Raw genomic sequence first — 61944 nt, forward strand, 5'->3', positions numbered from 1 at the left:
GGGAACACTGAAGTAGCCCAGCGGTAGCCGACCCCGGTCAGGCTACAGAGACATGTGAGCCGATGTCAGTGTGTTTCGGTCAGGACACCCCACTGACCAGCAGTGGCAGTAACCGCTGCTAGGGCCCCGGGCTGGGACGCAGTGGAGTGGGTGGGCCTGCGTCCCCCCCTGCCACCCCTGCTCACGGGTGGCAGGCTTCCCCCTCACCCCACGCTCAGGTAGGAACCTGGGCCTCCCCCAAGTGTATTGTTGCTCAGCCCCTGCACCAAAGGGCCTGAGCTGTGACTGTTTGTGCCCCACCCTGATCCAGGGCCTGGGCCTGCTTTAAACTGTTGGTTGTTACTCAGCCCCTGCACCAAAAGGCCTGAGCTAGCGGAGTGTTTGCTCAGCCCTAACTGAGGGCCTGAGCTCCCTGAACTGTGGGTCGCTCAGCCCCTGCGTAAAGGGGCCTGAGCTTTGACTGTCTGTGCTGTAGTGAGTCGGTGTGGTGCCCCTCCGTCCCGGAGGGTAGAGCCCCGGCACGAACCTACTACAGATGGTTTTTAATAAACAAGCCTGTTGTTAATTTAATTACAAATCCAGTTAATATTTTGAAAAAATAATCAATTTTTTCCATCCCGCTAGGGATGAAAGGGCCTCCTACCTCATCTCCCAACCCAGGAAGGGCTGATCCTCCTCCATCCAAACTCGAGGCTGGGCTCCTATCTGTACTGGGCTGAACTGAAAGCCAGGATGCAAATACTCCTCACTCTAGGATCATAGCATCATAGAAGGTTAGGGTTGGAAAAGGCCTCAGGAGGCAATCTTGTAAGGACCAACCCCAACTAAAACATCCCAGCCAGGGCTTTGTCAAGCTGGGCCTTAAAAACCTCTAAAGATGGAGAATCCTCCACCTACCTAGGTAACCCATTCTAGTGCAGGAATCTGGATCTGACCGTTGATAGTCCAATACTACATAGCACTTAGAATGGCTCTTTCTGGGTAAATCTCACATCTTTATAATAATGGGTAAGTATTAGAGCCTCATTTTATTACTGGGGACTGAAACATAGAGAGGGGGAATGGCTTGTCCAAGGTCCCTTAAGTCAATAGGAAAACCACCAATGAAAGCCAGGAGTCCTGACTCCCAACACCCTGCCTCAGTCACTATAACAAGTCACACTCGGAGCCCAGGGAGACTGGGAACAGAGTCCTGCTTACACTTCCCAGCTCTGGAAGGGAGTGTTCCTCCAGTGGTTAGAGCAGGGGCCTCGTCACAGGACTCCTGGGCTCCATCCCTGGCTCTATCATTGACTCTCAGTGCGACCGTGAGGCAGTGGCTTCTCCTGTCCCGGCCTCTGTTTCCATCAGTGGGGTTGGGATCCATCCCCTACAGCACTTGGGCCGTCACACTTCAGGAATGTGAGTGAGGTATTAGGAGACCTTGAGATGGGAGGTGTCCTGCTGGCCGTAGGTCAGTGATGTGAACCCCTGGCTGCTAGCCTGAGTTTATCCATCCTCTGGAAATAAAACATCGTCTTGTTTTCACAGCCACTTTCGATCTCCTGACTTCTACCCCCTGCCCTGCTGGCAGGGCATTGTGCAGCACCCCTTACAGCCCACCTGGGTGCAGGAGATCAAGGAGGAGGGCAAGGGACCGACCATCAGTGAGCATCTGCCATCCAGCTCCATCCCACTTAGAGCAAGTGAGTGGCACTGTTCTGAAAGGACGAGAATCCCCCGGTGTCACAGGGCCCCAGTGGTGAGGTGGAACGTTGGGAGCAGCCTGTGCTGTGAGCTGATGCCAGTGTGTGGACAGCAGCCCCATGCCCTGGGGTGGGGTGTGCGATGTGGGGGAGTTGCCTCAGCGGAGGGGAGGTGGGCAGGGGAGCAGGCAGGCCCCATTAATGAGAGGCTGCCTTGAACCCAGACTCACAGCTGCTCCACACTCAGTTCCAGGATGGAGCAGCTGAAGCGGATGCTCAGGAGGAAGGCCGGGTAGGTGGCTCCAGAGCCAGAGGGAAGGAACATCCGGCTTGCCCAGGAGGAGAGCGGCCCCTCTGTCCCCACGGGCGGGGAAGAGGCTTGTGGCTAGGCAGAGCGGAGGAGCTCCCTGGCATCCTGGAGGAGGAGGAAGACACCAGTTCCCATAGCAGGCCTGAGGCACCTTCTGGGCCCAAATGGAGGTGGCCCAGGGTGATGCTATGTCGGAGAGACCCAGGAGAGGGCGGGAGCCGGGCAAGGTGGCTCTGGGGTTTCCTTTACAGGAAGCCGAAGATCCAGGAGCTGCGCCCCAGGGCCCAGCAGGAGCCATCCGCCAGCCTGGCCACTGAGCAGCCCCCAGCCGGCCCAGAGCAGGACATGGGCGACTCTGGCACCAGCACCAGCAGCTCCACCTACTCGCAAAGTGCCAGCAGCCCCTCAGTGGGGTCTGACAGCCCTGCGGATGAAGGCTCCCTCTTTGCAGGTGAGGGGAGACCCAGGGGAAAGGGAGGAGGACTGGGGCGGTGGGGGACTAATAACACCCTGTGCCCATTGGCTCGCCAAGGCACCAGGACTGACCCACATGAGCCCCACTAACACAAGTGGGGGTGGCACAGCCACACCCTGCAGCAGGGGATGCTGCGCAGAGTTGGGGGAGCTCCAGCCTCCCCTGATTATGTTGGGGGGGGCTGACTGCCACAGGGCCCTGAGGCTGATGGGGCTGATGGCGTCTCTGGGAGGGGCAGGGTGGGGCCCTCCCTGCCATGGGGCTTCTTGCAGAGGAGGGGGAACTTTAAGCCTTCTCTCTCCACTGCATCCCCCTAGCAGCAGGGGGAATTATCCTTTCTCCTTCTTTCCCTGGTGCAGAGACTCCCAGTGCCTAGCTGGAGGGGGTGGAGGATGAGGAGGAGGAGTAGGATGTGCCCCAAGAACAAGCCACCATCAGGGTCATCCAGCAGCACCTCCAAGGCAGAGATGAGGTACAAAAATCCCCCAGCTGCGCTGCCACCGAGTCTGTCCTGCCCATTGTTCCATCGCCACCCACGCAGGGGGGACTTGTCTCAGAGAATCCATCACCCCTAATGAGGGGCACTTCTCCTCTGTTATCTGGCACCCCAAAGTGGGGGTGTTTGTCCCACACAGGCCAAAGTGTCCTCTCCCCACAGACACTGTCCCAGTTACAACCCGTGTCTGTGCAGGGCGACACTCTGGTTTCAGGAAGTGGGGGGGAGGCTTTCCCTGCCCAGCCCCATGGAGGTCCTGAGCCCTGGAGCTGTTTGGGTGGGCAGGGAGGTCCCTACCTAACAGGCTCTCTCTTTCTCTTCCCCAACCCCCCTTCTAGTGGGTGGAGGACAGGGCCAAACAGCTCTGCTTCCTCCATGCTGTCCCGAGTCTGTGCTTCTCGGCACAGCAGCAGGGGCGGGACACCCTGGAGCCCCACTTCTCCAAAGCAGCCCTCGTGGAGATCATTGCGGTGAGTGGGACCCTGTGCCCGGCCCCTGGGGCGAGGGAGCCAGACATGGGAGGAAGAGTTCGTGGGGCTGGAGGGGAAAGCAAAGGACATGGGTTCCTGGGGCTGGGGAGCAGGGAAGGGAGAAATTCTGACACTGATGGGGAGCTGGCAGTGGGGGAATTGTAAGGCCGGAGGGGCAGCTGAGTCTGAGGGGAGGGGGGAATTGGGTGGGAGAGGGGGAAGGCAGGAGTAAATTTGATGGATGGGAGGAATTGGGTGGCCCAGCCGGCTGGGGTGGGAGTGACACTGGCTGTTTCTGAAGAGCACTTTGGCCTCCTCCCTGGGAAGCGCCTGTGGGTCTGCGGGGCCTGGTCTCACACACGGTTTTGTCTCCTTGGGGTCTCCCAGGAGCTGATTGAAAATCTCCCTGAGGTGTCAGAGACAAACTCCATCATGTCCAGCTCCATGGCCGCGGTTTACAATCTCCGGTATAAGGACCCTCCCGTCCAGCTGCCCTAACCCTGGTGTTGATCAGGCCCAGAGCCGGGAGTCACAGATCCTCCCCCACCTAGGTTACCCCCAGCTGTGGCTGTTCCCATCCCCCAGCAGAGGAGGCGGGAACGTCCCCTCTTTCCTGGCTGGGGGGTTGATTTCACTCCAGGAAGGTTGGAGTGTCCGTAGGGAGGGGATCAGGGGATCGCTGCGGGGGAGGAGGTGATGTCCATAGCAGTGCCAGCACCACGCTGGTGCTGCAAAGTGTACGACAGGCTCCTCTCTTCTGCCAGCAAACTGCTTTCCCTTGAGCTGGAATCTCGCCTCCTGTGAGCACTTCTGCATCAGATCTTCACCATGGGCACTTGGAACGACACCCCCCAGTTCCGGGTAGGTCCTGATCCTACTTCTCTGTCCCCGGAGCAGGAGCAGGCTCTGGTCCCTGGTCCTTTGCTTTGATAGAGCTGCTGAGAATAGGGGAGGGGTGAGCAGAGCTGGGAACAGGCCCGCAAGAAACTGGCAGTGGGGGCCCCTTCCCTCCAGAGGGGATTGCATTACCTCTCCGTGGCTGATCCCAGACTTTCCTCCTCTCCTCATTCTGTGCTCTGTTGCCTGGACTCTCCTGGGGATCCTACTTCCCACCCACTGCAGTTTGGCTGTTCCATAGTATGCTGGGCAGGGCCGGCTTTAGGAAGTGCAGGGCCCAATTCAAACATTTTCGGCGGGGCCCCAGCAGGGATGACTGAAAAAACACGTAAAAAAAACCCTTTCATTTCTTCCATGTATTATTTACTTTCCATGAGCATATAAATAATAACAAAATTATATATTACGTACATTGCGTAATGTATGCGGCTGTATGTTAACCCTACCTAAAGTTTTTTTTTTTTTTTTTTTAAAAGATGGGCCTGAACTAGAAATGAGCTCTGTTTCACATGTGTGGGTCCCCGCCACTCCCTGGGGGTGTGGCATGTGCACATGTGTGGGCCCCGGTTGCTCCCTGCCCCCCTCATTGAAGCAGGTGTGCAGGGTTACTGCCCTGGGAACTGCAGGGCACCAGTGGACGTGGGGCTGACTGGAGGCAGGGCAGCGGGTGCGGAGCTGGCTGGAGACAGGGCTGGCTGCCAGCAGGGCAGGGGGTGCGGGCCTGGCTGGAGAGGGGCTGGCTGCGGGCAGGGGGTGAAGCAGGGGCTGGCTGGAGACAGGAGCTGGCTGCGGGCAGGGTGGCGGGTACTCACCGGGAGGGCGCCTTGGAGCAGCCTGGGCAGCAGGACGCAGCCCAGGCCCAGCAGAGCAGCTGCGGACCCACCAGGCAGCAGTGGGAGCCCCAGGGCCAGTAGGGGGCCCACGTGGCTCCCGCAGCGCAGCGCCCCCGGCAGCCGGAGGAGGAATTACACACTTCCCGGCGGAGCCCATCAAAGCCGCAGTGCCCCCTTGCAGGGAAGCGGGTTAACAAGCAGTTCTAAAACCGCTTTAAAATTGAACAACCGGTTTGTGCAAACCGGCTCCAGCTCACCACTGGCTGAGGGGGTCAGAGCCAGCCTCCAGCTCACCCTGTACAGTAAGTGCCCCCTCCTCCTCCCTCCTGGAGACAGGGGCTGGTACGGGCAGGGCAGGGGATACAGCAGGGGCTGGCTGGAGACGGGCTGGCTGCAGGCAGGGCAGGGGGTGCAGCAGGGGCTGGCTGCGGGCAGTGGGCGTGGGGCTGGCTGGAGACAGGGGCTGGTGCAGGCAGGGCAGGGGATGCAGCAGGGGCTGGCTGCAGGCAGAGGGTGCGGGGCTGGCTGGAGATGGGCTGGTGCGGGCAGGGCAGGGGGTAGCAGCAGCAATCTGGGGCTCGGGGGCTATTTAAAGGGCCCGGGGCTCCCCTGCTTCTACCGCCCCGGCCCTTTAAATAGCCGCGGGAGCCCTGGGGAAGCGGCGGGGCTCCCGCGGCTATTTGAAGGACGGGGCAGCAGAGGCAGCTGGAGCCCTGGCCCTTTAAATAGCCCCCGGAGCCCCCACTACCCCAGGGCTCTGGGGGCTATTTAAAGGGCCCGGGCAGGGCCAGCTTTAGGCTGATTCAACCGATTCTCCTCTTTAGGGCGCGGGGCCCTCTTAGGCGTGGGGCCCGATTCAGGGGAATTGGTTGAATTGGCCTAAAGCCAGCCCTGATGCTGGGTACTAGGCCCTGTGCAGAGAACTGCTAAGAGCAAGGATTGAAGAGGCAGCAGGTGTCCAGCCATGAATTCTTGCTAAGTGTCCCTGGAGTGATGTGAATGGGAGAGGCCAGGATGTGCCTTTTGGCTCTTGCCAGGGCTCCCTGGAGAACCCCCCTAATTGTCCCCTGACTGGTGTAGTCCCATGACTGGCGGGTGCTCCTTCTTCTTGCAGGCTTTGCACAAGAGCTATTCACAGAGCCTGGACACCATGCTCAGGGGCCTGCTGACAGAGATCCCCACCTTGGACAAGCTGCAGCACCTCTTGGAGGTGAGTAGAATGGGACGGTCTGGGGTGGAATTGCCCCTGAACCCCATGGGAGGGCAGCAAAGGAGAGACTAGAAGAGCCAAGTTTCCATTGTGTCCTCCCAGCTTGGACCCAGCCGGCCACACTTTCCCAGAGCTGCCAGTGCAGGGGGAAGGAGCTGGGACTGTCAGCCAGCGCTCTGCACGTTTGCATTAAGCACTAACAGTGAGCACCAGACCTGGCTGGGGACTGAGAGACTGAAACCCCTGTGAGATGCAGGACATGGGCCTCTGAGAAAAGTCTCTGGCTCCACTCTAGGGAGACTCTGAGATACAGGAGCCTCAGGGAATCAGCTCTTCTGTCCTAGGGACACTGCAGTTTCCGGAGGGATTGTCCTCACGGCCGTTCCATCCATCCTACCAAGGCCCTTGCAGCTGGGGTCTGGGGTCCAGGGCATGTGCCTGGATCGTGATGTGGTATTCATGGATCAGGGGTTCAGAGCAAATAGACCAGGCCCAAGACCGAACATTGTCCCAGCCTGGAGAGACAATGAGCTTGTGCCCAGCAAGACATGGGCCGTGTCATGAGCCCCCTTTTTCAAGCTCTGCGACCAGGGGTCAGCTATTCCACCCTGAGCACAAGGTCTAAGCCCCATGGGGAGGGGAAGAGTCTCGTTTGTAGAGCATGTACGCCAGCCCACTAACCCTCGCCTGCCTCCTTCTCCCACAGCACATCCATGTCTGGATCCAATCAAAAAGACCAAGGAGAGAGCAAGGCCCATACAGAGCAGCACTGCCCTGCTCGAATTTGCCACCATCCTGCCTGGATTTGACGTAAGTGACCTTTGACCCCAGCATCCTGCAGAGTCAGGGCTTGAGTCAAGTTCCTCATCCTCTGGCTAATTGGTCCCCCCTGGGTCTGCAAGGGACTGAGTTCCATAGGCCACGGGCTGGCAGATTTGTGCCTGGCCTCAGGGCCCTTGTTATTCTGGAGCAGCTAGGCAGCGAGCACTCACAGAGGGCCCTTGCCCTGGTCCCTTTGCTCCAAGGTCCCCCAGCGCCTCCTACAGAGGGGTGGGAGCAGAGCTCTGGCCCAGGAGCGCTGGAGAGCTGAAGGGAGAATGTTGATGGATTCCCCTCTCCTCCTCCTTCCACCAGATCTCCTCCGACTTCTCCAAGGCAGGCGACTTTGTGCTGCAGCTGGGTCTCCATGTATCCCACCCAGCCGACGACATCAGCCGGCAAGCCAGGGGTGGGATATATTGGCTGCACAGGCTCCTGCTCGTGCTGACATATTCCATCCTGGGGGAAGCCGGCCAGCTGCTAGGGGACGAGGTAATCAAAGAGGGATCAACTGGGGAGGGAACCCCAGACCCTCTCACCTCCAGGCCATTGAAAATCACTCCCATCCCATCCCCATGTGCTGACCTGGGAGCAAGGAGAGGATGAATCCAGGCAGGTGCCATTGGTAGGTGCCAGCTTGTCCCCTGGGCAGCTCAAAGTAGGGCAGACCCAGCTCTCCAGCAAGGCTATTGCCTAACAGGCATCACATCAACATGACACACTGCCATTGCTCATGCTAGGGGCTGCCAACTCCCCTAGCCACCTCTGTGAGCCTTTCATCCCCTCCGGGCCTCAGGCCGGTTCCTAGTACTCTGGGATCATGTTATCCCAGCAACCACCTGCTCTGGGAGAGCTGGAGGAGTCAGTCAGCGGAGGCTGCTTAAGTGCCCCATTCCCCAGAGCTACTGTCCATGGCATCATGTTAAGGATGGGGGATCCCTTGGGGAAAGGTGTCCACTTCCTCTCACCCCCCGGCACTACTGCCCAAAGCCTCCCAGCCCCGCAGCTGGAGGGGGCGAGGGCGGCTGAGGGGATTCTGGGGAGCGGAGCTTTATCCCCAGCTGTGTTGGGAGGTAGAACAGCTCTCGGGGGGACTGAGAGGAGTGGGGGCAGGAGTTCATTCCCCAATGGTGGGAGAGGGGATGGGAGTCACTGGAGAAGAGACGAGATTTTTGTCTCGGGGGTTGGGTGGGGGAATCCGTCCCTCAGACATGGGGTGGGGGGGGAATTTTGCTGGCTCCCGGTGCCATTAATCCCCTTTGTTCTCGTGGGTGTCCGAGTCTGATTGATCCTGGTTCCCTTGCAGCAGGAGGACGTTACTGCGAAGGTCATGGCCCAGCTATTTACCATCAGGTGCTTGCACCAGGTGTCCAAAGCACTGCAGGGGCTGTGCTCCGTGGGACACCCTTGAAGGGCCCCCCCTTAACATGACCAGAAACTCCCACGCCCTGCCGCAGGTACTGCTCTGTCTCACTGTGGCTGGGGGGCAAGGGCTGGGGGGGAGTGGCCATAGAGCCCACAGCACTGAGAGAACCCCAGGCTGAGCACCTCGCTCTCACCACCCTGCCCCACCCCGACCCCTGGAGCTAGGGCCAGACCAGATACTGTCCCTGCCCTCAGGCCCAGAGGCCAGTGTGTATGGATGGCAGCCCCCGTGCCCTGGGGTGGGGGGTGGGGAAGTTGCCTCAGCAGAGGGGACATGGGCAGGAGGGCAGGCAGGCCCCTTAATGAGAGGCTGCCTTGAACCCCGACTTATGGCTGCTCCCCACTCAGTTCCAGGATGGAGCGGCTGAAGCAGATGCTCAGGAGGAAGGCCGGGCAGGTGGCTCCGGAGCCAGTGGGAAGCAGCAGCCGGCTTGCACAGGAGGAGAGCGGCCCCTCTGTCCCCACGGGCGGGGAAGAGGCTTGTGGCCAGGCAAAGCGGAGGAGCTCCCTGGCATTAAGGAGGAGGAGGAAGACACCAGCTCCCATTGCAGGCCCTGAGGCACCTTCTGGGCCCAAATGGAGGTGGCCCCGGGTACAGCTATGGAGGAGGGAGCCAGGAGAGGGCAGGAGCCGGGCAGGCAGCTCTGGGGCTTCCTTCACAGGAAGCCAAGGAGCCAGGAGCTGCACCCCAGGGCCCAGCAGGAGCCACCCACCACCCTGGCCCCTGAGGAGCCCCCCGCCAGCCCCACCCTGGCCCCTGAGGAGCCCTGCACCAGCCCCACCCTGGTCCCTGAGGAGCCCCCCGCCAGCCAGGAGGAGGAGCTGAGCGACTCTGGGACAAACACCAGCAGCTTCTCGTACTCCCAAGGGGCCAGCAGCTCCTCTGCATGGTCTGACAGGCGTGCGGATGAATGCTCCCTCTTTGCAGGTGAGGGGAGACCCAGGGGAAAGGGAGGAGGACTTGGGCAGTGGGGGACTAGTAACACCCGGTGCCCATCGGCTCACCAAGGCGCCAGGACTGACCCATGTGAGCCCCACTGGCCCAGTGAGGATGGCACAGCCACGCCCTGTAGTAGGAGATGCTGGGCGGAGTCGGGGGAGGTCCAGCCCCCCCTGATTTTGTGCAGGGGGGAGCTGACTACCATGGGGCCCTGAGGCTGATGGGGCTGAGGGCGTCTCTGGGAGGGGCAGGGTGGGTCCCTCTCTGCCATGGAGCTCCTTGCAGAGGAGGGGGGAACTTTAAGCCTTCGCTCTCCACTGCATCCCTCCCAGCAGCAGCAGGAATTATCCTTTCTCCTTCTTTCCCAGGTGCAGAGCCCCCAGTGCCCAGCTGGGGGGGGTGGAGGAGGAGGAGGATGTGTCCCCAGAACAAGCCACCATCAGGGTCATCCAGCAGCACCTCCAAGGCAGAGATGAGGTACAAAAATCCCCCAGCTGTGCTGCCACCAAATCTGTCCTGCCCCTTGATCCATCCCCACCCACGTAGGGGGGTCTTGTCCCAGAGAAATCATCACCCCTAATGGGGGGCACTTGGCACCCCAAAGTGGGGGTGTTTGCCATGCACAGGCCAAGGTGTCCTCTCCCCGCAGACACTGTCCCAGTTACAACCCCTGTCTGTGCAGGGCGACACTGGTTTCAGGAAGGGGCGGCTTTCCATGTCCAACCCCGTGAAGGTCCTGAGCTCTGGAGCTGTTTTGGGTTGGGCGGGTAGGTCTCAAAGTAACAGGTTCTCTCTCTCTCTCTCTCTCTCTCCCCCCACCCCACTCCTAGTGGGTGGAGGACAGGGCCAAACAGCTCCAATTCCTCCATGTTGTCCCGAGTCTGTGTTTCTCGGCACAGCAGCAGGGGCGGGACACTCTGGAGCCCCACTTCTCCAAAGCGGCCCTTGTGGAGAGCATTGCGGTGAGTGGGACCCCGTGCTGGGCCCCTGGGGTGAGGGATCCAGACATGGGAGGAAGAGTTGGTGGGGCCGGAGGGGGAAGCAGAGGACAGGGGTACCTGGGGCTGAGGGCTGGGGAGCAGGGAAGGGGGAAATTCTGACACTGATGGGGAGCTGGCAGTGGGGGAATTGTAAGGCCGGAGGTGCAGCTGAGGCTGAGGGGAGGGAGGAATTGGGTGGCAGAGGAGGAAGGCAGGAGTAAGTTTGATGGATGGGAGGAATGGGGGGCCCAGCTGGTTGGGGGTGGGGGTGACACTGGCTGTTTCTGAAGGGCACTTTGGCCTCCTCTCTGGGAAGCGCCTGTGGGTCTGCAGGGCCTGAATCTCACATGCAGTTTTGTCTCCTTGGGGTTTCCCAGGAGCTGATTGAAATTCTCCCTGTGGTGTCAGAGCCGAGCTCCATCATTTCCAGCTCCATGGCCACGGTTTGCAGCCTCAGGTACCAGGACCCTCCTGTTCAGCTGCCCGAACCCTGGTGCTGATCGGACCCAGAGCTGGGAGTCAAGGGCTCTGGTTCTGTTGGTTTTAGGTCTTCGGTGAGATATTCACTGAAGATCAGAAAAGAACTTTTCTTCAGGGGGCGCTGCAGGCCATACACCACCCCCTGCTCCATGTCAGCCAGGCTGGGCTGCTGCTCACCTACTCCATCCTGGGGGAAGCCGGCCAGCTGATAGGGGACGAGGTAACCAAAGAGGGATCAACTGGGGAGGGAACCCCAGACCCTTTCACCTCCAGGCCATTGACAGTCACTCCCATCCCTCTGTGAGCCTTTCATACCGCTCGAGTGCTCTGGGATCATGTTATCCCAGCCACCACCTGCTCTGGGAGAACTGGAGGGTTCAGTCAGCGGAGGCTGCTTAAGTGCCCCATTCACCAGAGATACTGCCCATGGCATCACCTTAAGGACGGAGGTGGTGGGGGGTGTCCCTTGGGGAAAGGTGTCCACTTCCTCTCACCCCCTGGCACTACTGCCCAAAGCCTCCCAGCCCCTCAGCTGGAGGGGGTGAGGGCGGCTGAGGGGATTCTGGGGAGCGGAGCTGAATCCCCAGCTGATTTGGGAGGTAGAACAGCTCTCACGGGGGGACTGAGAGGACTGGGGGCAGGAGTTCATTCCACAATGATGGGAGAGGGGACACTAGAGAGGAGACGAGATTTTGTCTCAGGGGTTGGGTGGGGGAACCGTCCCCCAGACGTGGGGAGGGGTGGGGTGGGGTGGACATTTTGCTGACTCCCAGTGCCTTTAATGTCCTTCTTTACCATGGGTGACCGAGTCTCTGACTGATCCTGGTTCCCTTGCAGCAGGAGGATGTTACAGCAACAATCATGGCGCACCTGTTCAACATCAGGTTCTTGCACCAGGTGCCCAAAGCACTGCAGGGGCTGCGCTCCCGTGGGACACACTTGAAGGGCCCCCCCTTCACATGACCAGAAACTCCCACTCCTTGCCGCAGGTACTGCTCTGTCTCACTGTGCCGGGGGTGGGGGAAGGGTTGGGGGGAGCAGTTATAGACCCCACAGTACTGAGAGAAACCCAGGCCGAGCACCTCGCTCTCACCACCCTGCCCCACCCCGACCCCTGGAGCTAGGGCCAGGCCCAATACTATTCCTGCTCCCAGGCCCAGAAGCCAGGTTCGGAAGCATCAGGCTGTCAGAGCCATGGGGCTGGCCCAGAATGAGAGCATCCGCAGAACCAGGGGTTATCCTCAGTAACCCATTGCGGTCTGGGAGTGGTGGCCTGACGTGGAGCCCCTCCCCTGTCCTCACTGCTCAGACCTTCCCATGGCACGTGTCACCCCCGACACAGTGAATGTCTGACCGTCCCCCACCTCGGGCCCAATCCACCCACCTGTTATCTGAACCCTTCCCAGCCAGGAATGAAACTCCCCCCTAGCACCCTGGGGCATGGATGGATCCTCCACATCTGGCAGGTGAGGACTGAGACACAGAGGAAGGGCTGTGGTCCTGGGTATAGATCTGGGAAGTGGACTGGGTCCCAGCCTAGTGCCTTTCCCCCAGGGGCACCTTCGCTTTCTGCCCTTTATTCTCCCCTCCGGCTAGGGAGTCTGCTAGGGGGTCAAGAGGGACCAGTCTTTTCAGTAGGGAAGCCATTTGCTGAAGGGAGGTACCAAGCCCCTGGCACTGACCGAATACCTAAGCTCTGTCGCTGGCAGCAGCTCCTGACCCATCCTCCTTGGCTGACCTTCTGATCCCATCCTCCTCCCCTGTCTTCCAGGCTCTGGGATCTGACCATGTCGCCTACAGCAATGCAGCCTGCAGCTGGTCCACCTTGGGGAGCCATGACCTCATCCTGTGAAATCGAGACGTGCTGGCTCTCAGTGATGCTAGACGGAAAACCACGTACCCCACACAGAGGTAGGAACCGCCCATTCCCAGGTTGTCCCGAGGAGCCAGGATTCCTCCAGGAGCTGGGGAAGGGCACAGTGATCAGTCTGTCAAAGGTAGGGGAGGATAGTGTAAGGAGAGGGTCTAGGAGAGGAGGAGCGTGAGCTAAGCTCTGTTTTTGGGCTTGGCAGGGATCAAGAGAAGGGACAGGGGCTGTAAGAGGGCAATGGTGAGGTACAAGGGGTGTCGGAGATGGGGGCAAGGCCTGATAAGTTCAGCTACTTTAGATGAGTTGTGCCAGAGAATCACCGGTTGAGGTGACTGAAAGCTCTGAACTGGGGCTGGCCAAAATCATCCTCCTCAGATGGGAACATCCCAAATGTCTGCAGAAGCTCAGCCTCTGAGGTGAACGTTGTGGCCCAAACCTCTCTCTGCTCTGTACCTCGCAGGATTCCAGCCGGCTGTTCCAATCCAGGAGGAAAACTGTGCCACTGAAATCTCACAGCACCTGTGCAGTGAAGTGCCACTTAAACCCGCTGTGATGCACAGACCTTGCCCTGCTGTCTGCACAGGCCTGAATTTCACCCCTTCAGAGTGTAAGGAAATAATTGGCTGAAGGCCTTTTTTTCTTTTTGGATTTTGTTCTAGTGGGAAAGAACTATGGGGATTTTTAACCTGTATTGCTCCCATGACTGGTGCTTTAATGATGCAAAGTGCTGATTCACTGGTTGATTTTTTTCCCTTTTAAATCTACTCTCTTTTTCTCTTTTAACAGGTATTCTAAGGGCACCCCGTGCTTCATATGGGCATTCTTGGGTGGGCAGATTGCATCAGACCTGCACTTGAATAAATAATAGTGAATGAAATATGCAGACACTAAAGTCCTGCAGACAAATTCGCAGAAACCTTCCTCTTCAATGGAGGACCAGGATTTTGTATTTAATTGATGTTTTTTAAAGTGCTGAGCAGATGCTACACTGTAAGGAGAGGAAATAGAAGCAAAAACTGAAAGAATGTTACTTACACTGGTGAACAGATGTAGAGAGTGGAGACACAACAAAGCAAACAAATGAATACTGTGAGTAAATAACATGAAAGCAAATGGGGGGGGGAACCCTCATCTGGGTAATTGTGGCTCTTGGCACAAAGATCAGGTTCCTGGTACTAGCCTGGCTGAAAGCATCCCTTATCCCTGGATCCCAGACCCGGGATACAGATGTCATTCTCTGTGTGGTGTCCTTATTTTACTCCTAGGAAAAGGATCCCCAAAGGAGGTGTAAGGATCCTGGACTGTGGTACCTGTAAGCAGCTTCAGCCACCTTCACAGGTAAAGTCACTGTCTTTCCTACAATGCCACTAGTGCCCTTTCTGCTCTCCAGGTCTGCTCCCTCCAGCAGGTCAGAGACACCCCTTAACTCCCCAAGTCCTGATTTCTTGCCATTCAAGGGGCTGAGGGCTTCCATTGCCCCCACCCCCACCATCAGATACTTTTCCTATGGGGAGAAATCTGTTCTTCTCTTAGAAGCAGTCTGCTCAGTAAATCCACCCACACGGACCTCATCTCAGCTGCTTTGTTTATCCGAGATTAGTGGTATCTTTGGAAAACGCTTAGGGTGCCGGGGTGTGAGGTGGAGCAGGTGAGACGGGAGCTCCAGCAGATTCCCCTGAAGAACACCACCCTGTCTTTCTCTGGTCAGGCTAGAGCTCACCATCCATTGTGGAGGTGAAGACCGGATGGGAGCTGCTGGATTGACTTTGATGTGCCATGTCCTTGTGTGGATGAAAGACCTACGTCTCAGAGATTGCCAGCAGCAGATGTAACACGTGTCCAGGAATAGGCTAAACAACCTACAGTGATAGGTAAGTAAAATGTGGGGGAACGATAGCTCAGTGGTTTGTGCATTGGCCTGCTAAACCCAGGGTTGTGAGTTCAATCCTTGAGGGGGCCATTTAGGGATCTGGGGCAAAAATCTGTCTGGGGATTGGTCCTGCTTTGAGCAGGGGGTTGGACTAGATGACCTCCTGAGGTCCCTTCTAACCCTGATATTCTATGATTCTATGTAGCCATCACAGGAGTTGGTGGGGATTGAACCAGGGTCCTTCAGCACAAACCCCTCTCACTCAGTGTCAACCAATCCAGCTCCACCCACTAGATCACACCCCTTTCCAGAACTGCAGAACCCAGGAGCCCTGATTCTCAGACCCGGGCCTTACATCAGAAGGCCAAACTTCCTCCCGTTAAGGGAGCTATAGAAAGGACCATCTGCAGAGACCCCTCTACATCCCCCCCGGTCAGAGACTGCTGCCTTGCCTGATCAGTGAATGAGCAGAGATCTCCCCTGTGGGAATCCAAGAGGCTGCACATTTGGGTTTCACAGTGAAGGCCTCTGGCAGCCATTGACAGAGTGTTTCTGGGAGGAGATTTTCCGTCTCTAACAAAGGGTTTCTGTTCCCCCAGATCTCAGCCGCTCAGCAGAATGCAGGAGAGCTGAGTGCTGATGGGCTAGAGGGGTCCCAGGAGTCGCTGTGCAGCAGGTGCAGTGTCTGCAGTCACCATGGGCCAAACCCTGCGCTCCAGACAACCCAGGCTCTTTCTCTGGATTGCGAAGGGGACTTTAGCTTTAGCCGTTTTCATGTTTGCAATTAAAGGAAGCCAGATATCTAGCTACTTGAGAGCCCCCTTGTTCCAGTCAGGCAGAAAATCAGAGCTAGCATGCGCACAAACCCTTACAGGGAAAAGATGGATTTTTAACCTAAAGCCATACCCGGTTCAGCCACATTTTCATGACTTTCCAGATGGGGCAGTGTAAGAAATGGCTGGGCCTTTGCTTAAGATTTGACTCACTGTGGAATGGCACGTCACATTACCCAGTGCTGGATAACTATGGACTGAAGGGCCTATGGAAATGCAGAATGACCAGCAAATTAAACCGGAGGTGATCTTTTAAAAATAAAGTGTTTACAAACTCTGCCCAAACCCAGGTCTGCTTTGTGTTTCAACCCTCGGTAAAACCCAATGCATTCAGGCCAGCATGGAGCTGCTGTTTGAAGCATCTAATCTGGGCTTTTCAAAAGAATATATGAAAGTTAAATGTACTGATCCATTTGAAATTAAGGGAGAGCTGGGCATCCACCTATCCATGGCATTCACCTGCTCCTCAGTATCATGACAACTGCACCGCTCACAACCTGTAATGTATTTAGCCTCACTACACGCCTGTGAGGTCGGGAATTACGACCGCCTCCATTTCACAGTTGGGGAACTGAGGCACAAGGAGATATCTTCAGAACTTGCATTAACTCAGGAAGTCTTTGGCAGAACAAGTAGTTGAATCTGGGTCTACCAAGTCCAGGATTAGCACCTCAGCTATGGGAACATCCTTATGCCTGACTCCCTTACCCTCCTCTGAATATCCCTGTCCTAGTTTAGGCTTTTTCCACTGCAGTTTCCTGTGCCTCACATACGTTATTCATTGTCTTTAGACTTTAAAGACCTAAAAGACATCTGTGCTAACATGACCAGATGTCCCGATTTTATAGGGACAGTCCTGATATTTGGGTCTTTTTCTTATATAGGCTCCTATTACTCCCCACCCCGTCTCGATTTTTCACACTTGCTGTCTGGTCACCCTAGTCTGTGCCAGCTTTAGTTGCCTTAATAGATGAGTAGAAACACAACCCACAACAAAACAGCAAAAGCAAGTGCAGTGGCCAACTCAGAACACATCCGGACACAAATGTACCCTCCCCTGATCTCCTGCAAAAGATGTAGATCTCTTGTAATCAGACGTTGTGGAGCTAGAGCCTGAGATGGTATAAACTGGAATAGCTTGAGGATCTGTAAATTAAGCCCTTTAATACTGAGTCCATTTTTGTTTTAAGTCTTTAACAAGTAAAAAAAAATACATGATGAGCAACATGCCCATGCCCAGTGTTCATTCATCTGAGCTATGGGGCTATTTGAGTTGGGGGAATGAAGTATCAGTTTCACCATACTGTGTTACCCTGGCACATTTACAAATGGTTCTGAACCAATGTGAAGCAATTCATAGGCTAAAGGAGTGGCAGAGTGCAATTTTCAATGTTTTGGGGTTGTTTTTTTTTTTTCAACTTGGACCTGGTCAGAAAACGGCTTTCCATTCTGCAGGAAATTCTGACATTTCTGGGGTAGGAAATTTTGGAATTTACAGCAAAATGAATATTCAAAAAATGTTTGATTCATTACCAGTTCCTTTTGAAAATGGCAAATAATTTTATTTTGTTATAACAATTACTTTTGTTTCAACTGTTATAACATATTAAACATTGTAATATAACATTTTAAATAGCACAACTTTTCTTATGATGTCTGTCTGTCTGCTCTAGGAAGCACGCTTCCAGATGCAGCCTACGTGTACCTCAATTCCATTTTTCAAGAAACATAATTTCAATATCCTTTCTGCCATCCCTCTTCCCTAATGCTTATCAGGCAATGACTTCTCCCCAGGAAGGGGAATAAACTCACCGCACCTTAGGTGTGGTCTACACCAGAAATCCACATCCCTGAGCGATGTAGTTAAGCTAACCTAAGTGCCTATGTAGACAGTGCTACGTCAAAATAAGAATTCTTCTGTCAACCTCGCTACTACCTCTTGGGGAGGGGGATTGCTTACGCCAACAGGAGACTCCCTCCCATCAGTGCAGGTCGTGTTTACACTGTAATGTTTTAAGAGTAAGCCAGCCCTTACATTAAGAGGACCTAGCCTTAAGCCACACAGGCTGTTTTGATACTGCGGCTGGGAGCTCGCCTGCCAGCCCGGTTAGGCAGACTCACTTTAGCTCCTCTAGATCTAGTGTGCTAAAACTTGCCATTTAGCGATTGCAGCACTGGCAGTGGCTCTAGTTAGCCGCATGAGCTCAGACTCAGGGGTCGTGGAGGCTTGGAGACAGCCAGCTAGTTTGAGCTGTCACGGGTGCCGCAATGTCCACATGACTACGTGTAGCATGCTAGCTTGAGTGAACGCTCTGAGCAACCGTACAGACACACCCACAGGTGCTGTAACAACGGGCTGCTTGGAAATTCTCTTGGTTCAACAGAGACCTAGCACTGAAAATATAATCCAGAGAAGCAATCCGATGTTTAAGCATATAGAAGAGAGGACCTTTAACCAAAAAGTGCTGCTCAATATAAATTGTAATATATAATTATAATAATGGTCCCTTCTGGCCTTAAAATCTGCAAATCTATCTTATCCCTTACGCCCTCTGACGTTTTGGTTTTGCTTTCCTGACTAGCGCTGCACATAGGAACATAGGCCCCGATCCTCAACAGTATTTAGGCACCTAACTCCCAAGGATTTGGGCCATAAGAAATTAGCTTAATGGATCAGATTACAGTGGTGCCCAACCCTATTACACAGGAGGGCCACATGAACCAAACATTGGGGGGCAAGCAGATTCTACACATTTTAATAAGATTTAAAGTTGCTGATATTGATTTATATTTTAAGTTCAGCTTGTTTTGTACGTCTTTGGGTTGTTTCTATGCACAGGATTTTCTATTTACACACTTGTGCAAACTAAAATGATGTAAACATGGTGTCAAAACACCAATGAATTGGCCCCTAGGTGCTGGACGTAGGGGTGCTGCTGCTGTACCCCCTGGCTTGAAGTGGTTTCCATCATACACAGGGTTTACAGTTTGATTCAACGGCTTCCAGCACCCCCACTGTAAAAATTGTTCCAGTGCCCCTGAATTGGCCGTCAGTAGATTGTGTTGAAGTGGGCTGCAGACCTTAAAAAAATCCTCTAGTGATCCATATATGGACTGCAGGCCGTAGGCTGGGCACCCCGGGATCCGAACAATGGGAGATACAGTCCTGCCAGACACCTCGGCTCTTTGAGGAGAATTGCCACACGAGACACCCAAACAATAACTCCCCTAAGACCACAGGGAATCATTTTCAAAAAGACATTTTTGGTTTTCAGACAAAAGTTTTAGGCTGAACATTTCTGGAGTTTAATATTTTCTTTAAAAAAAGACAAATTTGCTGTGTAAAAACTCCCCTGTTTTGTGACAGGCACCAGTATTTCCATGGTTCAGGTCTGAATTTGCCAACTTTCCATTTCCCTGGGGAGAAGTTGTCATTCAGCTCTTCACAGTAACACCAGAGAATGTTTCACTGGCAGTTACTGACCTTAGAACACAGAATTGTGCGTGAGCTGTTCAAATTCTTTGTCAACAGTTAATTTCACCTGCCACTGAGCTGCCCATTCCCACAACTTTCAGCTAGGTCCCTCTGAAGTTTTCACTCTCATTCCCCAGCCTGGACTCACCAAAGCAATTCCATGTCATCTGCAAACTTTGCCACCTCCCAGCCCGGTTAGGCAGACTCACTTTAGCTCCTCTAGAGGCAGACTCACTTTAGCTCCTCTAGAGCTAATGTGTAAAACTTGGTGTTTAGACATTGCGGCACTGGCAGTGGCTCTGGTTAGCCGCATGAGCTCAGACTCAGGGGTCGTGGAGGCTTGGAGACAGCCAGCTAGTTCGAGCTGCCACAGGTGCAGCAATGTCCACATGACTATGTGTAGCATGCTAGCTTGAGTGCACGCTCTGAGCGGCCGTACAGACACACCCACAGGTGCTGTAACAACGGGCTGCTTGGAAATTCTCTTGGTTCAACAGAGACCTAGCACTGAAAATATAATCCAGAGAAGCAATCCGATGTTTAAGCATATAGAAGAGAGGACCTTTAAACAAAAAGTGCTGCTCAATATTAATTGTAATATATAATTATAATAATGGTCCCTTCTGGCCTTAAAATCTGCAAATCTATCTTATCCCTTACGCCCTCTGATGTTTTGGTTTTGCTTTCCTGACTAGCGCTGCACATAGGAACATAGGCCCCGATCCTCAACTGTATTTAAGCACCTAACTCCCAAGAATTTGGGCCATAAAAAATTGTCTTAATGGATCAGATTACAGTGGTGCCCAACCCTATTACACAGGAGGGCCACATGAACCAAACAGTGGGGAGAAAGCAGATTCTACACATTTTAATAAGATTTAAAGTCACCTGTATTGATTTATATTTTAAGTTCACCTTGTTTTGTACGTCTTTGGGTTGTTTCTATTTACCGGACTGTCAATTTACACACTTGTGCAAACTGAAATGATGTAAACATGGCGACAAACACTAATGAATTGGCCCCTAGGTGCTGGACGTAGGGGTGCTGCTTGAAGTGGTTTCCATCATGTACAGGGTTTACAGTTTGGTTCAACGGCTTCCAGCAGCCCCACTATAAAAACTGTTCCAGCGCCCCTGAATTGGCCATCAGTAGATTGTGTTGAAGTGGGCTGCAGACCTTACAAAATGCTCTAGTGGTCCATATATGGACTGCAGGCCGTAGGCTGAGCACCCCGGGATCCGAACAATGGGAGATACAGTCCTGCCAGACACCCCAGCTTTTTTAGGAGAATTGCCACACGAGACACCCAAACAATAACTCCCCTAAGGCCACAGGGAAACATTTGCAAAAAGACATTTTTGGTTTTCAGACAAAAGTTTTAGGCTGAACATTTCTGGGGTTTCATATTTTCTTTAAAAAAAGACAAATTTGCTGTGTAAAAACTCCCCTGTTTTGTGACAGGCACCAGTATTTCCATGGTTCAGGTCTGAATTTGCCAACTTTCCATTTCCCTGGGGAGAAGTTGTCATTCAGCTCTTCACAGTAACACCAGAGAATGTTTCACTGGCAGTTACTGACCTTAGAACACAGAATCATGCGTGAGCTGTTCAAATTCTCTGTCAACAGTTAATTTCACCTGCCACTGAGCTGCCCATTCCCACAACTTTCAGCTAGGTCCCTCTGAAGTTTTCACTCTCATTCCCCAGCCTGGACTCACCAAAGCAATTCCATGTCATCTGCAAACTTTGCCACCTCCCAGCCCGGTTAGGCAGACTCACTTTAGCTCCTCTAGAGCTAATGTGTAAAACTTGGTGTTTAGCGATTGCGGCACTGGCAGTGGCTCTGGTTAGCCGCATGAACTCAGACTCAGGGGTCGTGCAGGCTTGGAGACAGCCAGCTAGTTCGAGCTGCCACAGGTGCAGCAATGTCCACATGACCACGTGTAGCATGCTAGCTTGAGTGCACGCTCTGAGCGACCGTACAGACACACCCACAGGTGCTGTAACCACGGGCTGCTTGGAAATTCTCTTGGTTCAACAGAGACCTAGCACTGAAAATATAATCCAGAGAAGCAATCCGATGTTTAAGCATATAGAAGAGAGGACCTTTAAACAAAAAGTGCTGCTCAATATTAATTGTAATATATAATTATAATAATGGTCCCTTCTGGCCTTAAAATCTGCAAATCTATCTTATCCCTTACGCCCTCTGATGTTTTGGTTTTGCTTTCCTGACTAGCGCTGCACATAGGAACATAGGCCCCGATCCTCAACTGTATTTAAGCACCTAACTCCCAAGAATTTGGGCCATAAAAAATTGTCTTAATGGATCAGATTACAGTGGTGCCCAACCCTATTACACAGGAGGGCCACATGAACCAAACAGTGGGGAGAAAGCAGATTCTACACATTTTAATAAGATTTAAAGTCACCTGTATTGATTTATATTTTAAGTTCACCTTGTTTTGTACGTCTTTGGGTTGTTTCTATTTACCGGACTGTCAATTTACACACTTGTGCAAACTGAAATGATGTAAACATGGCGACAAACACTAATGAATTGGCCCCTAGGTGCTGGACGTAGGGGTGCTGCTGCTGTACCCCCTGGCTTGAAGTGGTTTCCATCATGTACAGGGTTTACAGTTTGGTTCAACGGCTTCCAGCAGCCCCACTATAAAAACTGTTCCAGCGCCCCTGAATTGGCCATCAGTAGATTGTGTTGAAGTGGGCTGCAGACCTTACAAAATGCTCTAGTGGTCCATATATGGACTGCAGGCCGTAGGCTGAGCACCCCGGGATCCGAACAATGGGAGATACAGTCCTGCCAGACACCCCAGCTTTTTTAGGAGAATTGCCACACGAGACACCCAAACAATAACTCCCCTAAGGCCACAGGGAAACATTTCCAAAGAGAAATTTTTGGTTTTCAGACAAAAGTTTTAGGCTGAACATTTCTGGGGTTTAATATTTTCTTTAAAAAAAAAATTTGCTGTGTAAAATCTCCCCTGTTTTGTGACAAGCACCAATATTTCCATGGTTCAGGTCTGAATTTGCCAACTTTCCATTTCCCTGGGGAGAAGTTGTCATTCAGCTCTTCACAGTAACACCAGAGAATGTTTCACTGGCAGTTACTGACCTTAGAACACAGAATTTTGCGTGAGCTGTTCAAATTCTTTGTCAACAGTTAACTTCACCTGTCACTGAGCTGCCCATTCCCACAACTTTCAGCTAGGTCCCTCTGAAGTTTTCACTCTCATTCCCCAACCTGGACTCACCAAAGCAATTCCATGTCATCTGCAAATGTTGCCACCTCACTTCCCGCCCCCTGTACCAGATCATTAATAAATATTTGAAACACCACCAGTCCTAATGTGGAACATTGTGTCAACCCATATTTTACCTGTTGCTGTGTTGAAATTGACTGTTTATTCTCCCTTTGGCCCAAATGCTCAAAGGTAGGTAGGCTCCGAACTTCCACTGAAATCAACGGACGTTAGGAGTCTAGACAACTCTGAGGATCTGGGCATTTGTTTTCTGTTGCGTAACCAGTTTCTCATTCATGACCGCATTTTGCCTCATATTCCATAACTACATAACTTCCTTAATAGCCTCATGTGAGGGACTTTGTCAAAGGAAGTCCAAGTATATTATGTCAGGTGGTTCCCCCATATTCGCTCTATTATTGACAAAATGAAAGAATTATAGTAGATCAATAAGGAATGATTTTCCATAGTAGAATCACAAGTCGTTAGTCCCTATCATGACATGCTCATCTTGGTATTTTTTAATTCCATTTCATCATCACTGGTAGAGAGACACACACATTATTGCTTATATAGGGTGAGATATGCCCCCAGCTATGCCCTTCATCCCATTACTCTATGCATCACTCTATGCTATTCCAGCCCTTTCTGACCCCCTGAGTCTACCAGTGCCCCTCAATCCTGATCTTCAGCCATTTTTGCTACTCCAATCCCAGGTCACTGGTACCCATGTTCAGTGGAGCTGGTTGAATTTATTTTAACCAAATCATATTTTTATGAAAAATGCTTTTTTGCAGAAAATTTTCAGTATAGTCCAACTTCTTCTGATGTTTCAGGGGGAAAAAAGGAAACCAAACCCCAAATATTTGGGGTGGGACATTTTCAATGTGTTGTGAAATTTGGAACCTAAAACCCTACAGATTTTAGTAACAAAAATCTGCAGGGGAGGGACAGCTACGTGGTTTGAGCATTGGCCTGCTAAATCTATTACCTATTACTGTGGTGGATGTTTCATCACGTAACATCTTAAAATCAAGGCAATATATCTTCCTAAATAATATGCAATCACTTGAACAGAATTCATGGACTCAGTGGACAAATTACTGGATGAGGGCCTTGTGCCTGTGATATGAAGGAAGATCAGCTAGATAAAGATATTGGTCCTTTCAGCATGTTTAAGTCACTTTAAAAAAATCTAGGAATCTACGAGTCTCTTTATGTCTTCCCAACACATCTTGATCACTGACTTATGAGGATATGTAACAATAACCCTGATATCTCTGTTCAGAATATGACGTTTATTTCAGCAGCTTCCATATGTAAGGGGACCGTTTGGCCCTTTACTAAAACGCAGTGAGGGTGTTTTGGTGGCTAGCTCCCAGTACCAAAAGGAAGGGGAAGGGTCGGTGGGAAAGCAAGACCCTGAGACTGACGGTCCCCAGAGGCAATGGGGAGCATTTTGACGGGGCAGACAGGCTAATGACGGAGTCAGGGGGTCAGAAAGGTCCCGTCCTCTGTGTGAGCTGGAATCGGAGGCTCCACTCGGCCTCCCACCCCCTGGGCTGTTTCTCTGGCCCCAGGGCTGCAGCCCTGCTCCCAGCACAGGTCTGCCCTCTCCTTAGCTCGGCCCCACTCTGCCTGTCAGACCCAGGGCGAGTCCAGCTCACACGGAGGACGGGACCTTTCTGACCCCCCCCGACTCCCTGATTGGCCTGCCTGTCCTGTCAATCAGGCTGACCTGGAGCATTGGCCTCTCCCCATTGGCCCTGGGGACTGTCAGTCTCAGGGTCCTGGTGTCTCACCGACCCTTCCCCTTCCTTTTGGCACTGGGACCTAGCCAACCGAAACACCCCCACTGCGTTGTAGTAAGGGGCCAACAGTCCCCTGACACACACAAGTGTGGAAGTGGAGCCACTGAGCCAAAGCCTGTGCTTACCAGCGCACACGTAAATCTGGAACAACTTCCTAGATTTCACTGGCTTTACCAATGGCATAAAAGCCTGATGCAAAGGTGCTGAACTCCATGACAGCTTTGCCATTGACTCCAGTGGGCTATAGCTCAAGGCATAGAATTTGGTGCACTACTTAACTAGGGTTACCATATTTCAGCAAGCAAAAAAGAGGACGGGAGGAGCCCCGCCCTCGCCCCACCCCATCCCTCCTACTCCCCCCCTCAGGACCCCCAACGGTCCCCCCGCTCCTTGTCCCCTGACTGCCCCCTCCTGGGACCCCTGCCCCTAACTGGCCCCCTAGGACTCTACCCCCTACCTGTCCCATGACTACCCCAACCCTTATCCACAGCCCCACCCCCACACAGACCCCTGGGACTCCCACGCCCCATCCAACCATTCTCCACCCCCTGACAGCCCCCCTCCGAACTCCCGACCCATCTAAACCCCTCTGCTCCCTGTCCCATTGACTGCTCCGATCCCTCTCCCCACTCCTGCCCCCTGACAGCCCGCCCCAGAACTCCCACCCCCCCACACTCCTTGTCCCCTGACAGCCCCCTCCTGGGACCCCTGCTCTTAACTGCCCTCCAGAACCCCACCCCCTACCTAAGCCTCCCTGCTCCTTGTCCCCTAACTGCCCCCTCCTAAGACTCCCCCCAAATGCCCCCCAGGACCCTACCCCCTACCTGTACCCTGACTGCCCAAAACCTTATCCACACCCCCACCCCCAGAAAGCCCCCCTGGAACTCCCGACCCCCCCCCGTCTCTTGACTGCCCCCTCCAGAACCTCCCTGCCCCTTCTCCGACCCCCTGCCCCCCTTGTTGTTGGCCTTTGCCTAATGTCTCTGTGAGCTTGCTCAGGAACGGCCTGAGCCGTTCGTCCGGGCAGGCTGGGCAGCAGTGGGGGAGGAGCGGGGGAGGAGCTGCAGACTGCCGGCAGCAATCTGCGAATGCAGGGAGGGAGGGAGTTGATCTCTGCTGCAGGGGGGAGGAAGGGCTCTCTCTGGCTGTCAGAGCCCTATGTAAGTGGCACCATCTGGCCAGCTGCCCTGTTAGCCGCACGCGCTCTGCATGGGGGGGTGGGGGAAGTCCGGACATTTACAAATTCCCCCCGGCCGCTATTTTTAGCTCAAAAAGCCGGACATGTCCGGGGGAATCCGGACGAATGGTAACCCTAACTTAACTCTTTCTTGTTGGGAAGAGTCATCTCTCTATATCCCCTCCCACCCTGAGCCGGGAATTGGGTGTCTTGCCAAGATGCTCTGATACAATGCAAGGCTCTGTCTGGACTGGAGTGGCGGTCTCACTGGCTGCAAGAAAAAAGTTCCCAAAGAACATTGTACCCTGAGAAATGTAACGATGGGAGAAAAGTTTCCGCCCTCATCTGGTTTCGTCAGCAGATGCTCCTTCCCTGATCTAAATACTATGTAAACATAAGTTTAAAATCACTGGGCTGGATTCTGCTCTTAGTGACCTTGGTGTAAATCCAGAATGACCTCACTTACGTGAATGGAGTCAGGGTTGGATTCTGCTCTCGGTCATACTGGTTTATATCCACAGTAATCCTTTTGGGTTTACTGGGGTCACTCCGCGTTTATTCTTGTATGAGATCAGAATCGGGTCCTTTGAATTACTGTGTTTATATGTGAGAAACTCACAGGATTGAGAGTAACTCAGTAGCAGCCTAGATTAAAAATATAGTTCAGAACCTTTGTGTGTTATCCACAATCTGAACATGGCTCTAGATCTTAAAGGAACAAACAACGACCAACACGCTCAAGCCTATTTGCTAATAAGAACCACCAGAATGCAACCCTGACTCCAGAGACGTGAGGGGTGCCGCTCCGGATTTACGCCAGAGTCATGAAGAATAGAATCTGCCCCCACTGCTGATGCAATCAGGGGTAACAGAAACTGAGCTCTATTAAAGACTCCCCATCATTTTCTTTATCTTTAATCTTTTCCAGGAACCAGAGCACCCCCCAACGTGACAGAGATACAGAATGTTCCACCTATTACCCTGAAAAACTGGCTTTGGGGAACCTCTTGACTAACCTGCCTATCTCATGTTTTATGTCTGTGTGTGGAATTAATTTTGTTATGTATGGAATGGTATGGAAGTAATGTGTGACACATCACCTTCATATTATCAGAGGGGTGGCCGTTGTTAGTCTGAATCTGTAAAAAGCAACAGAGAGTCCTGTGGCACCTTAAAGACTAACAGATGTATTGGAGCATAAGCTTGTGAATACCCACTTCATCAGATGCATGTAATGGAAATTTCCAGAGGCAGGTATAAATATGCAGGCAAGAATCAGTCTGGAGATAACAAGGTTAGTTCAATCAGGGAGGATGAAGCCCTCTTCTAGCAGTTGAGGTGTGAACACCAAGGGAGGAGAAACTGCTTCTGTAGTTGGATAGCCATTCACAGTCTTTGTTTAATCCTGAGCTGATGGTGTCAAATTTGCAAATGAACTGAAGCTCAGCAGTTTCTCTTTGAAGTCCGGTTCTGAAGGTTTTTTTGCTGCAGGATGGCTACCTTTAAACCTAGTATTGTGTGTCCAAGGGGTTCGGAGTGTGGGAGGGGGCTCAGGGCTGGGGCAGAGGGTTGGGGTGGGGGGGAATGAGGGCTCTGGCTAAGGGTGCAGACTCTGGGGTAGGGCAAGGGATGAGGGATTTGGTGTGCGGGAGGGGGCTCAGGGCTGGGGCAGAGTATTGGGGTGCAGGGGTTGGAGCCAGGGATGAGGGATTTGGGATGCAGGCTTCCCCAGGGCTGCGGTCAGGAGAGAGGACTCCCCCGCAACCCTCTCTCGCCACAACAGCTCGGGGCGAGGCACCACTCCCCAACCACGGCAGCTCCAGCGGGGCTGGGCCGGGCCAAGGGAGGGGTTCCTCTCCCACAGCCACAGCAAGTCCAGGAGGGCCTCTCCCTGCCACGGCAGGTCCATGCTGAGGCATCTCTCCCCGCCGTAGCCCTGGGCCCCTGCGCTGGACTTAACAGTCGGCTGCGCAGCCGCGCAGCTTAGAGGGAATTTAGATTGTAGGCCTTCCCCAGGTATCCTGATCTAAATGTGCCACTAAGCCAGTAGGATCAAATGCTGACACTGGAGAAACCAGAGGTGCCCAGCCTCCCTCTGCTTGGGGATGTGGGGGAGCTGTAGGTACAGTTTCCTCATACTTTACTAACCTTCAAAGCAGCTCTGCAGCAGGTAACCTATCCGTTTGGTCTCTGCTCTCATATTGTAACAGCCACTTCCACACTAAGTTTCTCCAGAATTTCTGCTGTTCTTTGTGAGGATTCCTATTAATTTCCCCAATCTGGCTACTTCGCTGGCCCCCTTTTCCCAGTTGCTGGTCTCCTAATTCCTCTCTCAATCATTCTAGCTGCCTTTTAAACGGTCCTGTCAGCTAGCAGATCTTTACTACACATGCTGATCGCGAGTTGTTTACCACACAGTTATGCTGCACCTGTTTCTGCCAGTTCTGTGGTTTTTTCTGTTTTCTTCCCCTCCCCCCCCCCCCCCCGAGCTGAACTTTCGACCTGCAGAGTTTTCGACCTTTTGGACTACCTTTTTTTCCTTCAACTGAACTTTTGACTTCTTGGCCTATTTTCAGCAATGATGTATCACAGGGGTAGGCAACCTATGGCACGCGTGCCGAAGGCAGCACGCGAGCTGATTTTCAGCGGGACCCGGGCAGTGTGAGTGCCAGCCACCCGTCCAGGGGGCTCTGCATTTTAATTGAATTTTAAATGAAGCTTCTTAAACATTTTTAAAACCTTATTTACTTTACATATAACAATAGTTTAGTTATGTATTATAGACTTATAGAAAGAGACCTTCTAAAAACGTTAAATTGTATTACTGGCACGCGAAACCTTAAATTAGAGTGAATAAATGAAGACTCGGCACACCACTTCTGAAAGGTTGCTGACCCCTGATGTATCATGTGACCTGCAACTTCTAATGGTGGAATAACCTCTGCGCATTCAAAATGCAAGCTAGGGACACCAAACGGAGCCTGGAGAATCTCTCCGGTATCACACCATCTCTTACCCTGCAGCAATCCAGGCACTGGGATTCAAATCCTTCACACAGGCCTCTGAACTCCCACCCTCCACTTCCTGTGACCCCTCTTAGCTCAGTTCACCCACACAGAATCCCAACCCCCCAGACTTCTTATTTCCACACAGCTGTGATTTTCTGGATTCCACAGATCACAAAGGAAAAACACACACACAAACCCCATCTTTCAGATCCAAATATTTATTTTCACCTCTTAGATCTAACTACCGGAAGCTCAATACGTGGATAGAAAAATATCACTAGTTAAAAAAAAAATGGATAAAGAATTAAAATCAGCCCTACAGAAAAATATTTGAATTAATCTAACACCTCTCCCTTAAAAGCTACATAGTGAGAAGGCCCCAATACTTCCATGAGTAGATTTCCTTCATTAAGTCTCTCTCAACTCATCATAACATTGAAATAATTGGAGCAAGATCTCTGTGTTATGACATCTGATGAAGCTGCAGGAGAAATATCTCTGGATTATAACATCCCGTGAAGTTGCAGGAAAAAGTTGTCTCTTTCCTGCTAAAATGAAATCATGCCAATCCCTCTACTACCGCCCTCCCCGTGTTTCTAAAGATTCCCAGATTAAAATACGCACACCCTCCCCTCAAAAAGAAAAAACAAAACAAAACAACCAAGGCTAAAAAGAAATCACTTTAAAGGGGCATTTTAACAGCAGTCACTTCTCTAAAACAATCTGGGTTTCCTTTGGTTTTAGAAAACACTTCCCCCCTTGAATCAAAAGAGCAAACAATTGACTTAAGAGAGGATGGAGAGTGGGTGGAAGACCTGGCTAAGCAGACAGCAGGGATTCTAGCTAGTTACTCTGAAGATTCAGTGGCCACCACTGTCAAAAGCAGCGAGTGATTCAGTGTCTCAGTTTTTAGGGGACTCAAATTGGGGGACGCCACCTTACAAGGAAAGTGATTCCCCCGAAAGCGCTGAGTGCTCGCCCTCTGAAAATCAGACTCAGACTGAACACCCCCAAAATAACTAGCCAGTTTGGAAAAAATCTTAGCCATTTGCTTTTTCTCCTCCTTCCCCCTCTCTCACCCCTTTCTTCAATCACAGCTTTTCCATGCCGCATCTTGATGCAACCTTGTTGTTCTAAAAAGTCCTGGTGTTAAGTAAGTTCTCCACACAGCCCTGCCGCAGATTTAAAAACTGCCCCCGCCTAGGGTTGGGCACCTGCTTCTGGTTGCTGTGCACAATCTGTGCCTGGCAAGTCTCTGGTTGTTGAGGGCACTTGGCACAGGGCCAGAGAGTGCCATTATGTTGCAAAGAACAGATCACAGAAATCTAGATTTCCTTGGCCAACTCTGCTGCAGCCAATAGATCCCACTTCCCTCCAAGAGCCATGGATACAGCCCAGGCGTCCTAACTCCCAGCCTCCCCTGCTCTAATCCACTCTACACTTTTCCCCTACCAGAGGTGGGAAGAAAACCCAGAAATCCTGACTTGTTGAATCCCGTCTCTAACCTACACAGCTCCAAGACCAGACGAATCACCTTTTCTGCCTTTACTTACGTATAGATAGTTCCACCGGGCTGTTGGGTTTTTTTATAAAGAATTCTGCCTTGCAGGCATAACTCCACCAAACTCCAATGACAGCTTTGCCTGTAGAAATACAACAGGGCTGGGGGAAGCTCTGGGGTTTATTCTTTAAACCTTAGAACCACTAGGAATGTGTGATCTTATTTTATTTCCCTATGAAGCATCAGGTAAGGAAGCTAGAGAGCTTAACAGAACTCCCAAGGCAAAGGGTTGGTGAACTTTTAACAAAGAAGATTTTTCTCCAGAGTGTCTGTTATGCTGTGATGTACAAGGGAATGTTGGTAATATTTTTATGATCCATATGTGTGGATCAGTTTCCCTGTGCATTTTGTATGGCTACACACTGAGTAGAGCGGAGAATGAGGGCTGGCAGAATGGCAGGTGGACTGTCTGAAATGGTACCATGGTGTCTTTAGGAGCAGAAAAGAATCAACACACCTGAATGAAAGATCCGGAAGACATAATGGGAGCCCCAGTGACTGAACAAGAACACTGAGCTGCTGGGCCTGGAAAGAGCAGGCAACTTCCTCCGACACTCTACAGGGAGGAAAGAGCTCAGTATCACTGCTAATACGCAATGGGCTGCATCGTTCCCTGAGACAAGAATGTCTCCGCAGAAGTCTGATCTCAGTTGGTCTCGCTGTAGGAGCTCCCGGTGGCAAACCGGGGTGCTGGAGCCTGAAGGCCCAATCCTGGAGTCAGAGAGGCCACATGGCCTCCCCTGGTGGAACTGTGTGTCCCCCTGAGGTCTGCCACACTAAATAAAAGGGTTACTCCCAGGAGACTGTTTAAAGGCCGGGATGTACCACAGACCCTGTAAATCCATGTCTGATGGGGCATTCACCCCACACCACCTCTGAAGGGCTTAATGTGGCTAGTTGGACCAATTAACCAGCAAGGCTGCACCTGGAGGGGAGCCAGGGAGCAGAGAGGACTAATTAAAGGATGAAGCTCACCTGGACAGGATTAGGAAGGGCTTGTAGAAAGCCAGGTAGCTGAGGGCAGAAAGGGGCTGCAGGGAGGAGGTCTGTAGTCACTCTGTGGGGCTTGGGAGAGCAGGGAGCTTGGCCTAGAGGGAAAGGCAAACCCGGAGGGGGATGGAAAAGAAGCTAGACAGAGACAACATATGAAGCAGACCAGGGAAACAGCAGTCATGTGTGGGACACAGCAGGCCTTAGCCACTGGATGTAGTGTCCCTGGGCTGGAAGAGGCCAGGTCTGGTTCCCCTACCAGCCACTGGGGAAATGGCTCCATTGATGGGCAGTGAACTGGGAGACTGCCTGGGATGACTGGTACAGAGAGACGTGGGTACACAACCCACCCCCCCCCCGGGAAGGGGAAAACTACAGTGAGCTGGCCAAAGGGCCAAGCCACGAAGAGAGAGCCATTGAGTCCCAAGAGAGAGACGGAGTGAGCACATGCAGGAAGGGGTGTCAGACTGGCAGAGCTATTCCCCAGCTGTGGCCACAAGAAGGTGCTCCAGTGGTGAGCAGAGCATTCCATGATGCTATGATGTAGGCATTAGAGTGATATAAATATTAACATAGGCAAAGAATCTGATAGGCTAACTTTGTTGACACTTCTCTAACTCAGTTATCCAAGGAGCATATTGGAGAAAAATCCTCATGGTTAAAATTTGTGTCAAAACTTTCAATGGTGACGGTCAGTGCCCAACTGTTAATGGTTAAGGGGGCCCAATTTTGAGACAATGCTGAGCACTTCCACCTGAAAATTAGGCCTCTAAGATATCTCACACAATGGACGTTCTCCAAGATTGCTACTAAAAACTCCTAGCCTTAACTTATGTTTGAAAGCCATTCTCCATGTTCAATCAGGTTTAGCTGATCAGACCCAATTCACCAGTCTTCCCAAGAGACTTCCAAGTTATACAACTCCCAAATGTCTAACGTACAAGTCCCAAGCAGGTTGATTCCCTCTGCCCCTTCCCCACGCTTTGTTTTGTGCATCATAAAGTAGCAAAATTGAAGGGCACAATCCCCAGTTTTATTTCCCTTTCCAGAATCTCCTTAAATTTCTTCTCTTAGTTGGTTGAGATAAAGGAGACATCAATCGTGGAGCTTAATTACTGCAAACCAGACTAAAAAAAGACCTAGAGATCTATGCTCTACAGCTAACTCAGAGCATGAACAAAGCAGGTCAACTGAGAGCCACTTCTGGCTTAGAGAATTACTCACCAAATAAAGAATAATATGCACTTTTCATCTATGAATCTCAAAACACTGTAGAAAAAAGCTGGGTATCATTATTCCCTTTGTACAAAGACAGGCACAGAGAACTCAAGTGACAGAGCTGGGGCTGGAACCCAGGAGTCCTGATTCTCCCAATATCAGCCCTAGACCCCATTCCCCTCTCTAAGGACTGAACCCAGGAGTCCTGACTCCCAGCCCTAATCACCATACCGCACTATGTTTGCTTATTTCCTCTATACAAATCTACACATCAACGCTAGACAAGTTACCTTAGCTCTTCCTGCCATTTTGGGATCTTCGCAGAGGCCATCAGCACCTTGATCCAGTGGAGGGGTGAGGGCGGGGGCTTCTAGGGCATTGGCATGCATTGGGGGTAGGAGCCAAGACTTCCGAGATGGATGGGTATGTCTTGCTGAGCAATGGGGGTGGGAAGAGAGGAAGCCAATTTACTCTCTATAAAGGTGCCTTGTCCCTCCCAGCTACCCCAGAAGGCACATCAATGTCCTCCTCTGTAGTGGCCCCTGTTCCCCAGGACATGTCAATTTCACCCTCTCGAGTGCCCCCGTCTCTGTCTGCTGGGTGTCTACTTGGCATGCGTCCTCTGGTGCTTCATGAGCGCGGAGCTGTCTCCAAAGCCCTTCCCGCAGTCGGTGCATTTGTAGGGCCGCTCTCCGGTGTGGGTGCGCCGATGGTTGGTGAGCCTGGACCTATTGATGAAACCCTTCCCACACTCGGGGCACTTGTAGGGCCGCTCCCCGGTGTGGATGCGCTGGTGGTTCATCAGGGATGAGTTGCAGCGAAAGCTCTTCCCGCACTCGGTGCACTCGTAAGGCCGGTCTCTGCAGTGGATCCGCCGGTGCCGCATGAGCGACGAGCTCTGGCTGAAGGTCTTGCCGCACTCGGGGCAGCTGTAGGGTCTCTCTCCAGTGTGGATGCGCCGGTGCTTGATGAGGTTGGCGCTCTGGCTGAAGCTTTTCCCGCAGTGGCCACAGCTGTAGGGTTTCTCCCCGGTGTGGATGCGCCGATGCTGGATCAAGTTGGAACCGCTTATGAAGCTCTCGCCGCACTCAGCACAGCTGTAGGGCTTTTCGCCCGTGTGGGTGCGGACGTGCTTGGCAAAGGATCCCAGGCTGAAGCTCTTCCCACACTCGCTGCAGAAGCAAGGCTGCTCCGCAGCATGGGTGTGGTAATGCTTCACCAGGGTGTAGTTGCATTTGAAACTCTTCCCACACCTGCTGCACTGGTAGGGCCGCTCGCCCGTGTGGATGCGCTGGTGCTGGAAGAGGTGGGAACTCCGGATGAAGCCCTTCCCGCACTGGCCGCACTTGTAGGGGCGCTCCCCGGTGTGGATGCGCTGGTGATCGATGAGGTTATATCTGAGGACAAAGCACTTCCCGCACTCGGTGCACTTGTAGGGCTTCTGGCCCGTGTGGATGCGCTGGTGCTGGACCAGGTGGGAGCTCTGGCTGAAGCTCTTCCCGCAGTCTGAGCAGCTGTAGGGGCGCGCCTCAGCCTGGGCTTGGTTGTGCTCTGTCACCACCCTGATGTCCGTGTCATCCAGAGATATCACCTCTGTCTCCTGCTGCCGTCCAGCCCTGCTGGCCTCTCCCTGCTCAGCGCCCCAGGACATCCCGCAAGGCTCCCTTCCTGCAGGCCCTTCCTGCTCGGGATTATCCTCCTCCATCCCAGCACCTACTGGGGAGAAAGGGAGAATCCAGGGAGGGCTCGTTCCCTGTGCCAGGGAGAGAAGGGGCACAAAAGGGAGCAGAAAATCTGAAGAGCAGAAAACGAACCCCCGGAAAGCCTTCCCCACGGGCGAGCGGAGGGGCTGGTTCTGCCCCAATGGCCTGGCTGAGCCCTCAGAGAATGGCTGGGGGAGGGCAGGGTTCCTCCTAGGGGTCAGGCAGGGTGGGCAAGAGCCAGGAGTGACATGTGTCACGAGGACAGGGACCTGCTGGAGATGACATTGAGCGAGTCCAGACTGTGGAGGTCTCCAGGCAGCTTTGCTGGGACCCCTTCACTCCTGTAAATTGCCAAACTAACCTAAATTATTTGATGCCAATTTTGCCACTTCAAGGCTCCCCCAGCTTTGTGGCTCACTGACACCAGCCCTACGGGTTTGGGCTGTGATTCTCTGGCCTGGGTTTGGCAGGACGTCAGACTAGCTGACCAGAATGGCTCCTTCTGGCCTCCCCCATCTATGGCTCTAACATGGCACCCTGGGGCTCTGGCTGTTAGTCCATGGAGGGTCTCTGGGCCAGCATCACTCCTTTCTCACCTGTGCAAATGACCATCAGGTTCTCCGTTTCCTGGGAGCCCTGGAGATCCGGGACCCTCGGATCTTCCCCTTGCTCCATCCAGGGGATCACAGCTGAGATAGGGATGGGGAATTCTGCTCGGGGGAAGGAAACAGGCGAGGTGGTGCTTGGTGAAGTCTCCCTGGAGGGCTCGGGGCAGAGAACTCGCCCTCATTTTAAGCCCGACCCTGTTCTCTGCTGGTGGGATATGTTCACAGGGACCCTTGGGGCAGGGTGATACCTGGGGGGATGGGCTGTGCCCCCTGTAAAGGAGTCAGGGATCTCAACACACAGCGAGGGCCCGAATGGCTCAGGGAGTCGCTGGGCCGTTCCTGCTCTCTCTGCTGGGCTAGAAGCCCTACTGGGCCCGAAGCGGTCTTGGGAGGGGGATAGAGGGATTTGGTGCGTGTGTGAACCGGAGCAAGGAAATGCAGCCACCTGTGCCCTGGAGATCCCTGGGGAGGGGATCAAACTACCCCTTGTGAATCTCCTTCCAGTGAGGGGCTGTGGGGGTGACGGTCTCTCCTGTGGGGTTTGGGGCAGGGGCCAATCCCCCAGAAATCTACGGGGCCAGGGAAGAGCCCTGAGCCGAAGCTGTCCAGGGCTCCCCGCTACATCAGCTCCTGATGCCTGAGGGGCAGCGGCGCCTCACCCAGCGAGATCAGAGTCTGGTAATTCTCCTGCATGACGTCCCTGTAGAGCTGCCTCTGCCCTTCGTCCAGGAGCCCCCACTTCTCCCGGGAGAAATATACGGCCACCTCCTCGAACCCCACCGGCGCCTGGAACCAGAAGGGACCCCGCTCAGCACCTGCCGCTCCAGCCACGGCCCCCAGCGCTGGCTCAGAGGGCGGCAGCAAGGGGCACCGCTGGGAGAGCCCAAAGGGGGAGTGGGTGCAGGAGGACCCAGGGGGAGGTGCAGTGATCACTGTCCGATCGCACATCCCGCTGCGCATCTCACCTGGGAGCCAGCCACTGCGACCACCAGCTCCAGTGCCGGGCCGCTCCCCTCCTCGCCCAGGGCAGGCCGATCTGTGGGGAGCACAGGGGTCAGAGGCCAGGGCACAGCCCCACGGGGGGGGGGGGAGGTGTATGGCCCCTATGGAGCTAACCGCTCTGCTGGAGACCCGTGGCTGGCACAACGTCCAGAGGGCCCTGCTGGGGTCATGCTCATCCTAGGGCACCTGGGCAGCTGCTGGGATCGCCAGCCCCCTTGGCACGGCTCCCAGCCCCACGGAGTCACCTCTCTGCTGCTCCCCCGGGATCTGGGGCGTGTGAACCCCGCTGGCAGCCTCTGGGGCTCGCGTGGGGCACGAGACACAAACACTCGCTGAGTCTGTTGCAGCCACACACCCGGAGCCCAGCTCTGGAGCTCCAGCAACTCCGGATTTCAGTCCTGCTGCCCCCGCCCCCAGCCCCGCCATACCCACGTCCTGCCGCTCGCGGGGCTCCGGCAGCGGCTTGTCCGGGGAGCCCCGGGGGAGCCGCCTGCCTCCGCCCCCCGGCTGGGAACCGGGCTCCAGCAGGGAGCTCGGGGGCTCCATCTTGCCTGAGATCATTTCCCCTCTGCAGGCGTCACGTGTAATCCGGAGCCAATCCCCTTATCTCAGAGACCGGGATGAATGAATGGGCTTGTACATCTGCCACCACAGCGCCCCTCAATCCCGACCCGCGGCCCCTGCTATCGCCTCCCCTGTATGCAGCTATCTTGCACGTGTGCCTGCAGCACTCCTGGGGCTATCCAGGTGACCCAGGAATAACTCATTGAACAGGCTTCACTTCAAAGGGGGCATTTCCACCTAACCCGAAGAGAAACATGGGGAGCCAACATGACATTGGCTAGAGCTCGGGACTCCTGGGTTCTGATCTCGTTTCTGGGAGCTGAGTGGCATCTAGTGGACAGAGCAGGGGGTGGGCGCCAGGGCTCCTGGGTTGTAGCCTGCCCTATGGGAGAAGAGTGGGGGTCTAGTGAATTACAGCGGGGGCGGGGGGGGGGGCGTCAGGACTCCTGGGTTCCATGGCCCAGATCTCCTCAGGCAGGTAACTGAATTGTTCTCTGAGTCCTTTAGGGAACAGGGATGGGGGTTGGAAGGAACTTGAGAAAAAACCCTTTCCTGCAGACTGGAGAGTTTAGTGTTAATATAATAGAGAAATTCAACTCCAGCTTCCCAGAGCGGAGCCGGTGCTGGCTTAGGCTGTAATAGCGCAGGGACCTTCCTGTCCCGGCCTCCGGACACCTGGGTCCCTCCCAGGCCGGCTTCCCCCGTCCCCCTGCGTGCCCAGAGGTGAGTCCCTGCTGAGGGCCGAGGGGATGGCCTGGCTGGGCGGTGAGCTGAGGCGCAGGGAGAGGCGGCTCTGGGGAGGGAGAGAAACGGCAGCAGGGGGCAGGAAATCGCTGCCTGGAGGAAGGGGCTGCAGGGAGGAGGGGATCGGGACTCCCCGAACTGCAGCTGGCACCAGAGACACCCCCGGGCAGCGGGGGGAGGGGGTCTATGGAGCTGAGCCCACAGGACCCAACCCCGGGCTGCCTGAGGGAGAAGTTTTGAAGGGTTTAATGGTAATCTATCAAACCAGGACTTCCCCCCTTTGCTCCCCTGCAGGCAGGATTCCTGATCCCTGATCTCCGGGATGGAGAACGGGGACGAGCCGTGTGTCCGGGATCTCCAGGGCACCGAGGAAAGGGAGACACTGGCCGTCACTTGCACAGGTGACAAAGGAGTGGCGTGGGCTTGGGGACTCTCCATGAACTAACAGCCAGAGCCCCAGGGTGCCATGTTAGAGCCATAGATGGGGAAGGCCAGAGGGGGCCATGCTGGTCAGCTAGTCTGACGTCATGCCAAACCAAGGCCAGAGAATCGCAGCCCAAACCCGTAGGGCTGGTGTCAGTGAGCCACAAAGCTGGAGGAGACTTGAAGTGGCAAAATTGGCATCAAATAATTTAGGTTAGTTTGGCAATTTACAGGAGTGAAGGGATCCCAGCAAAGCTGCCTGGAGACCTCCCAGTTCTGTCTGGTTTCACTCAGTGTCATCTCCAGCAGGTCCCTGTTCCCACAGCAGGCATCATTCCCAGCTCCCACCCACTCTGCCTGACCCCTGGGAGGAGCCCAGCCCTCCCCCAGCCATTCCCTGGGGGCTCAGCCAGGCCATTGGGGCAGAACCAGCCCCTCCGCTCGCCCGTGGGGAAGGCTTTCCGGGGATTCATTTTCTGCTCTTCAGATTTTCTTCTCCCTTTTGTGCCCTGTCTCCCTGGCACAGGGAACGAGCCTGCCTGGATTCTCCCTCTCTCCCCAGTAGGTGCTGGGATGGAGGAGGATAATCCCGAGCAGGAAGGGCCTGCAGGAAGGGAGCCTTGCGGGATGTCCTGGGGCGCTGAGCAGGGAGAGGCCAGCAGGGCTGGACGGCAGCAGGAGACAGAGGTGATATCTCTGGATGACACGGACATCAAGGTGGTGACAGAGCACAACCAAGCCCAGGCTGAGGCGCGCCCCTACAGCTGCTCAGACTGCGAGAAGAGCTTCAGCCAGAGCTCCCACCTGGTCCAGCACCAGCGCATCCACACGGGCCAGAAGCCCTACAAGTGCACCGAGTGCGGGAAGTGCTTTGTCCTCAGCTACAACCTCATTGATCACCAGCGCATCCACACCGGGGAGCGCCCCTACAAGTGCGGCCAGTGCGGGAAGGGCTTCATCCGGAGTTCCCACCTCTTCCAGCACCAGCGCATCCACACGGGCGAGCGGCCCTACCAGTGCAGCAAGTGCGGGAAGAGTTTCAACCGCAATTACACCCTGGTGAAGCATTACCACACCCACATCGGGGAGCAGCCCTTCATCTGCAGCGAGTGCGGGAAGAGCTTCAGCCTCGGCTCCTTCGCCCAGCACGTCCGCACCCACACGGGCGAAAAGCCCTACAGCTGTGCCGAGTGTGGTGAAAGTTTCAGCAGCAGTTCCAACTTGAGCCAGCACCGGCGCATCCACACCGGGGAGAAACCCTACAGCTGTGGCCACTGCGGGAAAAGCTTCAGCCAGAGCTCCAACCTCATCAAGCACCGGCGCATCCACACCGGAGAGAGACCCTACAGCTGCCCCGAGTGCGGCAAGACCTTCAACCAGAGCTCGTCACTCATGCAGCACCGGCGGATCCACCGCGGCGAGCGGCCCTACGAGTGCACCGAGTGTGGGAAGTGCTTCATTGACAGCTCCAAGCTCAACAAGCACTGGCGCACCCACACCGGTGAGCGGCCCTACAAATGCACCGACTGCGGGAAGGGCTTCAGAGACAGCTCTGCCCTCATGAAGCACCAGCGGACCCACGCCAAGCAGATGCATCTCAGCTGTGGGGAGGGGACTCTCGAGGGAGGGAAATTGACAGGACTGCAGGGGGACTCTCTGGCAGTATATCATAGGCTAGGAAACTGAGGCGTGCATGCATATCAATCATATAAGTATTTACCAACATTCTCATGTTCATCACAGCTTAATGGACACTTTGGAGAAGGCTTCCTTGTTCAAGGTGTGTCAGCGTGTCAGCGTGCTGGCACTGTCCCCAACTCTAAAGCATGCCCTGCCACACCCAGTCTTTTCAAGGAGGTCCATTTCTTTCACAGAGATTAGCACACAGAACAGGAAACAGCCTTAACTTAATCTTGGCCCCAGGCTTCAGGGCCACCCCACCCCGGGGTCTCGGGCACCCCTGTTCCTGGCAGTTTCCCAGTTTCAGCCACCTCTACATAAGAACGGTCATACTAGGTCAGACCATGGTCCATCTAGCCCAGTATCCTGTCTTCCGACAGTGGCCAATGCCAGGTGCTTCAAATGGAATGAACAGAACAGAGCAATTATGAAGTGATCCAGCCCCAGTCATCCAGTCCCAGCATTTGGCAGTCAGAGGCTTAGGCACACCCAGAGCATGGGATTGCATCTATGACCATCTTGGCTAATAGCTATTGATGGATCGATCCTCCCTAAACTTAGCTAATTCTTTTTTGAACCTAGGTATATTTTTGGCCTTCACAACATCCCCTGGCAATGAGTTCCACCAGTTGACTGTGCGCTGTGTGAAGAAGTACTTCCTTCTGTTTGTTTTAAACCTGCTGCCTATTCATTTCATTGGGTGACCCCTGGTTCCTGGGTTATGTGAAGGGGTAAATAACACGTCCTTATTCACTTTCTCCACACCATGATTTTATAGACCTCTCTCATAGGGATAGGTCTGTGGTTTGAGTATTGGCCTGCTAAATACAGGGTTGTGAGTGCAATTCTTAAGGGAGCCATTTAGGGATTGGGGGCGGGGGGGAGGGAGAGTGATACTTGGGACCAGACTCAATGATCATTCAAGGACCCTTCCAGCTCTATGAGATAGGTATTACCCCCCCTCCCTTAGTCATCTCTTTTCCAAGCTGAACAATCCCAGTCTTTTTAATCTCTCCTCATATGGAAGCTGTTCCATACCCCTAATCATTTTTGTGGCCCTTCTCTATACCTTTTCCATTTTTAGCATAGCTTTTTGAGATGGGGCCATCAGAACTACAGGCGGTATTCAAGGTGTGGGTGTACCATGGCTTTATACAGTGGCAGGGCTTCTTCCCTGAGCCCCCTTTGCTCCAGGGACCCACCACAGGAAGTAGCTCCACTGCAGTGTGGCTTTCCCGCTCCAGGGCTCAGCCTGTCTCAATCGCTCCTCCCTCTAGCCACTTAATAGCAGCCCTTTATCGGCCCAGGTGTAGCCCAGCCATCTTTAATTAGTTGGATTAAGCTCACCTGCTCTTGTCCAGGGGGGCTGGACTTAGTCTATCCACAGGGACCAGCTACACTGGGATACAGCCCTGGGGGGAAAGAAGGGAATATGCTGGAGTAGTCTGTCTATCTTGATTATGTTGGGTGGTGCTGTGGTTCCTGGAAAATATTAAAAGGAAATTAGATAAAAAGATGTAGGATCTTTAGATCAATGTCTGTACCCCCTGACTGCATCAGCGTTAAGGGTAGATTCTGATCTCGACGCCCATGTAAATCCCGTGTGACCCCTCTGATGTCAGTGGAGTTAGGGCTGGATTCTGATGGGTCTTATTAACAATTATTATTTGTTCCTTTAAGAGCCATGTTCAATTGCTGGATAACACACAAAGGTTCTGATCTATGTTTTTTATCCAGGCTGCTAGTGAGTTACTCTCAGTCCTGTTACAATGGGTCTCTCACACATAAACCCAGTAATTCAAAGGGCCAGAGTAAATCCAGAAGGACTCCAGGAAAGTCAACAGGATTACTCTGGATTTAAACCACTGGGACTGAGATCAGAATGCAGGCCTGACTCCAGTGATTGAGTGGGGTGCTGCTAGATTTACACCAGGGTCACTGAGATCATAATCCAGCTCCATGATTTTAAAGTTCTATTGATACAGTACCTTAGACCGTGGAAGGAGCAGATGCTGGTGAAATTATACTTCTGTATTGACCAAAATTCTGCCTTCTGCTCCCTGAGCACTTTGGTGGGAGTGGGAGGGGCATGCTGACTGGGTCCCATTGAATGGTTAGTTGATTGTTGTTTTTGCATTTGTCTGTTTCCAATAAACTCTGATGCTTAAGGCACACCTGAGAGGAAAAGACTGTGTGTTATCATTTTAAACCTTGCTCTTTCCACTGAAATAGCTAAAAAACGTAGTTGACACATCTCTCAGCTCTCCAGCCTCAACCCCACTGAGTCTGTGGCATTTTTCTACAAGAGGCCATGAAAAGAGGGATGGGGCTCGATGGGGGATTTTTATCTCATCCTTTAACAATAGAAGTGGCAGGGCTTGGAGCCGTCTCTCTGCAGCTGGGGATTTCCTCTGTTCCCAAACCAAGGGAGGCAAAGGCTCCCAGACTGGGATTCAAACCCACAGATCCCAGCACCACCCTTTTTCACAGACCCCCCACTCAGCCCCTGGTGAGCTGGTTCCTTTATTCTCCCCTTGTAAACTGGTCCCTGCAGCCTCTGATCATGTCTGTTGCTCTGCCCTAGGCTCCCTGTAATCTGTCTATATCTCTCCAGGATTGAGGGACCCAGAGATGAGCTGCCAGAAGAGCCTCTCCTGGATTATATAGACAGGAACTATCCCCTCTGTTCTCAGGTCCGGGAATGGGACATGCAGCCTTTCTCCTCTAGGGGGCTGGAGCACATGAGTTATGAGGAGAGGCTGAGGGAACTGGGATTGTTTAGTCTGCAGAAGAGAAGAGTGAGGGGGATTAGATAGCTGCTTTCAACTACCTAGTTGAAAGCAGCTATCTAAAAGGGGGTTCCAAAGAGGATGGATCTAGACTGTTCTCACTGGTACCAGATGACAGAACACGGAGTAATGGTCTCAAATTGCAGTGGGGGAGGTTTAGGGTGGATAGTAGGGGGGGAAATTTCACTAGGAGGTTGGTGAAGCACTGCACTGGGTTACCTAGGGAGGTGGTGGAATCTCCATCCTTAGAGGTTTTTAAGGTCAGACTTGACAAAGCCCTGGCTGGGATGATTTAGAGATTGGACCTGATTTGAGCAGGGGGTTGGACTAGACGACCTCCTGAGGTCCTTTCCAACCCTGATAGTCTATGATTCTAGATCCCAACATCCCACCCCCCCTCCACTGCCACAGAACCTCCAGAGCCCAACATTCCACCGGACTGCCATGGAACCTCCAAACACCCACACTCTGCTCTCGGCTGCCAACGAACCTCCAGGCCCCGACATTCCACTCAGCTGCCACAGAACCACCAGAGCCAACCCCCATGGAACGGCTAGACCCCAACATTCCATCTGAAATGGACCCTCGCCTAAAAGCAGCTGATTTCCTCCTGCAGAGGTTACTGGGGGGGGGGGGCATTAGGCAGCGTGGACCCGGAGCACTTTAACTGAGACACGGGACCCCGAACCCCAAGGAGCCCGTAATTCGGATTCCATCCGTTTCCTCTCCAATCTCTAGAAAGAGAAAGACTAGGCCAGCACCCTCAGGGAAATCTACCGCCTGCTACCCCTCCCTGGGCACATCCCCTAGGGAGAGGGCACCCCATTGCTCCCCACGCTGGTCTAGTCTGTAGTGTCTTCCCCAGGGGCTCCCATATCTGGCCAGCCCAGTCTCTCCATGGTAGGACCCTTTGCCTACTACTGTATCCGACAAATCCCTGGGTTAAAATCATAGAGATCGGAAGCGCCCAGGACTAGAGCGGAGGCGGGATGAGCGGGGCTGTGATAGCGCCGGGACCTTCCTGTCCCAGCAGCATCCCAGGCATCTGGGTCCCGAGTCCCGCTCCCGGCCCACGTGTGCGCAGGGCGAGTCCCCGTCTGCAGCCCCCCGCGGGGACGGAGAGAAACAGCAGCAGAGGCAGGAAATCGCAGCCTGGAGGAAGCGCTGGTGGGACGAGGGGGCCGGAGCCGAAGGCGGAGAGGGAGAGGGAGAGGGAGACCCCCCCCCCCCAGCCCGATTCGGGGCAGCGCGGGTGGGTCTGTGCAGCTGAGCCCCGCACGGTGCCCCCAGCCCAGCCCGCTCGAGGGCAGCAGGGACGGGGGCGAGGGGTACCTGGGTTTGGTATTAAAGCCCAGGCGCGTTCTCCGCTCTTAGCCCTCGCGGGAGGTCATCTCATCGAGCGCCGTCTCGCCTGTTTCCTTCCCCGGCCCGGCCGCGATCCCCCGCATGGAGCCGAGGGTCCCGGATCTCCAGGGCTCCCCGGGAAGGGAGCTCCCCAGAGGCGCCCGCACAGGTGAGGAATGAGCGACGCCGGCTGGGAGCGAAGGGAAAAGCTGGGGTCCCAGCCAAGCCAGCGGGAGCCCCCCAGGTCTGTCTCCCCTCGCTGTGTATCGTCCCCAGCAGGTCCCTGTCCTCATGGCACATCTCGGATCCCACCCCTCGCAGGAGCCCTCCCCCAGCCTTTCTCTGAGGGCTCAGCTGGGATGTTGGGGCAGCCCCTCCTCTCCCCTCAGGGAAGCATTGGGGGGGGGGGTTGCTTCTTATCTTCATGTTTCCTGCTCAGTCCCCTTTGTTATCCCCTCTCACCCCCTGGATTTTCTCTCTCTCCCAGCAGATGCCAGGACAGAGGAGGACAACTCCAAGCAGGAAGGCCCTGTGGGAGCAAAGCTGCATGGGATGTCCCATTGTCCCAAGCAGGGAGATGATGCCTGTGGGGTAGGACAACAGCAGGGAGCCCCCGCGGGGCAGAGACCTAATGATCTCGCCCAGCTGACCTCCATCCCAGCAGAGAAACCCTACAAATGCCACGAGTGCAACAAAAGCTACAGCCTGAGCTCGAACCTGAGCCGCCATCGCAGGAGCCACACGGGGGAGAGATCCCACAAATGTGCCCAGTGCGGGAAGAGCTTCCACTTCAGCTCCCAGCTTGTCCAGCACCAGATCGGCCACACTGGGGAGCGACCCTACAGATGCCCCGACTGCGGGAAGAGCTTCGGTGTGAGCTCCAACCTTCTCCAGCACCAACGCATCCATTGGGTGGAGCGACCCTACAGCTGCACCAACTGCGGGAAGAGCTTTGGCCACAGCTCCCTCCTGGCCCAGCACCAGCGCATCCACATGGACGAGAGACCCTACAAGTGTGGGGAGTGCGGGAAGGCTTTTGGGGTGAGCTCAGCCCTGATCCGGCACCAGCGGATCCACACGGGCGAGAGGCCTTACAAGTGTCTGGTTTGCGGGAAGAGCTTCAACCTTAGCTCCAACCTTTTCACCCATCGCAGGATCCACTGGGATGAGAAACCTTATAAATGCCCTGAATGTGGGAGGAGCTTTAGCCAGAGCTCAAGCCTCAGCCGCCACCAGATCAGCCATACCGGGGAACGACCATACAAATGCCCCGAGTGTGGAAAGTGCTTCAACCAGAGCTCCCTCCTGATCCGGCACCAGCGGATCCACACGGGGGAGCGACCCTACAGATGCTCCCAGTGCTGGAAGAGCTTCCTACGGAACTCCCAGCTGAAGAGACACCAGAGTGTCCACACTAGGTAGGGGGCAGTGGTTGATGGCTCTCTGGTACTCAGCTGGGCCTGGGCCATAGCAGTTCTACAGACCAACCAGGATCACTTGGATAACCAAATGCAGCCAAATGCAATGCTGTACATTCAGGAATGTATGAAAATTTGCATTTACTGGGTGAAGGACTGTATACTGGGACACAGTGACTCTAAATAGGACTTACGGGTCCTGGTGGATAACCAGTTGACCATCAGCTCCCAGTGTGATGCTCTAGCTAAGAGGGTAATGTGATTCTTCATTCTATAAACTGGGGAATATTGAGTAGCAACAGAGAGGGAGTATCGCCTCTGTATGCGGCATTGGGGAGACCATTGGAGGAGACTGCATAGGGTTACCATCCGTCCATATTTCCCCAGACCTGTCTGGCTTTTGTGTCTTTAAATAGTCGTCCGGGAGGAATTGGTAACAAGGTTATAAGATCCGGGATTTTTCCCCCTGCCCTCCTCACCCTCCCTCCCTTCCATGCAGAGTGCGGCGTGGTGATTGGGCGGCTGGGCCTGATTGCATCGCTCCCATTGGCCTCCAGGAGCCAGAGCCCCTCCCCTGCTCCTCCTCCCCCCCCCCCCGCCTGCAGCCCAGTGGGTGTAACAACACAAACAGCCCCGCCTGCAGCGAGTTTTGACTATACGTGGAGCCAGCATCTGACCGGCATGGGCATAGTAAGGGGAGTCCCGGGGGGCAGTCAGGGAGCAGGGGGAGGGTTGGATAGGCCTGTCTGGGGTGGGGGTGTGAATATGGGGTGGGGGGGCGGCGGGTTATAGTTTTTGTGGTGCCCGAACAGCAATATCCAGGGCCAGGGGCCCTTCTCCAGCAATATTTGGAGCTGGGTCTCTCCCCCGGCCCTGCCTGGAGCGGGCCCCGGCCTCCACCTGCCACCCCCCCTCCGCGCATCCTCCCCCCGCAGATCCTCCCCCTGTCCCTGGCCGAAAGAAAGCAACGCGCCCCTCTCCCTGCCTGCTTGTGCACATTCCTACCCTGCTTCTTGCGGCAACTGCTGTCTGCTGCCCCAGGGTCCTAGTGCCCCCCAGCCACTAATGGCAAGGCAGGCTGCCCTTACCCTGCCCTTCCACCCTAGCCCTGAGCCTCTCCAACGCCCCAAACCCCTCATCCTCAGCCCCAACCCTCATCCCCCTGCACCCTAATCCTCTGCTCCATCCATGAGCCCCCTCCTGCATCATGAACCCCTCATCCTCAGACCCACAGCCCTCACCCCTGCACCCTCTCCTAGCCCCAAACCCCCTCCCCCTTCCCACACACCCCTCCTGCCCTCAAACTCCCTCCCAAAGCCTGAACCCCCTCCCTTTGCACTGCCTCCCACCCCCAAACTCCATCCCAGAGCCTGCACCCCTCACCCCCTCCTGCACACCCACCCCCTGCCCCAGCCCAGACCCTGCACCCAAACTCTATCCCAGAGCCTGCACCCCTCCTACACCCTAATCCCCAGCCCAGGATCTGCACCCCAGACCTCCTCCCTCCACCCAACCCCCCTCCCAGAGCCTTAGGCAGGTGGAGGGGGGGGGCAGGTTCTGGGCACCACCAAAATTTCTACAAACCTGCCACCCATGGCAGTCAGGGGACAGGTAGGGTCCTAGGGGGGCAGTTAGGCTGGGGGGTTCTCAGGAGGGGGCAGTCAGGGGACAAGAAGCAGGGGGGGTTGGGAGTTCTGAGGGGGGAAGTCAGGGGGTGGGAAGTGGGAGGGAGTGGATGGGGGTGGGGCAGGGCTAGGGCGGGGCTCCCCCTACTCCCCCCCCCCCCCCCAGTGTCCTCTTTTTTGATTGTGGAAATACGGTAACCCTAAGGCTGCGTCCAGTTCTGGAATGCACCTTTCAGAAAGGGTGTTGACAAATTAGAAAGGGTTCAGAAAAGAGCCACAAGAACAATGTGAGGTCTGGGAAACCTTCCTTGTAGTGAGCCACTAAAGAGGTTTGATCTATTTAGCTTATCCAAGAGAAGATGAGTCGATGACTGGATCCCAGTACCTACATGGGGAGGAGAATTTTGATAGCAGAAGGCTCTTCAGAGTAGCAGCCAAAGGCTAAATGAGATCCAGTGGCAGGAAGCTGAAGGGAGACAAATTCAGACTGGAAATAAGGTGTGAATTTCTAGCCGTGGGGGAATTAACCACTGGAACAACTCACTGAGGGATGTGGTGGATTCCCCATCACTTGGAGTCTTTACACACCAAGCCTGGACGACTGTAACAGCTCCGCTCTAGCGCCACCAGAAGTTCTGGGCTGGCTGCAGGAATCACGCGGTGAGGTTCGTTGGCCGGGGTTATGCAGGAGGTCAGGCCGGGTGGTCAGAATGGTCCCTTCTGGCTATAAACTCTACGAATCCCTCACCCCTGTCTGCCCAGCTGTGAGAGGCAGAGTGTGATAGAGATACAAAATGAAGGATTCACATAAACGTATCAAGGCAGGAAGAACTAAGACTAAGAGGCCACATGGTCCTCAAAGTCAGCAGATCTGGGTTGTATTCCTGCCTTGGCTACTGACTGGCTGTGTGTCCTTGGGCAAGTCCCGTTCCCTCTCTGTGCCTCAGTTTACCCTCTTGCCCTTTCTGTTTTCCCTTGTGAGCCCTTTGGGGCAGGGACTGTCCTTGCTCTGGGTGTGTGCTGTGCCTGGCACAATGGGGCCCTGATCTGGGGTGGGCCTGTGGGTGTGGCTATAATAGAAATAACTAATGAAGTGGGAAGCTTTAGCGTCATTTACAAATGACTCTGTCGCCTCCTCCTTGTGCTGCTTTATCCTTGCTGGAAGTGATGTCCTGCAACCCAGGCCTGTTGGCCGAGCAAAATGAGACCTTACCCTCAACTCCACGGCATTTCTCTGTTTGTCAATCAGACAACTGGTAGGGGGTAAATGGGGGACACACAGAGCTCCTGGCATGGGGAAAAGAGGGAGCTGGTGAGGACACAGAGAACCCCTGACATGGGAGTGATGGGGGGACACACAGAGCCACTGGAATGGGGAAGAGGGGGCAATCGGGGGGGGCACAGAATTCCTGGGATAGGGCCAAGGTTCAGGTAGTCCCTGAAGTAGAGGGGGCTGGGAGGGTGGTATACAGGGAGCTTGTGGGGGATGTGGGGGGGATGCACAAACCGTGGAGTCTTGAGTAGGAGTAAATAGGTTATTTTATCTCTGCATTTGGCATTGGTGCCACCACTTCTGGAATCCTGTGTCCAGTGCTGAAACCCACAATTCAAGAAGGATGTTGATACATTGGAGAGGGGTCAGAGAAGAGCCACAAGAATGATTAAGGATTAGAAAACCTGCCTTAATAGTGACAGACTCAAGGAGCTCAACCTATTTAACTTTCCAAAGAGAAGGTTAGGGGGTGACTTAATCCCAGTCTGTAAGTACCTACATGAAGAACAAATATTTAATAATGGGATCTTCAGTCTAGCAGAGATCCAATGGCTGGAAGTTGAAGCTAGACAAATTCAGACTGGGAAATAAGGCGTAAATTTTTAACAGTGAGAGTAATTAACCACTGGAACAATTTACCAAGGGTTGTAGTGGATTCTCCATCACTGACCATTTTGAAATGGAGATTGGATGAATTTCTAAAAGCTCTGCTCTAGGAATTATTTTGGAGCAGGTCTCTGCCCTTTGTTATCCAGGAGATCAGAAGAGATGATCACAATGGTCCCTTCTGGCCTTGGAATCTATGAGGAGCCCCTGTGGGTACAATGAACAGAGTGAACAGAAGAAACAAAGTGTGGGACCCGCTAGCATAGAGTGTAGGTCACTTCAGGAGCTGAAATTAGCGATATGTCAGAGCCCTTCAGTCCCAGCTCCTACCCCACATCCCTGGGGCCTCCCAGGAGGTCTCCAGCAGAACTACAGAAGAGGAGACTTTGATTGGAGGATGGGTTTAATTTGAGATCGAGAACACCGTTATGGAGAGGAGCTCTCCACGTCTGCTGTGATACTTCACCTGTTCCGCGCTCCAGCTGTTCTTGGAGAATGGACCCATGGGTGGGGGTTGACACAGTGGGACAAACAAGGGCACATTAATTGGGACACAGGACTCTGAGCCCTTAAGGGGGCCTGTAATTCTGATCCCATGTGTTTTCTCTCCAATCTCGAGAGAGCATCCACAGGGAAATCTACCTCCTGGTACCCCTCCCTGGGCACATCCCCTGGGGAGAGGGCACCCCATTGCTCCCCACGCTGGTCTAGTCTGTAGTGTCTTCCCCAGGGACTCAATATCTGACCAGCCCAGCCCAGCCACTCCGTGTTAGGAGCCTTTTCATAATACTGCATCCGGCAAATCCCTGGGTTAAAAACATAGAGCTCAGAAGCGCCCAGGACTAGAGCGGAGCCGGGATGAGCGGGGCTGTGACAGCGCCGGGACCTTCCTGTCCCAGCAGCATCCCGGGCTCCCAGCCCGTGTGTGCGCAGGGCCCAGTCCCCGTCTGCCGCCCCACACAACCCAGGCGAGAATCGCCCCAGCCGGGCGGTGAGTGGGGACCCCGGGGGCAGGGGAGAGGGAGAGAAACAGCAGGAGAAATCTCTGCCTGGAGGAAGCAGCTGCAGCCACAAGGGGATCGGAGCTGACCCCCGGCTGGGACTGGAGAGCCCCCGCCCCAGCAGCCAGCTGGGAGGCAGTGTGGGGTGGGGGTCGGGGCAGCAGGGACTGGGGCTGGGAAGGGGTTTGGTCAAGGGGTTCTCTGCCCCGAGCCCTGGGGGGGGATTTCACCGAGGAGGATTCCCGGCCCGGCCGCGATGCCCCGCATGGAGCCAGGGGAAGAGCCGAGGCTCCCGGATCTCCAGGGATCCGGGGAAAGGGAGATCCCCAGAGGTGCCCGCACACGTCAGAGACCCGTGGGGATGGGGGGGAGCAGGGCTGTATCCTGGGAAGTAGGGACCCTCTAAGGGGGCTGGATGGAAACCTAGGGAAACCCTGAGCTCCAGGTGCAATGCTCTGGCTAGGATGGTAACAGGATCCTTGGATCCATAAACAGGGAACTAACCCAGTAGTGGCAGGGAGGGGGTATCACCTCTATAGAATCATAGAAGATTTGGGTTGGAAGGGACCTCAGGAGGTCACCTAGTCCAACCCCCTGCTCAAAGCAGGATCACTAAATCATCCCTAGGGCAATGACCATTACAGGAGGCTGTGTCCAGTTCTGGTATCCACCCTTCAAGAAAGGACGTTGCGAAAGTGGAAGGGGTTCAAAGAAGAGCCATGAAAAGGATGTGAGGTCTGGGTAACCTGCTTCCAGCTGAGGCCCCAAAGAAGCTCAATCAATTAGGCTTTTCCAAAAGGAGGTGACTTGATGCCACTCGTCCCTCTGTGGGGAGGAGATCGCTCAGAGCAGAGGGCTCTTCAATCTAGCAGCCAAAGACAGAGCAAGCTTCAGGAGCGGAAGCGAGACACATTCAGACTAGAAATAAGGTGCGAGCCGGGGAATGAAGCACTGGGGTACGTTACCAAGGGCGTTGGTGGGTTCGCCATCACCTGGGGTCTTTAGGGAAAGATTGGGGGTGTTTCTAAAAGCTCTGCTCTGGTGAAAGCAGAAGCTGGGTTAGATGCAGGAGTCACTGGCTGAGATGCTCCAGCCTGAGTTACACAGGACTAGGTCATCACCATGGTCCCTTCTGGCCTTCGCATCTGTGTATGTTCCCTCACTCCCAGCAGGTGCCAGGACAGCAGGTGAGGAGAAGCCCCAGCTGGACAGGCCCGTGGAAGCAGAGCCTCAGCGGACATCCCGGAGCACCAAGTGGGGAGATGCCAACGGGCCAGGGTGGCAGCAGAGAGATCTCCAGGAGGGAAGAGGCTTGTGGGCACTCGGGGTCCTTATGGGGATGCAGCAGGGGGAGCAAGCCTACCACTGCCCCGACTGCGGAAAGGGTTTCAGCCAGAGCACAAACCTCCTAACCCACCGGCGAGCACACCTGGAGGAGAGACCCTACGAACGCCCTGATTGCGGGAAGGCCTTCAGCTAGCGCTCCCACCTGCTGGAGCACCAACGCATCCACACCGGGGAGCGCCCCTACCAGTGCGGGGAGTGCGGCCCTGATCCAGCACCAGAGCACTCACACGGGCGAGCGGCCCTACCGCTGCCCCGACTGTGGGAAGAGCTTCAGCCGTGGCTCCAACCTGCTGCAGCACAAGCGGATCCACACGGGGGAGAGGCCCTACCGATGCCCCGAGTGCGGGGAGAGCTTTGGCCACAGCTCACACCTGGTGCGGCACCAGCGCATCCACACGGGCCACAAGCCCTACAAGTGCATGGAGTGTGGGAAGAGCTTCATCTCCAGCACCTGCCTCCTGCGGCACCGGCGCATCCACATGGGAGAGAAACCCTTCACCTGCCTGCCGTGCGGGACGCGCTTCAGCCACGGCTCCTCCCTGCTGCGCCACCAGCGGGCCCACAAGGGCGAGCGCCCCTTCTTGTGCAGCCAGTGCGGGAAGGGCTTCAGCCAGAGCTCCTACCTCTCTGAGCACCTGCGCACCCCCACCGGCGAGCGCCCCTACAAGTGCCCCCACTGCGGGAGGGCCTTCGCCCAGAGCTCCACGTTGGCCCAGCACCAGGGGGCCCACACCAGCGAGCACCACTTCCCCTTCTTTGGCTGCGGGGGGAGTTGATGCAGGGCAGGGAGGCTGCTGCAAACACTCACGCGCCTTCGGCTGGGGAGAACCTGCTGCTGCCTCCAGCTGGGCTCCTGCCCCAGGCCCTCAGCCATTGCATCAAGTTGAGAGTCTGCAAAAGTGGGTTATGGAGACACGTCTCCCTGGAGTCCTTCCCCGTTAACCCTGGGGGGACATACCACTGCATCAGGCTCAGGGTTTTGGCACTGGTGAGGTCTCTTCCAACCCTGATATTCTATGATTCCAGTGGTGGATCACACAGCCACATCCCACTGCATTCAGCTGGGGCCCTGGCCTGGAGAACCCAGGGGGGATACATGTCACTGATCTGGCTGGGGTCCTGTGCTAGTGGAATCCAGAGGGGACATGCCACTGGCTCAGGATAAAGGTCTGCCATCTCCCTGTGGTTCTGGCTGAGTGGCCCTATAGCAGGGGTTTTCAAACTGTGGGTCGCGACCCAGTACTGGGTCACGGAACGGAAGGCACTGGGTCGCAGCGGCTCTGGTCAGCGCCGAGGGTCCTGTTAAAAGTCCCATCGATGGTGCTGCCCGGCTAAGGCAGGCTAGTCCCTACCTGTTCTGACACTGCGCTGCGCCCTGGAAGCAGCCAGCAGCAGGTCTGGCTCCTAGGTGGGAGGGACATGTGGCTCCACGCACTGCCCCCGTCCCAATCACTAGCTCCGCACTCCACTGTCGGGCGGGGGGGGCAGGGTTCCTGCACGCGAGAGCCTCGCGGAGCCGCTTGCACACCTCTGCCTAGGAGCTGGACCTGCTGCTGGCCACTTCCAGGGCGCAGTGCAGTCCGCGGTGCCAGGACAGGCAGGAAGCCTGCGTTAGCACCCCTGCTACACCGCTGACCGGGAGCCGCCCGAGATACGCCTGCACCCCAACCCCACACCCCAATCCCCTGCCCCAGCCCTGAGCCCCCCCAAACCCAGAGCCCCTTTCTGCACCCCAAACCCCTCATCCCCAGCTCCGGTGTGTCGCGGGCATCAACAATTTTCTTCAACTGGGTCGCCAGAAAAAAAGCTTGAAACCCACTGCCCTATAGGATAGGGGTCACTGATCAAACCTCAGTGGCCCTTGGAGGGATGTGCCACCACATCAGGCTGAGGGTCTGCAGTGACGGATTATGGAGCCAGCTGGGATCCTGGCCTGGTAGCCCTCATGGGGCACATTACTACATTGTGTCTCACCTCTCCCCACCTGGGATTGAACCTAGTACCTCTGTTTCCTAGACCTATGCCTCCCTCCTGTCTGCAGTAAAGGACATGTTGCCTGCGAGGCACTGACAAACCCATCATTTAGCTGTTAGAGAGGGATATAGGCGCCCTGTTAGCACAGGTTACAGGCAGCCTGAGGATCACTGGATTATGTACCCATATTCCCTTGGTTGGTCTGTTTATAGGGCTCGAACCCACAACCTCTAGGTTTCTACTGCCCTATGTTCTCTGCTTGGTTCAGGTCCCATTCAACCAGGCTGAGAGTCAGAGGTAAAAACAAGCACTGCTACCTCTCTGTCATGCCCTCTTTCCTCCTGCTGGTGGCATCAATACGCACCATCAGCTCACAATAAATTGAGTGGATCATCACGCTGTGGCCAACCCTCTCTTTTATTACATGGAAGAAGTGAGAGAGAGAGAGAGAGAGAGAGAGATTTGGAGGGAGAAGCACAGTGCATGGGTCCTGGACCTTATGGGGGTTACATCAGGGGGTCCAAAGAGAAGATGGACCAGTCAGAGGTAGCACATATTATGGTAACACCTAGGAGCACTGGTCAGGCACCAGGACCGCACTGTGCTTGGTGCTGTACATTATTTATTAGGTATTGTGGCGGGTTGCCCGCTCCCCCTTCCAGGGACCTTGGCCAAATTGGACAGTCACTACGCAAGAGGATAAATGGACACAAGTCAGATATCAGGAATGGCAATATACAAAAACCTGTAGGAGAACACTTCAACCTCCCTGGCCACACAATAGCAGATGTAAAGGTAGCCATCTTACAGCAGAAAAACTTCAGGACCAGACTCCAAAGAGAAACTGCTGAGCTCCAGTTCATTTGCAAATTTGACACCATCAGATCAGGATTAAACAAAGACTGTGAATGGCTATCCCACTACAGAAGCAGTTTCTCCTCCCTTGGTGTTCACACCTCAACTGCTAGCAGAGCACCTCACCCTCCCTGATTGAACTAACCTCGTTATCTCCATACTGATTTATACCTGCCTCTGGAGATTTCCATTACTTGCGTCTGATGAAGTGGGCATTCACCCACGAAAGCTTATGCTCCGATACTTCTGTTAGTCTTAAAGGTGCCACAGGACCCTCTGTTGCTTTTTACAGATTCAGACTAACACGGCTACCCCTCTGATACCCTACCATGACCTTACCCTTGTTTTTTACCCCTTTTATCCTTACCCAGAGAATTTCAACAAGTCTCTCTCTTATTTCTATCTCAACCGCAGTCCAAGCTTATACATTTTTAATACATAAGGAAACACCTCCTCCCTTTTTTCCCCACCTGTCCTTCCCGAGCAAGCTGTACCCTTCTATACCAATATTCCACTTGTGTATTATCCCACCAAGTCTCTGTGATGCGAACTATGTCCTAGTTGTGTTTATTTACTAGCATTTTGAGTTCTTCCTGCTTATTCCCCATACTTCTTGCATTCATATACAGACATCTAAGATACTGATTTGATTTCCCCCGCCCCAGTTCTGTCTTGCCTCTCCCTTATCCTTCCTATAACAGCCCATGCTCCCCCCAAATCCCAAACCTTCTCCCAGGTCTCCATGTTTTTGATGTACCTGTGGGCTTTGGTCACTTGCCACTTTCTAACCTAGTTTAAAGCCCTCCTGACTTGGTTAGCCAGTCTGTAGCCAAATATGCTCTTCCCCTTCCTCGATAGGTGGACCCCATCTTTGCTTAGCAGCCCTTCTTCCTGGAACAGCATCTGTGGTCAAGCAAGCTGAAGCCCTCCTGGCGACCCTCGGGAGTGGGGGAGTGGCATGGGGCCAGGGTAGGCAGGGAGTCTGCCTTAGCGGCAACCACGCTGCATCACCAAATGGGAGCTGCTGGAGGTAAATGCTGCCCGGTGGGAAGCCGCACCCGAACCCCCAGCCCTGAGCCCCCTCCCAGAGCCAGCACCCCCAAACCAGCCCTGAGCCCCCTCCTGCACCCCTAACCCCAGCCTGACCCCCCTCCCAGAGCCAACACCCCATACCTCCTCCTGCAACCCAACCCCGTGCCCCAGCCCTCACCCCCCTCCCAGAGCTTGCACCCTTCACCCCCTCCTGCACCCCAATCCCCTGCCCCAGCCCTCAACCCCCTCCCAGAGCTTGCACCCCTCACCCCTCCTGCACCCCAACCCCCTGCCCCAGGCTCATCCCAGAGCCCCCTCCCACACTGTGAACCCCTCGGCCCCAGCCCAGAGCCCACACCCCTTCCCACACTCCAACCCCCTGCCCAGCCCGGTGAAGGTGGGTGAGGGTGGGGGAGAGTGAGTGTGGGGGGATGGAGGGAGTGGGCTGGGGCTTTGGGGAAGGGTCAGGAATAGATCATGGGTTGCCCTTAAATTCAAAAAGTGATCTTGGGCATAAAAAGGGTTGGAGATCACTGCCCTACACTAACCAGTCCCCTCCCTGCCTTTCCACTCGCACGAGAGGCTGCCGGCTGATCATTCCCATCCCCGGCCCCTGCCCCTGCCAGCCCTCTGGGGCTCCCTAGCCCTACCACGCGCCCACAGCTCCCCGCCCTGATCATGAATATGCAGAAGAAGGTGGCTCTGAACTCTCCAGCATGCCCCGAGTAAATGGCCAGCCATGGTGCATTGCAAAGGGAGACTCCATTTCCCAGAGTCCCTTGCAACGGGGATTGCACTAAACGTGGGACAGGCTCCCACCCTCAGCCCGTTCCCACCCCCTTAGTCCCCAGGGCTGCTGGGGCGGGAACTGTGGCTGGAGCAGCAGACACCGGTAGCTCCCTGGTGGTTCCCCCTTGGGGGCTTGGCCGCTCTGCAGGGACGTCATGCAGGAGAATGACAAGACCTTGATCTCGCTGGGTGAGCAGCGGCTGCCCCTCGGGGATCGGGGGGTTCGGAGGTGCCCCAGGGGGAGGCTTCAGTTCAGGACTCCTCCCCACCCCCTTGGGTTCCTGAGGGAACCGCCCCTGGAACCCCACCACCCCCATACGATAGAGGCAGTGGGGCCAGCTGCCCCTCCCACGCCCCTAAGTGCTGAGCTCTGCCTCTCCGTCCCCACCAGCAACAGCTGGAGACCCCCCGCGTCTCCAAGAGACCCTTAAATTCTCCACAATCCCCTGCCCTCCCTGAGCAGCATCTCCCTGAACGCTGCCCCCCTCACTCACTCTCTCTCACACACACACACACACACACTTTCCATCCACACAGGGAGGAGAGGAAGTGTGTGCAGGTGGTGGGCTGAGAGGATGGGTGTGCATGGGGAGAGGGGGGTGCACACACGTGTGCAAGCGGGGAAGAGCCGGGTGTACATGTGCAGGGAAGGTGCTGCTAGACCCCGTCTCTGGGGCTACGGGGAGTGTCATGGGGGTGCACTTACCACCCAAGCCCCTCTGGGGTCAGGACACGACAGGGATTCGTCTAGCTTCAGCACCCCCTTTTGTCGGCTGATCTGTCTTTGCCGTGGTGGTGTTCTGGGTGACTCAGCCCTCAAGCCAGGTCACACTTCAAGTTCAGTGCCCTTCTGGGATATCCAAGTCCAGCTGTAACTGGTCAGGCCCCACGCTGGCCTCTTCACAGTCCCTTCACCCACTTCCCCCTGGTCCCACAGCAAAATCATAAAAACGGAAGTCCATCCACCTGCGCTGAGGTGGGACCAAGTAAACCTAGACCAGGGGTAGGCAACCTATGGCACGTGCACCGAAGGCGGCATGCAAGCTGATTTTCAGTGTCACTCACACTGCCCGGGTCCTGGCCACCGGTCCGGGGGGCTCTGCATTTTAATTGAATTTTAAATGAAGCTTCTTAAACATTTTAAAAACCTTATTTACTTTACATACAACAATAGTTTGGCTATATATTATAGACTTATAGAAAGAGACCTTCTAAAAACATTAACATATATTACTGGCACGCGAAACCTTAAATTAGAGTGAATAAATGAAGACTCGGCACACCACTTCTGAAAGGTTGCTGACCCCTGACCTAGACCATCCCTGACAGCTGTTTGTCCAGCCTGTTCTTAAAAACCTCCAATGACGGGGACTCCACAAACTCCAGCCCGGGAACATGTGGCCTCTGAACTATCCATAGAGTTAGAAAGTTTTTCCTAATATCTAACCTAAAGCTCCCTTGCTGCGGATTAAGCCCATTGCATCTTGTCCTACTTTCAGCTGATCACTGTCCTTTTTATAACAGCACTTGGCATATTTTAAGACTGTTATCAGGTCCCCCCCCTCACTCTTCTTTTCTCAAGACTGAACATGCCCAGTTTTTTAAAACCTTTCCTCATAGGTCAGGTTTTCTGAACCTTTTATTGTTTTTGTTGCTGGTCTCCGGACTCTCTTCAGAGTCCAAAGCACAGCCTCTTTCCTAAAATGTGGTGCCCAGACTGTGCCCCGGTTCTCCAGCTGGGGTGTCCCCCAGTGCCGAGTAGAGCAGGACAATTATCTCCTGTGTCTTACACACGACACTCCTGTCAATACACCCCAAAGTCCTTCCAAATTAAACAGAGCCTAGCAAAATCACACTCTTCTTTCACAGAGTAGCAGATCCCAGGGCTTCTCCCTGGGCCCCCTCCATAAAGCTCAAAACTACGAACAAAATTAAACACCCCCAAAGCATTTCTCACCCCTCTCCACTCTTGGGCCAGTCACACTGTGATGGGGGAACAGACGCTCTCGGCCCCGTTTCTATGGGTACAGCGGAATTGGGGAGATGCGCACTCTAGGCTAGGGTGACCAGATAGCAAATGTGACAAATCAGGACGGGGGTGGGGGGTAATAGGTGCCCATATAAGAAAAAGCCCTGAATATCGGAACTGTCCCTATAAAATCAGGATATCTGGTCACCCTACTCTAGGCCCTGTCTCTATGGTTACAGTGGAGCTAAGGAGATGCGCACTCTAGACCCCATCTCTATGGTTATAGCAAAGCTGGGGAGATGTGCATGCTTGGCCCTGCTCTATGGTTACATGCAGGCATGGGGAAATGCACATTCTAGGCCCCATCTCTTTGGATACGGGGGAGCCAGGGAAGTGCATGCTCTAGATAGAGTCTCTATGGTTATGGTTGAGCCTGGAAGATGCACACTCTAAGCTGGGTCTCTACGGTTACTGGCTTGGCAGGGAGATTTGTGCTCTGAGTCCCATCGCTATTTACTGGGGTTAGGGTTGGGAATATGCGCTCTAAGCCCTGGCTCTGTGGTTACAGGTGGGCAGAAGAGACGTGAATTCTTCTAAGCCCATCTCTGTGGTTACAGGCGGGCTAGAGAGACGTGTTCTCTAGACCCCATCTCTATGGTTACAGGAGTGCATGGAGACTTACATTCTAGGCCATGTCCCTCTGGCCAGGTATTACATTGTGCAAGGTGGGGAACCAAAGGGAGTGACGTCAGGGAAACCTTGAGAGGGGACTACAGAGAGAGGGGAGAATCCCTTTTAAAAAATATTATTATTTTTGCGGGGATTTTCTATTCATTGTCTTGTTTGCATAATTGTATGGAAATTAGGGGATTGGCTCACTTGCATAAACCCTCCCGATTTCTGAGCCTGCAGCCACGACATCATGGAGGGTGGTATAAATGATGCTTCTGGGCAGGGTAGATGCCTTCCACTGATGCCCAGGCCTATAACAACTCCGACGATTCACTGGGTGTAGCCAGGATCTTCCCTGCCAGGGTGAGGGAAGGGTTTGGGGGTTTTCGCTTCCTGACCATCAGGTTTTCTGCTCCATGACAAACCCCTTTGCTGCCCCTTCTCTCCCCAGCAGGGAACGAGCCCCGGCTGGATTCTCTTTCTCTCCCAGCAGGTTCCAGGACCAGGAAGAGGAATCCCCAGCAAGAAGAGCCTGTGGGGGCGGAGCTGCAAGGGATGCCCCACAGCCCTGAGCAGGGAGACGCTGGCCAAAGCCAGGGAAGGAGAGGACAGCAGCAGGGAAAGACAGAGGGAGAACCCACTGATGAAGAATGTTCTAAGAAGCTCCTTGGCTTGCAAAGAATCTGCACAGCAGAGAGACCCTATAAATGCCCCGAATGCGGGAAAAGCTTCACCCAGAGCTCTATGCTCATCCGCCACGAGAGATCCCACACGGGAGAAAAACCCTACACATGCTCTGTCTGCGGGAAGAGTTTTAGTCAGAGGTCCAATCACATGCAGCATCAGAGGATCCACACGGGGGAGCGACCCTATAAATGCACTGACTGTGGGAAGAGCTTCTCTCTGAGCTCCCGCCTGCTCCAGCATCAGATGGTCCATACTGGAGAGCGGCCTTACAAGTGCCCTGACTGTGGGAAGAGCTTCAACCAGAAGTCCAACCTGAAGCAGCACCAGAGAATCCACACAGGGGAGCGACCCTACCAACGCCCTGATTATGGAGAAAGCCACTCTCTCAGCCCACCCCAGGGGATCCATAAAGTAGAGAGACCCTATAAGTGTCCCCAATGTGGAAAATGCTTCCGTGTGAGCTCGCACCTTATTAGACACCAAGTCACCCACACGGGAGAGCGACCCTATAAATGCTCCGTCTGCGGGAGAAGCTTCTCACTGAGTTCTCACCTCATCCGGCACCGGATAGTCCACACAGAGGATAAACCCTACATCTGCACTGAGTGTGGGAAGAAGTTTAGCCTGAGCTCCAGGCTCGATAGACACCTGAGAACCCACACGGGAGAGAGACCCTATAAATGCCCCAACTGCGGGAGTGGCTTCGTCGACAGCTCTGCTCTTATTAAGCACCAGAGGATTCACACTGGGGAGCGACCCTATACCTGCCCTGAATGTGGGAAGAGCTTTGGTCGGAGCTCGTACCTTATCACCCATCAGAGAACTCATACGGGAGAGAGACCCTATAAATGCCCCGACTGCGGGAAAAGCTTTGTCGGCAGCTCTGATCTTAATAAACACCAGCGCACCCACACGGGAGAGCGCCCCTATAACTGCCCTGAATGTGGGAAGAGCTTCAGCCGGAGCTCAAACCTTATTGCCCATCAGAGAATCCACACGCGTTCCTTCACTCCTGCTCAGGGATGTGGTTAGGGAGATTTTGAATGTTGGCATTAAACATTTTGGGGGGTTTATTTATTTGATCACTTGGCTCCCTTGTAGCCTCTTATTTCCAAACCCTGCTAGTGCCTTGTTCATCCTGTGTTTTAATACGGCTAAATGTAAATGTATACATCGGGGAACAGAAAGTGTCCACCAGACTTGCAGGATCGGGGACTGCCCTGGGAAGCAGGGACTCTGAAAAAGATTTGGAAGTTATGGTAGATAATCAGCTGAACATGAGCTCTCCCTGCGATGCTGTAGCCAAAAGATCTAATGCAATCCTGGGATGCATAAACAGGGGACTCTCAAGTGGGAGTAGAGACGTTATTTGACCTTTGTATTTGGCACTTTTGCAACCACTGCTGGAATCCTGTGTCCAGTTCTGGTACCTACAATTCAAGAAGGATGTTGATAAATTGGAGAGGGGTCAGAGAAGAGCCACGAGAATGATTAAAGGATTGGAAAGTCTTATGGTGGCAGACTCCAGGAGCTCAATCTATTTAGCTGAACAAAGAGAAGCTTATGGGGTGACTTGATCAGTCTATAAGTAACTCCATAGGAAAAAATATTTAATAATGGGCTCTTCAGTCTAGCAGAGAAAGCTCTAACACTAGCCAGTGGCTGGAAGTTGAAGCCAGACAAATTCAGCCTGGAAATAAGGCATAATTTTTTAATGGTGAGAGTAATTAGCCATTGGAGAACTGGCCAGGGGTTGTGGTGGATTCTCCATCACTGACAATTTTTAAATCAAGATGGGATGTTTTTCTGAAAGTTCTGCGCTAGGAATTATTTTGGGGAAGCTCTATGGACTGTGTGAAACAGGAGGTCAGGCTAGATGACCACAATGGCTTTAGAATCTATGAATCTACATAAAGCCTTGGAAGGAATAATTTTTTTAGTCAGTAAATGTCAATTTCAGCATGCACACACAAACCAATGACAAAATATTTCCAGTGATAATCAACATTTACAGATAGGCAGAGTAAGAAAAATGCTGCTTTAGAACTTCTTGGAGTCAAAATCCAGTGACTGAAAATAAGCCTGTTACAAATGGACTAGTGAATGCATCGTAAAAACAGGTAGGATTTGGGGTGATGTCAGGATATTGACTTTGTATATTTTGACATGTGATGCTGACAATTTGGTTTTAATGGTTTATAAAACTTTAATTTTTTGAATCTCAACATCTGCTATCATTAAATAATTATCTGACCCTCCCCACTTAATTTCCGGCAACTGTGAAAATTTAAAGAGATAAAAATAAATGCTTAAAAATAAACATTGATATTATCTGTTGAAATTATTTTTAAAAATTCTGCCAAGCCTGGTTTTATATACACCTCTACCGTGATATAATGTGACCCGATATAACACGAATTCGGATATAATGCGGTAAAGCAGCGCTCCGGGGGGTTGAGGCTGCGCACTCCGGTGGATCAAAGCAAGTTCGATATAACACGGTTTCACCTATAACGCAGTAAGATTTTTTTGGCTCCCAAGGACAGCGTTATATCGGGGTAGAGGGGTGTATAATATATAAAAAGCTCTTTGGAACAGGGCCTGTCTCTTCAATACATACAATGCCTAGCACAATGGGATCCCACACTTGATTGGTCCCTCTGGGTGTAACCAGGCTTGAAACATTAAAATAACAAAAATGTCCATGTTTTGATTTATAAAATGCTCTTGCAGCCTTTCTTTGAGAAGCTCTAACACCTCTCTCGTTTGTAGCAGAGTTCTGAAATACGGCAGAGGGAAAGCCCTTGGGCTAGAGAAGTGCCTTTTCTTTGTCCTGGAAAGTCTGCTCCAGTTTGGCAGGGATATCAGTTGTTAACAGTCACCAATTCTTTTCTCTTGCTTGGGTTCCTCCAGAAAGTGGTGAGAAGCTGCTGGAATAACACCTGAACTCAACCATTGTAAAGATCCAGGCCTGTCCTGCTGCAGCACATGCTACTGGAAATGTGTTGGAACTGCTGGCTTGGGGGGGATGGGGGACACACAGAGCCCCTGGCATGAGGGAGAAGGAGGGAGTCCCCGAAATAGAGGGGTTGGGAGGGTGGCACACAGGGAACTTCAGCCAGGGAATGGCAGGAAAGAGGGAGCCCATGATGTGTGCGATGAGTAGGGCCTGCTGGAGAAACAGACGTGTGCAATCTTGTGGTGGAGAAGGTACTAGCATGGGACTGGGTATTCCTGGACCTTGAGGGAGTCATTCCCTTCTCTGCGCCTCTTTCCCTCTCCCACCTTGTGTCTGCCTTGGGCAGGCCTGTCTCCTGGCTGGGACTGCAGTCGGAAAGTTCTTCCTCTGAAATGTGTTGCCTTTCAAGTCCATTGACCATCCTCTGATGGTCTTGTGGCACAGGAGATCCCAAGCTACTGTCTCTATCTCGCTCATCTATCGGGTCCCCTCTCACTCCTCCCCTCTCTAGGCTAACCAGCCCCTGGCTTTCCAGTCTCACTCCATATGACAGTCTGTCCTGGCTGCTGATCATTCTCAGTGCCCAGCCCTGCCCCTGGGCCTCCCTGCACCTACCAGGCTAGTGGAGAGAGTCATAGATCTTAAAGCCACAAAGGATCATTGGGATCATCTAGTCTGGCCTCCCGTATAACACAGGTCAGAGACCTGCCTGGAATTAGGGTGACCAGATGTCCCGATTTTATAGGGACAATCCCAATTTTTGGGTCTTTTTCTTAGATAGGCT

The 61944-nt window shown here is 53.9% G+C and overlaps 3 protein-coding genes and 1 long non-coding RNA gene across 6 annotated transcripts; 3 read left to right on the forward strand and 1 right to left on the reverse strand.

Annotated features, from left to right (window-relative positions):
- The first annotated feature begins 13857 nt into the window (after positions 1-13857).
- LOC128836936 (uncharacterized) lies at positions 13858-15803 on the forward strand. Of its 2 annotated transcripts, none has more exons than XR_008444858.1 (3): positions 13858-14228; positions 14599-14761; positions 15360-15803. It is a non-coding gene; the product is annotated as an uncharacterized LOC128836936 (long non-coding RNA). The 2 variants fall into 2 exon arrangements; XR_008444859.1 differs by lacking the exon at positions 15360-15803 and having other exon boundaries at positions 13858-13979; positions 14156-14228; positions 14599-14885.
- A 12724-nt stretch (positions 15804-28527) lies between these two features.
- On the reverse strand, positions 28528-35959 carry LOC128836878 (zinc finger protein 501-like). Of its 2 annotated transcripts, none has more exons than XM_054027567.1 (5): positions 35838-35959; positions 35373-35443; positions 35067-35193; positions 34396-34509; positions 28528-33809 (listed from the first exon to the last, which is right to left on the reverse strand). In XM_054027567.1, exons 1-5 carry the CDS (start codon positions 35953-35955, stop codon positions 32701-32703), a joined length of 1539 nt encoding a protein of 512 aa, XP_053883542.1. In that variant the 5' UTR covers positions 35956-35959; the 3' UTR covers positions 28528-32700. The 2 variants fall into 2 exon arrangements, with proteins under 2 accessions (XP_053883542.1, XP_053883541.1); XM_054027566.1 differs by having other exon boundaries at positions 28528-33812.
- Positions 35960-36603: 644 nt separating this feature from the next.
- Positions 36604-50384, forward strand: LOC128835578 (zinc finger protein 665-like). The gene is made up of 7 exons (XM_054025124.1): positions 36604-36696; positions 37012-37118; positions 37667-38813; positions 41435-41513; positions 42984-43122; positions 43441-44371; positions 50046-50384. The coding sequence occupies exons 2-7, from the start codon at positions 37040-37042 to the stop codon at positions 50065-50067; spliced, it is 2397 nt and encodes a 798-aa protein (XP_053881099.1). The 5' UTR covers positions 36604-36696; positions 37012-37039; the 3' UTR covers positions 50068-50384.
- LOC128835579 (zinc finger protein 850-like) lies at positions 50289-60521 on the forward strand (the record flags this gene model as incomplete). Its single annotated transcript, XM_054025125.1, has 4 exons — positions 50289-50994; positions 54748-54809; positions 54981-55062; positions 57966-60521. Coding segments are annotated over 4 exons (2118 nt in total), but the record flags the coding sequence as incomplete, so codon positions are not given.
- Between the last annotated feature and the right edge of the window lie 1423 nt (positions 60522-61944).

Source organism: Malaclemys terrapin, chromosome 4 (assembly GCF_027887155.1).
Source record: "Malaclemys terrapin pileata isolate rMalTer1 chromosome 4, rMalTer1.hap1, whole genome shotgun sequence".
Lineage (NCBI taxonomy): Eukaryota > Metazoa > Chordata > Testudines > Emydidae > Malaclemys > Malaclemys terrapin.

Bases quoted from the DNA above. Each gene is read 5' to 3' on its own strand.
- LOC128836878 (XM_054027566.1), bottom strand. From the start codon at position 35,955: ATGGAGCCCCCGAGCTCCCTGCTGGAGCCCGGTTCCCAGCCGGGGGGC. The intron at 35,194-35,372 runs GTGAGATGCGCA...TTCTGGTTCCAG, and splicing joins TCGCAGTGGCTGGCTCCCAG to GCGCCGGTGGGGTTCGAGGA. The intron at 34,510-35,066 runs GTGAGGCGCCGC...TCCCCCGAGCAG, and splicing joins CCAGACTCTGATCTCGCTGG to AATTCCCCATCCCTATCTCA.
- LOC128835578 (XM_054025124.1), top strand. From the start codon at position 37,040: ATGGAGAACGGGGACGAGCCGTGTGTCCGGGATCTCCAGGGCACCGAG. The intron at 38,814-41,434 runs GCTAGGAAACTG...ATATCTCTCCAG, and splicing joins TCTCTGGCAGTATATCATAG to GATTGAGGGACCCAGAGATG. The intron at 44,372-50,045 runs GTAGGGGGCAGT...CCTCACTCCCAG, and splicing joins CACCAGAGTGTCCACACTAG to CAGGTGCCAGGACAGCAGGT.